The sequence below is a fragment of the Ambystoma mexicanum genome, assembly GCF_040938575.1.
Source record: "Ambystoma mexicanum isolate Mex_15411 chromosome 12 unlocalized genomic scaffold, UKY_AmexF1_1 Mex_chr12_unloc.2, whole genome shotgun sequence".
In the NCBI taxonomy this organism is placed as follows: domain Eukaryota; kingdom Metazoa; phylum Chordata; class Amphibia; order Caudata; family Ambystomatidae; genus Ambystoma; species Ambystoma mexicanum.
In genome coordinates, this window is record NW_027182323.1 from 8,422,859 (window position 1) to 8,494,947 (window position 72,089).

The following is a 72,089-nucleotide window of genomic DNA, read 5'->3' on the forward strand; positions in this document are numbered from 1 at the left end:
AAGCTGGCGTAGGTACAAGTCATTTCGGAGCACATTCGGTTAGGGGTGCCATGGCATCCACAGCATTCAGAATGGGGGCATGCCTAGCGGACATTTTGAAGGCAGGGGTTTGGTCCAACAAGTCGACTTTTAAGAACTTTTATTTTAGACCAATCGGCCAGGTGACTACGTTGGTAGTGAGTAAGCTTGGAACAAGCATAATCCGAGCCTACCCGTCTTGACATAGAATACTGATTTTCAATACATTTGTAATAGAAAGTCATGATTCTATTAAAGATACTGAGGCAAAGGATTATCCCACCCTATCAATTGCGTAAATAGACTGGAATGACTGTGATCAGAATTACTGATTATAAGGAAGTTTGGAATTTAATTTCTGACATGTTCTTTTGCGATTGCCCACCCAGTTTATAGTGGAGTTTTTCATTGGTGCTGTTTGTGAATTGGCAGGTACAGAACCCAAGACGTCAAGTACATGAGGAGTAAAAGAGACGTGGTGGAGGTTTCCAGCGTTAACTGGTTGGGACGCAGTTATGGATCAGCGAAAGAAAGAGGCCGAAGGAAGGCAGACGATGTTATACTGGACTTTAGTGTATGATTGGTTACAAGAAGTCACATAAAAGAAGAACCAATTAAATACAAACTAATATATCGCTAAAATTCATGGGATTTGTAGTTTTAGCTGTTTCTTTTTATGGTTGTGTTTTTTAAAGTTGTTGGCTGCTCGAGAAGTAAAGAGTTGAGCATAATCTTTCGCCTCCATGACTTTAATAGAATCATGTCTTTCTATTACGAATGCATTGAAAATCTGTATTTATTGTGTAATTTGTGCAGATTTCAAGCCATCCCGCAAAAAACATAGTGGTATTTCAGTCCTGCGTTTTCATAGTGTTTACAAGCCTGTCACTTACCTGCCATGACTCCACTATTACTCTATCCCCCCAACCCCCAATCCACCCATTACTCTCCAAACATTCACCTGTCGGTCTAACATTTGTAAACAATACAAGATAGAAAAGCATACTTATTCTGACATCAAGTGTTTAAAACAATGCACCTTCAAACACTGACTACATTTAATAAAAATTGCAATAACATATTTGATATTAAGCTGTGGTGGATATATAGATGATCTGCTGTGTATTTCTGCGATTTTTTAAATACGAAAACTTTCACATTACAAAAAAAAAGCCACTTAGAAATGCGGGGGGTTCAACCCGCGACCTCATTGCCACAAATCATGCCCTCCACCTCCGAGCAACATCCGCGAAGCACAATAGTGCCTTCCTGAATAAAGGATTAATGCATGATCCGTGGAACCAGGCTACGTAGCTCTCTGTGTTTAACCCATTCCTTTTTTGCTCATTTCACCCACACTGGAATCATGGCTTGTAAGGTATGTATTACAATACAACAAACATTGGGATTGCTTGGTTCTTTCTCAGTCGCTCTTTTCCCAGTACATAAATGCAGAATGCTAACTCTTTTACGCGGGACCGAGCCTCATCCTTTGAAACCCCAGGCAGCCGGCCTGCGCTGGGAACGTGTTCTTTCTGTTTAATCTGCGATGTTTTTCATGAAATAAGCATACAAAATAACATGTTTGTATTTATAGGGGGTACTTCATTTCCAGAGAACAGGGGTTTTTTTATCAATAGGAGCCCAGCTGTATTTCTGCACGAGTTACTGGCGACCTCCCTACACATAATACAAAATTGCTGCCACGTCCACAGGAAACACATCATGTCTCTTCTGATTCTCTCGGTACTTCTACTACCCCAGCACCCCTCCCTCCACGTAAAGCACCCTGTTCTGTTGGTATAAGAATTTGGTAATTCTTAAAATGCTACCAAAAAAAAAATGTCCTTCGAGCCGGATTTGAACCAGCGACCTAAGGATATCTGAATTTCCACTACAGTCCTCCGCTCTACCAACTGAGCTATCGAAGGATCCTGGCTTTGTACGCTATGAATAGCATATTTTTGTATCTCATCACAGAATGTTGTTCCTTCTGTTTTATAAATCTATTTCTCAAAGCAATATACAGTAAAATGTACCTCTAAACAAATCCCTGGCCCTTTCTATATTTGGTAAGTGAAAAAGGGAAACATTTTAAGAGAAAATTGAGAGTGAAAGTGACTAAGATACATCCTGCAAATATAGCTGTATACTGCTGTCTTCGGATTTCTTGTATTTCCTATGTTTCTATTAAAATGGCATAATGAAGTAACAGTTGATACAGATGGGGCTTAATAGCCGCCGATTAACAGACTCGCCAGCCAGCAAGCTGCTGAAACACTAAATGCCCACTGCAAAGCTATACAATGTTGAATGTAAATCTTACGTAATTTGAGTTCATAATATATTCTGAACCATTGTACCTGCGTAGTACAAAAAGGACGCACAGTCGGAGAGGAGATTGCAACAACTATCTTTTTAACTGCTAACATTGAACTGGCTTCCTTTCGCCAGTCCTCCTCTCACTAACCCAATGTCACACTTAACACGCCCCCAACAGGGGGCCTTGGGCTTAAAAGCACAGGGGATCGTAACACCACCCCTGGACAAATGTTCAAAACTCTGAATCAGCACTCTTCGACCCAGCGGCTTCCTTGTTACTTGTTGGGGTCTGGTGCCCATTTCACTGGTGCCACTACCTCCTAGCGGGTTACCCAACAGTCCACCTCGAGCTGCACCTCCACTGGGCGGGACCCAAAGGTTGTCCCGAGGCTCCCGGTGCTGCAGATCTGGTTCTAGTTCCGGCGGAGGTGATTCACAGTCCTCTCTCTCGACCAGGTGTTTGAACAAAGAGCTGTTTCTCGTGATCTCCTTGTCTTCGACCAACCTAATCCTCCTCTGGCTTTATGGTCTATTGTAGAACCTCTCCACTCATTTGCCCACATTTTACCTTTGATAGTACTGGGACAAGGAAGGGGCGACCCTGGTGGCGTGGGCGATTTCGGGGGATCTTGGGCAAAACCAGGACTTTCGGGAGAGGCTTAGAAATTCATCAGAGAATCCTGGGCTCCCAAAACCAAGAAGGCCTACAGAGGTGCTTGGGATAAGTGGAGTAAATGGTGCATGGAGAGGGAAATACATCCTGTTCAAACAGATGTAGTCGATGTGGTGAAATTCCTGGTCAATCAGGCAGCTCAGGGTAGAGTATACTGGACTATTTACACATATCGTTCAGCGATTTCGGTAGGGCATGAAAACGTAGAAAGTCACCCCTTGGGCGAACATCCACTGGCGTGTAGAGTACTCAAAGGAATAAAAAGTATGATACCACCGGCTCTGAGATATCACCGTCTTTGGGACGTTAGTGGGGTGTTGAGATTGTTTGAGTCCTGGCCGGATAATGGCGGTCTGTCCAGGAAGGCTCTGTGGGCTAATCTGACTACCCTGCTCTGCTTAATATCGTGCAAAAGGGTCTCGGACATCAGGGCTCAGGAAGTGGACTGGAAATTGTTTTCGCCGACAGGCGTTCCCTTTCATATAACAAAGAGAACTAACACAGGGATCAGGACAGTCGATTATGCAGCATTTCCAGAAGGGCCCAAATTATGTCCAGTCAGTGGTTTGAAGCTGTATGAAAGTAACTCAACACAGTTCAGGTCCACAGTGGAATCACAATTGTGATAAGGAAACCCTTTATGGCAGTTTGGACAGCTACCTTGGCAAGATGGGTGAAGTGGTGCATGAGCCAAGCTGGCGTAGGTACAAGTCATTTCGGAGCACATTCGGTTAGGGGTGCCATGGCATCCACAGCATTCAGAATGGGGGCATGCCTAGCGGACATTTTGAAGGCAGGGGTTTGGTCCAACAAGTCGACTTTTAAGAACTTTTATTTTAGACCAATCGGCCAGGTGACTACGTTGGTAGTGAGTAAGCTTGGAACAAGCATAATCCGAGCCTACCCGTCTTGACATAGAATACTGATTTTCAATACATTTGTAATAGAAAGTCATGATTCTATTAAAGATACTGAGGCAAAGGATTATCCCACCCTATCAATTGCGTAAATAGACTGGAATGACTGTGATCAGAATTACTGATTATAAGGAAGTTTGGAATTTAATTTCTGACATGTTCTTTTGCGATTGCCCACCCAGTTTATAGTGGAGTTTTTCATTGGTGCTGTTTGTGAATTGGCAGGTACAGAACCCAAGACGTCAAGTACATGAGGAGTAAAAGAGACGTGGTGGAGGTTTCCAGCGTTAACTGGTTGGGACGCAGTTATGGATCAGCGAAAGAAAGAGGCCGAAGGAAGGCAGACGATGTTATACTGGACTTTAGTGTATGATTGGTTACAAGAAGTCACATAAAAGAAGAACCAATTAAATACAAACTAATATATCGCTAAAATTCATGGGATTTGTAGTTTTAGCTGTTTCTTTTTATGGTTGTGTTTTTTAAAGTTGTTGGCTGCTCGAGAAGTAAAGAGTTGAGCATAATCTTTCGCCTCCATGACTTTAATAGAATCATGTCTTTCTATTACGAATGCATTGAAAATCTGTATTTATTGTGTAATTTGTGCAGATTTCAAGCCATCCCGCAAAAAACATAGTGGTATTTCAGTCCTGCGTTTTCATAGTGTTTACAAGCCTGTCACTTACCTGCCATGACTCCACTATTACTCTATCCCCCCAACCCCCAATCCACCCATTACTCTCCAAACATTCACCTGTCGGTCTAACATTTGTAAACAATACAAGATAGAAAAGCATACTTATTCTGACATCAAGTGTTTAAAACAATGCACCTTCAAACACTGACTACATTTAATAAAAATTGCAATAACATATTTGATATTAAGCTGTGGTGGATATATAGATGATCTGCTGTGTATTTCTGCGATTTTTTAAATACGAAAACTTTCACATTACAAAAAAAAAGCCACTTAGAAATGCGGGGGGTTCAACCCGCGACCTCATTGCCACAAATCATGCCCTCCACCTCCGAGCAACATCCGCGAAGCACAATAGTGCCTTCCTGAATAAAGGATTAATGCATGATCCGTGGAACCAGGCTACGTAGCTCTCTGTGTTTAACCCATTCCTTTTTTGCTCATTTCACCCACACTGGAATCATGGCTTGTAAGGTATGTATTACAATACAACAAACATTGGGATTGCTTGGTTCTTTCTCAGTCGCTCTTTTCCCAGTACATAAATGCAGAATGCTAACTCTTTTACGCGGGACCGAGCCTCATCCTTTGAAACCCCAGGCAGCCGGCCTGCGCTGGGATCGTGTTCTTTCTGTTTAATCTGCGATGTTTTTCATGAAATAAGCATACAAAATAACATGTTTGTATTTATAGGGGGTACTTCATTTCCAGAGAACAGGGGTTTTTTTATCAATAGGAGCCCAGCTGTATTTCTGCACGAGTTACTGGCGACCTCCCTACACATAATACAAAATTGCTGCCACGTCCACAGGAAACACATCATGTCTCTTCTGATTCTCTCGGTACTTCTACTACCCCAGCACCCCCCCCTCCACGTAAAGCACCCTGTTCTGTTGGTATAAGAATTTGGTAATTCTTAAAATGCTACCAAAAAAAAAATGTCCTTCGAGCCGGATTTGAACCAGCGACCTAAGGATATCTGAATTTCCACTACAGTCCTCCGCTCTACCAACTGAGCTATCGAAGGATCCTGGCTTTGTACGCTATGAATAGCATATTTTTGTATCTCATCACAGAATGTTGTTCCTTCTGTTTTATAAATCTATTTCTCAAAGCAATATACAGTAAAATGTACCTCTAAACAAATCCCTGGCCCTTTCTATATTTGGTAAGTGAAAAAGGGAAACATTTTAAGAGAAAATTGAGAGTGAAAGTGACTAAGATACATCCTGCAAATATAGCTGTATACTGCTGTCTTCGGATTTCTTGTATTTCCTATGTTTCTATTAAAATGGCATAATGAAGTAACAGTTGATACAGATGGGGCTTAATAGCCGCCGATTAACAGACTCGCCAGCCAGCAAGCTGCTGAAACACTAAATGCCCACTGCAAAGCTATACAATGTTGAATGTAAATCTTACGTAATTTGAGTTCATAATATATTCTGAACCATTGTACCTGCGTAGTACAAAAAGGACGCACAGTCGGAGAGGAGATTGCAACAACTATCTTTTTAACTGCTAACATTGAACTGGCTTCCTTTCGCCAGTCCTCCTCTCACTAACCCAATGTCACACTTAACACGCCCCCAACAGGGGGCCTTGGGCTTAAAAGCACAGGGGATCGTAACACCACCCCTGGACAAATGTTCAAAACTCTGAATCAGCACTCTTCGACCCAGCGGCTTCCTTGTTACTTGTTGGGGTCTGGTGCCCATTTCACTGGTGCCACTACCTCCTAGCGGGTTACCCAACAGTCCACCTCGAGCTGCACCTCCACTGGGCGGGACCCAAAGGTTGTCCCGAGGCTCCCGGTGCTGCAGATCTGGTTCTAGTTCCGGCGGAGGTGATTCACAGTCCTCTCTCTCGACCAGGTGTTTGAACAAAGAGCTGTTTCTCGTGATCTCCTTGTCTTCGACCAACCTAATCCTCCTCTGGCTTTATGGTCTATTGTAGAACCTCTCCACTCATTTGCCCACATTTTACCTTTGATAGTACTGGGACAAGGAAGGGGCGACCCTGGTGGCGTGGGCGATTTCGGGGGATCTTGGGCAAAACCAGGACTTTCGGGAGAGGCTTAGAAATTCATCAGAGAATCCTGGGCTCCCAAAACCAAGAAGGCCTACAGAGGTGCTTGGGATAAGTGGAGTAAATGGTGCATGGAGAGGGAAATACATCCTGTTCAAACAGATGTAGTCGATGTGGTGAAATTCCTGGTCAATCAGGCAGCTCAGGGTAGAGTATACTGGACTATTTACACATATCGTTCAGCGATTTCGGTAGGGCATGAAAACGTAGAAAGTCACCCCTTGGGCGAACATCCACTGGCGTGTAGAGTACTCAAAGGAATAAAAAGTATGATACCACCGGCTCTGAGATATCACCGTCTTTGGGACGTTAGTGGGGTGTTGAGATTGTTTGAGTCCTGGCCGGATAATGGCGGTCTGTCCAGGAAGGCTCTGTGGGCTAATCTGACTACCCTGCTCTGCTTAATATCGTGCAAAAGGGTCTCGGACATCAGGGCTCAGGAAGTGGACTGGAAATTGTTTTCGCCGACAGGCGTTCCCTTTCATATAACAAAGAGAACTAACACAGGGATCAGGACAGTCGATTATGCAGCATTTCCAGAAGGGCCCGAATTATGTCCAGTCAGTGGTTTGAAGCTGTATGAAAGTAACTCAACACAGTTCAGGTCCACAGTGGAATCACAATTGTGATAAGGAAACCCTTTATGGCAGTTTGGACAGCTACCTTGGCAAGATGGGTGAAGTGGTGCATGAGCCAAGCTGGCATAGGTACAAGTCATTTCGGAGCACATTCGGTTAGGGGTGCCATGGCATCCACAGCATTCAGAATGGGGGCATGCCTAGCGGACATTTTGAAGGCAGGGGTTTGGTCCAACAAGTCGACTTTTAAGAACTTTTATTTTAGACCAATCGGCCAGGTGACTACGTTGGTAGTGAGTAAGCTTGGAACAAGCATAATCCGAGCCTACCCGTCTTGACATAGAATACTGATTTTCAATACATTTGTAATAGAAAGTCATGATTCTATTAAAGATACTGAGGCAAAGGATTATCCCACCCTATCAATTGCGTAAATAGACTGGAATGACTGTGATCGGAATTACTGATTATAAGGAAGTTTGGAATTTAATTTCTGACATGTTCTTTTGCGATTGCCCACCCAGTTTATAGTGGAGTTTTTCATCGGTGCTGTTTGTGAATTGGCAGGTACAGAACCCAAGACGTCAAGTACATGAGGAGTAAAAGAGACGTGGTGGAGGTTTCCAGCGTTAACTGGTTGGGACGCAGTTATGGATCAGCGAAAGAAAGAGGCCGAAGGAAGGCAGACGATGTTATACTGGACTTTAGTGTATGATTGGTTACAAGAAGTCACATAAAAGAAGAACCAATTAAATACAAACTCATATATCGCTAAAATTCATGGGATTTGTAGTTTTAGCTGTTTCTTTTTATGGTTGTGTTTTTTAAAGTTGTTGGCTGCTCGAGAAGTAAAGAGTTGAGCATAATCTTTCGCCTCCATGACTTTAATAGAATCATGTCTTTCTATTACGAATGCATTGAAAATCTGTATTTATTGTGTAATTTGTGCAGATTTCAAGCCATCCCGCAAAAAACATAGTGGTATTTCAGTCCTGCGTTTTCATAGTGTTTACAAGCCTGTCACTTACCTGCCATGACTCCACTATTACTCTATCCCCCCAACCCCCAATCCACCCATTACTCTCCAAACATTCACCTGTCGGTCTAACATTTGTAAACAATACAAGATAGAAAAGCATACTTATTCTGACATCAAGTGTTTAAAACAATGCACCTTCAAACAATGACTACATTTAATAAAAATTGCAATAACATATTTGATATTAAGCTGTGGTGGATATATAGATGATCTGCTGTGTATTTCTGCGATTTTTTAAATACGAAAACTTTCACATTACAAAAAAAAAAGCCACTTAGAAATGCGGGGGGTTCAACCCGCGACCTCATTGCCACAAGTCATGCCCTCCACCTCCGAGCAACATCCGCGAAGCACAATAGTGCCTTCCTGAATAAAGGATTAATGCATGATCCGTGGAACCAGGCTACGTAGCTCTCTGTGTTTAACCCATTCCTTTTTTGCTCATTTCACCCACACTGGAATCGTGGCTTGACAGGTATGTATTACAATACAACAAACATTGGGATTGCTTGGTTCTTTCTCAGTCGCTCTTTTCCCAGTACATAAATGCAGAATGCTAACTCTTTTACGCGGGACCGAGCCTCATCCTTTGAAACCCCAGGCAGCCTGCCTGCGCTGGGAACGTGTTCTTTCTGTTTAATCTGCGATGTTTTTCATGAAATAAGCATACAAAATAACGTGTTTGTATTTATAGGGGGTACTTCATTTCCAGAGAACAGGGTTTTTTTTATCAATAGGAGCCCAGCTGTATTTCTGCACGAGTTACTGGCGACCTCCCTACACATAATACAAAATGGCTGCCACGTCCACAGGAAACACATCATGTCTCTTCTGATTCTCTCGGTACTTCTACTACCCCAGCACCCCTCCCTTCACGTAAAGCACCCTGTTCTGTTGGTATAAGAATTTGGTAATTCTTAAAATGCTACCAAAAAAAAAAATGTCCTTCGAGCCGGATTTGAACCAGCGACCTAAGGATATCTAAATTTCCACTACAGTCCTCCGCTCTACCAACTGAGCTATCAAAGGCTCCTGGCTTTGTACGCTATGAATAGCATATTTTTGTATCTCATCACAGAATGTTGTTCCTTCTGTTTTATAAATCTATTTCTCAAAGCAATATACAGTAAAATTTACCTCTAAACAAATCCCTGGCCCTTTCTATATTTGGTAAGTGAAAAAGGGAAACATTTTAAGAGAAAATTGAGAGTGAAAGTGACTAAGATACATCCTGCAAATATAGCTGTATACTGCTGTCTTCGGATTTCTTGTATTGCCTATGTTTCTATTAAAATGGCATAATGAAGTAACAGTTGATACAGATGGGGCTTAATAGCCGCCGATTAACAGACTCGCCAGCCAGCAAGCTGCTGAAACACTAAATGCCCACTGCAAAGCTATGCAATGTTGAATGTAAATCTTACGTAATTTGAGTTCATAATATATTCTGAACCATTGTACCTGCGTAGTACAAAAAGGACGCACAGTCGGAGAGGAGATTGCAACAACTATCTTTTTAACTGCTAACATTGAACTGGCTTCCTTTCGCCAGTCCTCCTCTCACTAACCCAATGTCACACTTAACACGCCCCCAACAGGGGGCCTTGGGCTTAAAAGCACAGGGGATCGTAACACCACCCCTGGACAAATGTTCAAAACTCTGAATCAGCACTCTTCGACCCAGCGGCTTCCTTGTTACTTGTTGGGGTCTGGTGCCCATTTCACTGGTGCCACTACCTCCTAGCGGGTTACCCAACAGTCCACCTCGAGCTGCACCTCCACTGGGCGGGACCCAAAGGTTGTCCCGAGGCTCCCGGTGCTGCAGATCTGGTTCTAGTTCCGGCGGAGGTGATTCACAGTCCTCTCTCTCGACCAGGTGTTTGAACAAAGAGCTGTTTCTCGTGATCTCCTTGTCTTCGACCAACCTAATCCTCCTCTGGCTTTATGGTCTATTGTAGAACCTCTCCACTCATTTGCCCACATTTTACCTTTGATAGTACTGGGACAAGGAAGGGGCGACCCTGGTGGCGTGGGCGATTTCGGGGGATCTTGGGCAAAACCAGGACTTTCGGGAGAGGCTTAGAAATTCATCAGAGAATCCTGGGCTCCCAAAACCAAGAAGGCCTACAGAGGTGCTTGGTATAAGTGGAGTAAATGGTGCATGGAGAGGGAAATACATCCTGTTCAAACAGATGTAGTCGATGTGGTGAAATTCCTGGTCAATCAGGCAGCTCAGGGTAGAGTATACTGGACTATTTACACATATCGTTCAGCGATTTCGGTAGGGCATGAAAACGTAGAAAGTCACCCCTTGGGCGAACATCCACTGGCGTGTAGAGTACTCAAAGGAATAAAAAGTATGATACCACCGGCTCTGAGATATCACCGTCTTTGGGACGTTAGTGGGGTGTTGAGATTGTTTGAGTCCTGGCCGGATAATGGCGGTCTGTCCAGGAAGGCTCTGTGGGCTAATCTGACTACCCTGCTCTGCTTAATATCGTGCAAAAGGGTCTCGGACATCAGGGCTCAGGAAGTGGACTGGAAATTGTTTTCGCCGACAGGCGTTCCCTTTCATATAACAAAGAGAACTAACACAGGGATCAGGACAGTCGATTATGCAGCATTTCCAGAAGGGCCCGAATTATGTCCAGTCAGTGGTTTGAAGCTGTATGAAAGTAACTCAACACAGTTCAGGTCCACAGTGGAATCACAATTGTGATAAGGAAACCCTTTATGGCAGTTTGGACAGCTACCTTGGCAAGATGGGTGAAGTGGTGCATGAGCCAAGCTGGCATAGGTACAAGTCATTTCGGAGCACATTCGGTTAGGGGTGCCATGGCATCCACAGCATTCAGAATGGGGGCATGCCTAGCGGACATTTTGAAGGCAGGGGTTTGGTCCAACAAGTCGACTTTTAAGAACTTTTATTTTAGACCAATCGGCCAGGTGACTACGTTGGTAGTGAGTAAGCTTGGAACAAGCATAATCCGAGCCTACCCGTCTTGACATAGAATACTGATTTTCAATACATTTGTAATAGAAAGTCATGATTCTATTAAAGATACTGAGGCAAAGGATTATCCCACCCTATCAATTGCGTAAATAGACTGGAATGACTGTGATCGGAATTACTGATTATAAGGAAGTTTGGAATTTAATTTCTGACATGTTCTTTTGCGATTGCCCACCCAGTTTATAGTGGAGTTTTTCATCGGTGCTGTTTGTGAATTGGCAGGTACAGAACCCAAGACGTCAAGTACATGAGGAGTAAAAGAGACGTGGTGGAGGTTTCCAGCGTTAACTGGTTGGGACGCAGTTATGGATCAGCGAAAGAAAGAGGCCGAAGGAAGGCAGACGATGTTATACTGGACTTTAGTGTATGATTGGTTACAAGAAGTCACATAAAAGAAGAACCAATTAAATACAAACTCATATATCGCTAAAATTCATGGGATTTGTAGTTTTAGCTGTTTCTTTTTATGGTTGTGTTTTTTAAAGTTGTTGGCTGCTCGAGAAGTAAAGAGTTGAGCATAATCTTTCGCCTCCATGACTTTAATAGAATCATGTCTTTCTATTACGAATGCATTGAAAATCTGTATTTATTGTGTAATTTGTGCAGATTTCAAGCCATCCCGCAAAAAACATAGTGGTATTTCAGTCCTGCGTTTTCATAGTGTTTACAAGCCTGTCACTTACCTGCCATGACTCCACTATTACTCTATCCCCCCAACCCCCAATCCACCCATTACTCTCCAAACATTCACCTGTCGGTCTAACATTTGTAAACAATACAAGATAGAAAAGCATACTTATTCTGACATCAAGTGTTTAAAACAATGCACCTTCAAACAATGACTACATTTAATAAAAATTGCAATAACATATTTGATATTAAGCTGTGGTGGATATATAGATGATCTGCTGTGTATTTCTGCGATTTTTTAAATACGAAAACTTTCACATTACAAAAAAAAAAGCCACTTAGAAATGCGGGGGGTTCAACCCGCGACCTCATTGCCACAAGTCATGCCCTCCACCTCCGAGCAACATCCGCGAAGCACAATAGTGCCTTCCTGAATAAAGGATTAATGCATGATCCGTGGAACCAGGCTACGTAGCTCTCTGTGTTTAACCCATTCCTTTTTTGCTCATTTCACCCACACTGGAATCGTGGCTTGACAGGTATGTATTACAATACAACAAACATTGGGATTGCTTGGTTCTTTCTCAGTCGCTCTTTTCCCAGTACATAAATGCAGAATGCTAACTCTTTTACGCGGGACCGAGCCTCATCCTTTGAAACCCCAGGCAGCCTGCCTGCGCTGGGAACGTGTTCTTTCTGTTTAATCTGCGATGTTTTTCATGAAATAAGCATACAAAATAACGTGTTTGTATTTATAGGGGGTACTTCATTTCCAGAGAACAGGGTTTTTTTTATCAATAGGAGCCCAGCTGTATTTCTGCACGAGTTACTGGCGACCTCCCTACACATAATACAAAATGGCTGCCACGTCCACAGGAAACACATCATGTCTCTTCTGATTCTCTCGGTACTTCTACTACCCCAGCACCCCTCCCTTCACGTAAAGCACCCTGTTCTGTTGGTATAAGAATTTGGTAATTCTTAAAATGCTACCAAAAAAAAAAATGTCTTTCGAGCCGGATTTGAACCAGCGACCTAAGGATATCTAAATTTCCACTACAGTCCTCCGCTCTACCAACTGAGCTATCAAAGGCTCCTGGCTTTGTACGCTATGAATAGCATATTTTTGTATCTCATCACAGAATGTTGTTCCTTCTGTTTTATAAATCTATTTCTCAAAGCAATATACAGTAAAATTTACCTCTAAACAAATCCCTGGCCCTTTCTATATTTGGTAAGTGAAAAAGGGAAACATTTTAAGAGAAAATTGAGAGTGAAAGTGACTAAGATACATCCTGCAAATATAGCTGTATACTGCTGTCTTCGGATTTCTTGTATTGCCTATGTTTCTATTAAAATGGCATAATGAAGTAACAGTTGATACAGATGGGGCTTAATAGCCGCCGATTAACAGACTCGCCAGCCAGCAAGCTGCTGAAACACTAAATGCCCACTGCAAAGCTATGCAATGTTGAATGTAAATCTTACGTAATTTGAGTTCATAATATATTCTGAACCATTGTACCTGCGTAGTACAAAAAGGACGCACAGTCGGAGAGGAGATTGCAACAACTATCTTTTTAACTGCTAACATTGAACTGGCTTCCTTTCGCCAGTCCTCCTCTCACTAACCCAATGTCACACTTAACACGCCCCCAACAGGGGGCCTTGGGCTTAAAAGCACAGGGGATCGTAACACCACCCCTGGACAAATGTTCAAAACTCTGAATCAGCACTCTTCGACCCAGCGGCTTCCTTGTTACTTGTTGGGGTCTGGTGCCCATTTCACTGGTGCCACTACCTCCTAGCGGGTTACCCAACAGTCCACCTCGAGCTGCACCTCCACTGGGCGGGACCCAAAGGTTGTCCCGAGGCTCCCGGTGCTGCAGATCTGGTTCTAGTTCCGGCGGAGGTGATTCACAGTCCTCTCTCTCGACCAGGTGTTTGAACAAAGAGCTGTTTCTCGTGATCTCCTTGTCTTCGACCAACCTAATCCTCCTCTGGCTTTATGGTCTATTGTAGAACCTCTCCACTCATTTGCCCACATTTTACCTTTGATAGTACTGGGACAAGGAAGGGGCGACCCTGGTGGCGTGGGCGATTTCGGGGGATCTTGGGCAAAACCAGGACTTTCGGGAGAGGCTTAGAAATTCATCAGAGAATCCTGGGCTCCCAAAACCAAGAAGGCCTACAGAGGTGCTTGGTATAAGTGGAGTAAATGGTGCATGGAGAGGGAAATACATCCTGTTCAAACAGATGTAGTCGATGTGGTGAAATTCCTGGTCAATCAGGCAGCTCAGGGTAGAGTATACTGGACTATTTACACATATCGTTCAGCGATTTCGGTAGGGCATGAAAACGTAGAAAGTCACCCCTTGGGCGAACATCCACTGGCGTGTAGAGTACTCAAAGGAATAAAAAGTATGATACCACCGGCTCTGAGATATCACCGTCTTTGGGACGTTAGTGGGGTGTTGAGATTGTTTGAGTCCTGGCCGGATAATGGCGGTCTGTCCAGGAAGGCTCTGTGGGCTAATCTGACTACCCTGCTCTGCTTAATATCGTGCAAAAGGGTCTCGGACATCAGGGCTCAGGAAGTGGACTGGAAATTGTTTTCGCCGACAGGCGTTCCCTTTCATATAACAAAGAGAACTAACACAGGGATCAGGACAGTCGATTATGCAGCATTTCCAGAAGGGCCCGAATTATGTCCAGTCAGTGGTTTGAAGCTGTATGAAAGTAACTCAACACAGTTCAGGTCCACAGTGGAATCACAATTGTGATAAGGAAACCCTTTATGGCAGTTTGGACAGCTACCTTGGCAAGATGGGTGAAGTGGTGCATGAGCCAAGCTGGCGTAGGTACAAGTCATTTCGGAGCACATTCGGTTAGGGGTGCCATGGCATCCACAGCATTCAGAATGGGGGCATGCCTAGCGGACATTTTGAAGGCAGGGGTTTGGTCCAACAAGTCGACTTTTAAGAACTTTTATTTTAGACCAATCGGCCAGGTGACTACGTTGGTAGTGAGTAAGCTTGGAACAAGCATAATCCGAGCCTACCCGTCTTAACATAGAATACTGATTTTCAATACATTTGTAATAGAAAGTCATGATTCTATTAAAGATACTGAGGTAAAGGATTATCCCACCCTATCAATTGCGTAAATAGACTGGAATGACTGTGATCGGAATTACTGATTATAAGGAAGTTTGGAATTTAATTTCTGACATGTTCTTTTGCGATTGCCCACCCAGTTTATAGTGGAGTTTTTCATTGGTGCTGTTTGTGAATTGGCAGGTACAGAACCCAAGACGTCAAGTACATGAGGAGTAAAAGAGACGTGGTGGAGGTTTCCAGCGTTAACTGGTTGGGACGCAGTTATGGATCAGCGAAAGAAAGAGGCCGAAGGAAGGCAGACGATGTTATACTGGACTTTAGTGTATGATTGGTTACAAGAAGTCACATAAAAGAAGAACCAATTAAATACAAACTCATATATCGCTAAAATTCATGGGATTTGTAGTTTTAGCTGTTTCTTTTAATGGTTGTGTTTTTTAAAGTTGTTGCTGCTCGAGAAGTAAAGAGTTGAGCATAATCTTTCGCCTCCATGACTTTAATAGAATCATGTCTTTCTATTACGAATGCATTGAAAATCTGTATTTATTGTGTAATTTGTGCAGATTTCAAGCCATCCCGCAAAAAACATAGTGGTATTTCAGTCCTGCGTTTTCATAGTGTTTACAAGCCTGTCACTTACCTGCCATGACTCTACTATTACTCTATCCCCCCAACCCCCAATCCACCCATTACTCTCCAAACATTCACCTGTCGGTCTAACATTTGTAAACAATACAAGATAGAAAAGCATACTTATTCTGACATCAAGTGTTTAAAACAATGCACCTTCAAACACTGACTACATTTAATAAAAATTGCAATAACATATTTGATATTAAGCTGTGGTGGATATATAGATGATCTGCTGTGTATTTCTGCGATTTTTTAAATACGAAAACTTTCACATTACAAAAAAAAAGCCACTTAGAAATGCGGGGGGTTCAACCCGCGACCTCATTGCCACAAGTCATGCCCTCCACCTCCGAGCAACATCCGCGAAGCACAATAGTGCCTTCCTGAATAAAGGATTAATGCATGATCCGTGGAACCAGGCAACGTAGCTCTCTGTGTTTAACCCATTCCTTTTTTGCTCATTTCACCCACACTGGAATCGTGGCTTGTAAGGTATGTATTACAATACAACAAACATTGGGATTGCTTGGTTCTTTCTCAGTCGCTCTTTTCCCAGTACATAAATGCAGAATGCTAACTCTTTTACGCGGGACCGAGCCTCATCCTTTGAAACCCCAGGCAGCCTGCCTGCGCTGGGAACGTGTTCTTTCTGTTTAATCTGCGATGTTTTTCATGAAATAAGCATACAAAATAACGTGTTTGTATTTATAGGGGGTACTTCATTTCCAGAGAACAGGGTTTTTTTTATCAATAGGAGCCCAGCTGTATTTCTGCACGAGTTACTGGCGACCTCCCTAAACATAATACAAAATGGCTGCCACGTCCACAGGAAACACATCATGTCTCTTCTGATTCTCTCGGTACTTCTACTACCCCAGCACCCCTCCCTCCACGTAAAGCACCCTGTTCTGTTGGTATAAGAATTTGGTAATTCTTAAAATGCTACCAAAAAAAAAAATGTCCTTCGAGCCGGATTTGAACCAGCGACCTAAGGATATCTGAATTTCCACTACAGTCCTCGCTCTACCAACTGAGCTATCGAAGGCTCCTGGCTTTGTACGCTATGAATAGCATATTTTTGTATCTCATCACAGAATGTTGTTCCTTCTGTGTTATAAATCTATTTCTCAAAGCAATATACAGTAAAATGTACCTCTAAACAAATCCCTGGCCCTTTCTATATTTGGTAAGTGAAAAAGGGAAACATTTTAAGAGAAAATTGAGAGTGAAAGTGACTAAGATACAGCCTGCAAATATAGCTGTATACTGCTGTCTTCGGATTTCTTGTATTGCCTATGTTTCTATTAAAATGGCATAATGAAGTAACAGTTGATACAGATGGGGCTTAATAGCCGCCGATTAACAGACTCGCCAGCCAGCAAGCTGCTGAAACACTAAATGCCCACTGCAAAGCTATACAATGTTGAATGTAAATCTTACGTAATTTGAGTTCATAATATATTCTGAACCATTGTACCTGCGTAGTACAAAAAGGACGCACAGTCGGAGAGGAGATTGCAACAACTATCTTTTTAACTGCTAACATTGAACTGGCTTCCTTTCGCCAGTCCTCCTCTCACTAACCCAATGTCACACTTAACACGCCCCCAACAGGGGGCCTTGGGCTTAAAAGCACAGGGGATCGTAACACCACCCCTGGACAAATGTTCAAAACTCTGAATCAGCACTCTTCGACCCAGCGGCTTCCTTGTTACTTGTTGGGGTCTGGTGCCCATTTCACTGGTGCCACTACCTCCTAGCGGGTTACCCAACAGTCCACCTCGAGCTGCACCTCCACTGGGCGGGACCCAAAGGTTGTCCCGAGGCTCCCGGTGCTGCAGATCTGGTTCTAGTTCCGGCGGAGGTGATTCACAGTCCTCTCTCTCGACCAGGTGTTTGAACAAAGAGCTGTTTCTCGTGATCTCCTTGTCTTCGACCAACCTAATCCTCCTCTGGCTTTATGGTCTATTGTAGAACCTCTCCACTCATTTGCCCACATTTTACCTTTGATAGTACTGGGACAAGGAAGGGCCGACCCTGGTGGCGTGGGCGATTTCGGGGGATCTTGGGCAAAACCAGGACTTTCGGGAGATGCTTAGAAATTCATCAGAGAATCCTGGGCTCCCAAAACCAAGAAGGCCTACAGAGGTGCTTGGGATAAGTGGAGTAAATGGTGCATGGAGAGGGAAATACATCCTGTTCAAACAGATGTAGTCGATGTGGTGAAATTCCTGGTCAATCAGGCAGCTCAGGGTAGAGTATACTGGACTATTTACACATATCGTTCAGCGATTTCGGTAGGGCATGAAAACGTAGAAAGTCACCCCTTGGGCGAACATCCACTGGCGTGTAGAGTACTCAAAGGAATAAAAAGTATGATACCACCGGCTCTGAGATATCACCGTCTTTGGGACGTTAGTGGGGTGTTGAGATTGTTTGAGTCCTGGCCGGATAATGGCGGTCTGTCCAGGAAGGCTCTGTGGGCTAATCTGACTACCCTGCTCTGCTTAATATCGTGCAAAAGGGTCTCGGACATCAGGGCTCAGGAAGTGGACTGGAAATTGTTTTCGCCGACAGGCGTTCCCTTTCATATAACAAAGAGAACTAACACAGGGATCAGGACAGTCGATTATGCAGCATTTCCAGAAGGGCCCAAATTATGTCCAGTCAGTGGTTTGAAGCTGTATGAAAGTAACTCAACACAGTTCAGGTCCACAGTGGAATCACAATTGTGATAAGGAAACCCTTTATGGCAGTTTGGACAGCTACCTTGGCAAGATGGGTGAAGTGGTGCATGAGCCAAGCTGGCGTAGGTACAAGTCATTTCGGAGCACATTCGGTTAGGGGTGCCATGGCATCCACAGCATTCAGAATGGGGGCATGCCTAGCGGACATTTTGAAGGCAGGGGTTTGGTCCAACAAGTCGACTTTTAAGAACTTTTATTTTAGACCAATCGGCCAGGTGACTACGTTGGTAGTGAGTAAGCTTGGAACAAGCATAATCCGAGCCTACCCGTCTTGACATAGAATACTGATTTTCAATACATTTGTAATAGAAAGTCATGATTCTATTAAAGATACTGAGGCAAAGGATTATCCCACCCTATCAATTGCGTAAATAGACTGGAATGACTGTGATCGGAATTACTGATTATAAGGAAGTTTGGAATTTAATTTCTGACATGTTCTTTTGCGATTGCCCACCCAGTTTATAGTGGAGTTTTTCATTGGTGCTGTTTGTGAATTGGCAGGTACAGAACCCAAGACGTCAAGTACATGAGGAATAAAAGAGACGTGGTGGAGGTTTCCAGCGTTAACTGGTTGGGACGCAGTTATGGATCAGCGAAAGAAAGAGGCCGAAGGAAGGCAGACGATGTTATACTGGACTTTAGTGTATGATTGGTTACAAGAAGTCACATAAAAGAAGAACCAATTAAATACAAACTCATATATCGCTAAAATTCATGGGATTTGTAGTTTTAGCTGTTTCTTTTTATGGTTGTGTTTTTTAAAGTTGTTGGCTGCTCGAGAAGTAAAGAGTTGAGCATAATCTTTCGCCTCCATGACTTTAATAGAATCATGTCTTTCTATTACGAATGCATTGAAAATCTGTATTTATTGTGTAATTTGTGCAGATTTCAAGCCATCCCGCAAAAAACATAGTGGTATTTCAGTCCTGCGTTTTCATAGTGTTTACAAGCCTGTCACTTACCTGCCATGACTCCACTATAACTCTATCCCCCCAACCCCCAATCCACCCATTACTCTCCAAACATTCACCTGTCGGTCTAACATTTGTAAACAATACAAGATAGAAAAGCATACTTATTCTGACATCAAGTGTTTAAAACAATGCACCTTCAAACACTGACTACATTTAATAAAAATTGCAATAACATATTTGATATTAAGCTGTGGTGGATATATAGATGATCTGCTGTGTATTTCTGCGATTTTTTAAATACGAAAACTTTCACATTACAAAAAAAAAAGCCACTTAGAAATGCTGGGGGTTCAACCCGCGACCTCATTGCCACAAGTCATGCCCTCCACCTCCGAGCAACATCCTCGAAGCACAATAGTGCCTTCCTGAATAAAGGATTAATGCATGATCCGTGGAACCAGGCTACGTAGCTCTCTGTGTTTAACCCATTCCTTTTTTGCTCATTTCACCCACACTGGAATCGTGGCTTGTAAGGTATGTATTACAATACAACAAACATTGGGATTGCTTGGTTCTTTCTCAGTCGCTCTTTTCCCAGTACATAAATGCAGAATGCTAACTCTTTTACGCGGGACCGAGCCTCATCCTTTGAAACCCCAGGCAGCCTGCCTGCGCTGGGAACGTGTTCTTTCTGTTTAATCTGCGATGTTTTTCATGAAATAAGCATACAAAATAACGTGTTTGTATTTATAGGGGGTACTTCATTTCCAGAGAACAGGGTTTTTTTTATCAATAGGAGCCCAGCTGTATTTCTGCACGAGTTACTGGCGACCTCCCTACACATAATACAAAATGGCTGCCACGTCCACAGGAAACACATCATGTCTCTTCTGATTCTCTCGGTACTTCTACTACCCCAGCACCCCTCCCTCCACGTAAAGCACCCTGTTCTGTTGGTATAAGAATTTGGTAATTCTTAAAATGCTACCAAAAAAAAAAATGTCCTTCGAGCCGGATTTGAACCAGTGACCTAAGGATATCTGAATTTCCACTACAGTGCTCCGCTCTACCAACTGAGCTATCGAAGGTTCCTGGCTTTCTACGCTATGAATAGCATATTTTTGTATCTCATCACAGAATGTTGTTCCTTCTGTTTTATAAATCTATTTCTCAAAGCAATATACAGTAAAATGTACCTCTAAACAAATCCCTGGCCCTTTCTATATTTGGTAAGTGAAAAAGGGAAACATTTTAAGAGAAAATTGAGAGTGAAAGTGACTAAGATACATCCTGCAAATATAGCTGTATACTGCTGTCTTCGGATTTCTTGTATTTCCTATGTTTCTATTAAAATGGCATAATGAAGTAACAGTTGATACAGATGGGGCTTAATAGCCGCCGATTAACAGACTCGCCAGCCAGCAAGCTGCTGAAACACTAAATGCCCACTGCAAAGCTATACAATGTTGAATGTAAATCTTACGTAATTTGAGTTCATAATATATTCTGAACCATTGTACCTGCGTAGTACAAAAAGGACGCACAGTCGGAGAGGAGATTGCAACAACTATCTTTTTAACTGCTAACATTGAACTGGCTTCCTTTCGCCAGTCCTCCTCTCACTAACCCAATGTCACACTTAACACGCCCCCAACAGGGGGCCTTGGGCTTAAAAGCACAGGGGATCGTAACACCACCCCTGGACAAATGTTCAAAACTCTGAATCAGCACTCTTCGACCCAGCGGCTTCCTTGTTACTTGTTGGGGTCTGGTGCCCATTTCACTGGTGCCACTACCTCCTAGCGGGTTACCCAACAGTCCACCTCGAGCTGCACCTCCACTGGGCGGGACCCAAAGGTTGTCCCGAGGCTCCCGGTGCTGCAGATCTGGTTCTAGTTCCGGCGGAGGTGATTCACAGTCCTCTCTCTCGACCAGGTGTTTGAACAAAGAGCTGTTTCTCGTGATCTCCTTGTCTTCGACCAACCTAATCCTCCTCTGGCTTTATGGTCTATTGTAGAACCTCTCCACTCATTTGCCCACATTTTACCTTTGATAGTACTGGGACAAGGAAGGGGCGACCCTGGTGGCGTGGGCGATTTCGGGGGATCTTGGGCAAAACCAGGACTTTCGGGAGAGGCTTAGAAATTCATCAGAGAATCCTGGGCTCCCAAAACCAAGAAGGCCTACAGAGGTGCTTGGGATAAGTGGAGTAAATGGTGCATGGAGAGGGAAATACATCCTGTTCAAACAGATGTAGTCGATGTGGTGAAATTCCTGGTCAATCAGGCAGCTCAGGGTAGAGTATACTGGACTATTTACACATATCGTTCAGCGATTTCGGTAGGGCATGAAAACGTAGAAAGTCACCCCTTGGGCGAACATCCACTGGCGTGTAGAGTACTCAAAGGAATAAAAAGTATGATACCACCGGCTCTGAGATATCACCGTCTTTGGGACGTTAGTGGGGTGTTGAGATTGTTTGAGTCCTGGCCGGATAATGGCGGTCTGTCCAGGAAGGCTCTGTGGGCTAATCTGACTACCCTGCTCTGCTTAATATCGTGCAAAAGGGTCTCGGACATCAGGGCTCAGGAAGTGGACTGGAAATTGTTTTCGCCGACAGGCGTTCCCTTTCATATAACAAAGAGAACTAACACAGGGATCAGGACAGTCGATTATGCAGCATTTCCAGAAGGGCCCAAATTATGTCCAGTCAGTGGTTTGAAGCTGTATGAAAGTAACTCAACACAGTTCAGGTCCACAGTGGAATCACAATTGTGATAAGGAAACCCTTTATGGCAGTTTGGACAGCTACCTTGGCAAGATGGGTGAAGTGGTGCATGAGCCAAGCTGGCGTAGGTACAAGTCATTTCGGAGCACATTCGGTTAGGGGTGCCATGGCATCCACAGCATTCAGAATGGGGGCATGCCTAGCGGACATTTTGAAGGCAGGGGTTTGGTCCAACAAGTCGACTTTTAAGAACTTTTATTTTAGACCAATCGGCCAGGTGACTACGTTGGTAGTGAGTAAGCTTGGAACAAGCATAATCCGAGCCTACCCGTCTTGACATAGAATACTGATTTTCAATACATTTGTAATAGAAAGTCATGATTCTATTAAAGATACTGAGGCAAAGGATTATCCCACCCTATCAATTGCGTAAATAGACTGGAATGACTGTGATCAGAATTACTGATTATAAGGAAGTTTGGAATTTAATTTCTGACATGTTCTTTTGCGATTGCCCACCCAGTTTATAGTGGAGTTTTTCATTGGTGCTGTTTGTGAATTGGCAGGTACAGAACCCAAGACGTCAAGTACATGAGGAGTAAAAGAGACGTGGTGGAGGTTTCCAGCGTTAACTGGTTGGGACGCAGTTATGGATCAGCGAAAGAAAGAGGCCGAAGGAAGGCAGACAATGTTATACTGGACTTTAGTGTATGATTGGTTACAAGAAGTCACATAAAAGAAGAACCAATTAAATACAAACTCATATATCGCTAAAATTCATGGGATTTGTAGTTTTAGCTGTTTCTTTTTATGGTTGTGTTTTTTAAAGTTGTTGGCTGCTCGAGAAGTAAAGAGTTGAGCATAATCTTTCGCCTCCATGACTTTAATAGAATCATGTCTTTCTATTACGAATGCATTGAAAATCTGTATTTATTGTGTAATTTGTGCAGATTTCAAGCCATCCCGCAAAAAACATAGTGGTATTTCAGTCCTGCGTTTTCATAGTGTTTACAAGCCTGTCACTTACCTGCCATGACTCCACTATTACTCTATCCCCCCAACCCCCAATCCACCCATTACTCTCCAAACATTCACCTGTCGGTCTAACATTTGTAAACAATACAAGATAGAAAAGCATACTTATTCTGACATCAAGTGTTTAAAACAATGCACCTTCAAACACTGACTACATTTAATAAAAATTGCAATAACATATTTGATATTAAGCTGTGGTGGATATATAGATGATCTGCTGTGTATTTCTGCGATTTTTTAAATACGAAAACTTTCACATTACAAAAAAAAAGCCACTTAGAAATGCGGGGGGTTCAACCCGCGACCTCATTGCCACAAATCATGCCCTCCACCTCCGAGCAACATCCGCGAAGCACAATAGTGCCTTCCTGAATAAAGGATTAATGCATGATCCGTGGAACCAGGCTACGTAGCTCTCTGTGTTTAACCCATTCCTTTTTTGCTCATTTCACCCACACTGGAATCATGGCTTGTAAGGTATGTATTACAATACAACAAACATTGGGATTGCTTGGTTCTTTCTCAGTCGCTCTTTTCCCAGTACATAAATGCAGAATGCTAACTCTTTTACGCGGGACCGAGCCTCATCCTTTGAAACCCCAGGCAGCCGGCCTGCGCTGGGAACGTGTTCTTTCTGTTTAATCTGCGATGTTTTTCATGAAATAAGCATACAAAATAACATGTTTGTATTTATAGGGGGTACTTCATTTCCAGAGAACAGGGGTTTTTTTATCAATAGGAGCCCAGCTGTATTTCTGCACGAGTTACTGGCGACCTCCCTACACATAATACAAAATTGCTGCCACGTCCACAGGAAACACATCATGTCTCTTCTGATTCTCTCGGTACTTCTACTACCCCAGCACCCCTCCCTCCACGTAAAGCACCCTGTTCTGTTGGTATAAGAATTTGGTAATTCTTAAAATGCTACCAAAAAAAAAATGTCCTTCGAGCCGGATTTGAACCAGCGACCTAAGGATATCTGAATTTCCACTACAGTCCTCGGCTCTACCAACTGAGCTATCGAAGGATCCTGGCTTTGTACGCTATGAATAGCATATTTTTGTATCTCATCACAGAATGTTGTTCCTTCTGTTTTATAAATCTATTTCTCAAAGCAATATACAGTAAAATGTACCTCTAAACAAATCCCTGGCCCTTTCTATATTTGGTAAGTGAAAAAGGGAAACATTTTAAGAGAAAATTGAGAGTGAAAGTGACTAAGATACATCCTGCAAATATAGCTGTATACTGCTGTCTTCGGATTTCTTGTATTTCCTATGTTTCTATTAAAATGGCATAATGAAGTAACAGTTGATACAGATGGGGCTTAATAGCCGCCGATTAACAGACTCGCCAGCCAGCAAGCTGCTGAAACACTAAATGCCCACTGCAAAGCTATACAATGTTGAATGTAAATCTTACGTAATTTGAGTTCATAATATATTCTGAACCATTGTACCTGCGTAGTACAAAAAGGACGCACAGTCGGAGAGGAGATTGCAACAACTATCTTTTTAACTGCTAACATTGAACTGGCTTCCTTTCGCCAGTCCTCCTCTCACTAACCCAATGTCACACTTAACACGCCCCCAACAGGGGGCCTTGGGCTTAAAAGCACAGGGGATCGTAACACCACCCCTGGACAAATGTTCAAAACTCTGAATCAGCACTCTTCGACCCAGCGGCTTCCTTGTTACTTGTTGGGGTCTGGTGCCCATTTCACTGGTGCCACTACCTCCTAGCGGGTTACCCAACAGTCCACCTCGAGCTGCACCTCCACTGGGCGGGACCCAAAGGTTGTCCCGAGGCTCCCGGTGCTGCAGATCTGGTTCTAGTTCCGGCGGAGGTGATTCACAGTCCTCTCTCTCGACCAGGTGTTTGAACAAAGAGCTGTTTCTCGTGATCTCCTTGTCTTCGACCAACCTAATCCTCCTCTGGCTTTATGGTCTATTGTAGAACCTCTCCACTCATTTGCCCACATTTTACCTTTGATAGTACTGGGACAAGGAAGGGGCGACCCTGGTGGCGTGGGCGATTTCGGGGGATCTTGGGCAAAACCAGGACTTTCGGGAGAGGCTTAGAAATTCATCAGAGAATCCTGGGCTCCCAAAACCAAGAAGGCCTACAGAGGTGCTTGGGATAAGTGGAGTAAATGGTGCATGGAGAGGGAAATACATCCTGTTCAAACAGATGTAGTCGATGTGGTGAAATTCCTGGTCAATCAGGCAGCTCAGGGTAGAGTATACTGGACTATTTACACATATCGTTCAGCGATTTCGGTAGGGCATGAAAACGTAGAAAGTCACCCCTTGGGCGAACATCCACTGGCGTGTAGAGTACTCAAAGGAATAAAAAGTATGATACCACCGGCTCTGAGATATCACCGTCTTTGGGACGTTAGTGGGGTGTTGAGATTGTTTGAGTCCTGGCCGGATAATGGCGGTCTGTCCAGGAAGGCTCTGTGGGCTAATCTGACTACCCTGCTCTGCTTAATATCGTGCAAAAGGGTCTCGGACATCAGGGCTCAGGAAGTGGACTGGAAATTGTTTTCGCCGACAGGCGTTCCCTTTCATATAACAAAGAGAACTAACACAGGGATCAGGACAGTCGATTATGCAGCATTTCCAGAAGGGCCCAAATTATGTCCAGTCAGTGGTTTGAAGCTGTATGAAAGTAACTCAACACAGTTCAGGTCCACAGTGGAATCACAATTGTGATAAGGAAACCCTTTATGGCAGTTTGGACAGCTACCTTGGCAAGATGGGTGAAGTGGTGCATGAGCCAAGCTGGCGTAGGTACAAGTCATTTCGGAGCACATTCGGTTAGGGGTGCCATGGCATCCACAGCATTCAGAATGGGGGCATGCCTAGCGGACATTTTGAAGGCAGGGGTTTGGTCCAACAAGTCGACTTTTAAGAACTTTTATTTTAGACCAATCGGCCAGGTGACTACGTTGGTAGTGAGTAAGCTTGGAACAAGCATAATCCGAGCCTACCCGTCTTGACATAGAATACTGATTTTCAATACATTTGTAATAGAAAGTCATGATTCTATTAAAGATACTGAGGCAAAGGATTATCCCACCCTATCAATTGCGTAAATAGACTGGAATGACTGTGATCAGAATTACTGATTATAAGGAAGTTTGGAATTTAATTTCTGACATGTTCTTTTGCGATTGCCCACCCAGTTTATAGTGGAGTTTTTCATTGGTGCTGTTTGTGAATTGGCAGGTACAGAACCCAAGACGTCAAGTACATGAGGAGTAAAAGAGACGTGGTGGAGGTTTCCAGCGTTAACTGGTTGGGACGCAGTTATGGATCAGCGAAAGAAAGAGGCCGAAGGAAGGCAGACGATGTTATACTGGACTTTAGTGTATGATTGGTTACAAGAAGTCACATAAAAGAAGAACCAATTAAATACAAACTAATATATCGCTAAAATTCATGGGATTTGTAGTTTTAGCTGTTTCTTTTTATGGTTGTGTTTTTTAAAGTTGTTGGCTGCTCGAGAAGTAAAGAGTTGAGCATAATCTTTCGCCTCCATGACTTTAATAGAATCATGTCTTTCTATTACGAATGCATTGAAAATCTGTATTTATTGTGTAATTTGTGCAGATTTCAAGCCATCCCGCAAAAAACATAGTGGTATTTCAGTCCTGCGTTTTCATAGTGTTTACAAGCCTGTCACTTACCTGCCATGACTCCACTATTACTCTATCCCCCCAACCCCCAATCCACCCATTACTCTCCAAACATTCACCTGTCGGTCTAACATTTGTAAACAATACAAGATAGAAAAGCATACTTATTCTGACATCAAGTGTTTAAAACAATGCACCTTCAAACACTGACTACATTTAATAAAAATTGCAATAACATATTTGATATTAAGCTGTGGTGGATATATAGATGATCTGCTGTGTATTTCTGCGATTTTTTAAATACGAAAACTTTCACATTACAAAAAAAAAGCCACTTAGAAATGCGGGGGGTTCAACCCGCGACCTCATTGCCACAAATCATGCCCTCCACCTCCGAGCAACATCCGCGAAGCACAATAGTGCCTTCCTGAATAAAGGATTAATGCATGATCCGTGGAACCAGGCTACGTAGCTCTCTGTGTTTAACCCATTCCTTTTTTGCTCATTTCACCCACACTGGAATCATGGCTTGTAAGGTATGTATTACAATACAACAAACATTGGGATTGCTTGGTTCTTTCTCAGTCGCTCTTTTCCCAGTACATAAATGCAGAATGCTAACTCTTTTACGCGGGACCGAGCCTCATCCTTTGAAACCCCAGGCAGCCGGCCTGCGCTGGGATCGTGTTCTTTCTGTTTAATCTGCGATGTTTTTCATGAAATAAGCATACAAAATAACATGTTTGTATTTATAGGGGGTACTTCATTTCCAGAGAACAGGGGTTTTTTTATCAATAGGAGCCCAGCTGTATTTCTGCACGAGTTACTGGCGACCTCCCTACACATAATACAAAATTGCTGCCACGTCCACAGGAAACACATCATGTCTCTTCTGATTCTCTCGGTACTTCTACTACCCCAGCACCCCCCCCTCCACGTAAAGCACCCTGTTCTGTTGGTATAAGAATTTGGTAATTCTTAAAATGCTACCAAAAAAAAAATGTCCTTCGAGCCGGATTTGAACCAGCGACCTAAGGATATCTGAATTTCCACTACAGTCCTCCGCTCTACCAACTGAGCTATCGAAGGATCCTGGCTTTGTACGCTATGAATAGCATATTTTTGTATCTCATCACAGAATGTTGTTCCTCCTGTTTTATAAATCTATTTCTCAAAGCAATATACAGTAAAATGTACCTCTAAACAAATCCCTGGCCCTTTCTATATTTGGTAAGTGAAAAAGGGAAACATTTTAAGAGAAAATTGAGAGTGAAAGTGACTAAGATACATCCTGCAAATATAGCTGTATACTGCTGTCTTCGGATTTCTTGTATTTCCTATGTTTCTATTAAAATGGCATAATGAAGTAACAGTTGATACAGATGGGGCTTAATAGCCGCCGATTAACAGACTCGCCAGCCAGCAAGCTGCTGAAACACTAAATGCCCACTGCAAAGCTATACAATGTTGAATGTAAATCTTACGTAATTTGAGTTCATAATATATTCTGAACCATTGTACCTGCGTAGTACAAAAAGGACGCACAGTCGGAGAGGAGATTGCAACAACTATCTTTTTAACTGCTAACATTGAACTGGCTTCCTTTCGCCAGTCCTCCTCTCACTAACCCAATGTCACACTTAACACGCCCCCAACAGGGGGCCTTGGGCTTAAAAGCACAGGGGATCGTAACACCACCCCTGGACAAATGTTCAAAACTCTGAATCAGCACTCTTCGACCCAGCGGCTTCCTTGTTACTTGTTGGGGTCTGGTGCCCATTTCACTGGTGCCACTACCTCCTAGCGGGTTACCCAACAGTCCACCTCGAGCTGCACCTCCACTGGGCGGGACCCAAAGGTTGTCCCGAGGCTCCCGGTGCTGCAGATCTGGTTCTAGTTCCGGCGGAGGTGATTCACAGTCCTCTCTCTCGACCAGGTGTTTGAACAAAGAGCTGTTTCTCGTGATCTCCTTGTCTTCGACCAACCTAATCCTCCTCTGGCTTTATGGTCTATTGTAGAACCTCTCCACTCATTTGCCCACATTTTACCTTTGATAGTACTGGGACAAGGAAGGGGCGACCCTGGTGGCGTGGGCGATTTCGGGGGATCTTGGGCAAAACCAGGACTTTCGGGAGAGGCTTAGAAATTCATCAGAGAATCCTGGGCTCCCAAAACCAAGAAGGCCTACAGAGGTGCTTGGGATAAGTGGAGTAAATGGTGCATGGAGAGGGAAATACATCCTGTTCAAACAGATGTAGTCGATGTGGTGAAATTCCTGGTCAATCAGGCAGCTCAGGGTAGAGTATACTGGACTATTTACACATATCGTTCAGCGATTTCGGTAGGGCATGAAAACGTAGAAAGTCACCCCTTGGGCGAACATCCACTGGCGTGTAGAGTACTCAAAGGAATAAAAAGTATGATACCACCGGCTCTGAGATATCACCGTCTTTGGGACGTTAGTGGGGTGTTGAGATTGTTTGAGTCCTGGCCGGATAATGGCGGTCTGTCCAGGAAGGCTCTGTGGGCTAATCTGACTACCCTGCTCTGCTTAATATCGTGCAAAAGGGTCTCGGACATCAGGGCTCAGGAAGTGGACTGGAAATTGTTTTCGCCGACAGGCGTTCCCTTTCATATAACAAAGAGAACTAACACAGGGATCAGGACAGTCGATTATGCAGCATTTCCAGAAGGGCCCGAATTATGTCCAGTCAGTGGTTTGAAGCTGTATGAAAGTAACTCAACACAGTTCAGGTCCACAGTGGAATCACAATTGTGATAAGGAAACCCTTTATGGCAGTTTGGACAGCTACCTTGGCAAGATGGGTGAAGTGGTGCATGAGCCAAGCTGGCATAGGTACAAGTCATTTCGGAGCACATTCGGTTAGGGGTGCCATGGCATCCACAGCATTCAGAATGGGGGCATGCCTAGCGGACATTTTGAAGGCAGGGGTTTGGTCCAACAAGTCGACTTTTAAGAACTTTTATTTTAGACCAATCGGCCAGGTGACTACGTTGGTAGTGAGTAAGCTTGGAACAAGCATAATCCGAGCCTACCCGTCTTGACATAGAATACTGATTTTCAATACATTTGTAATAGAAAGTCATGATTCTATTAAAGATACTGAGGCAAAGGATTATCCCACCCTATCAATTGCGTAAATAGACTGGAATGACTGTGATCGGAATTACTGATTATAAGGAAGTTTGGAATTTAATTTCTGACATGTTCTTTTGCGATTGCCCACCCAGTTTATAGTGGAGTTTTTCATCGGTGCTGTTTGTGAATTGGCAGGTACAGAACCCAAGACGTCAAGTACATGAGGAGTAAAAGAGACGTGGTGGAGGTTTCCAGCGTTAACTGGTTGGGACGCAGTTATGGATCAGCGAAAGAAAGAGGCCGAAGGAAGGCAGACGATGTTATACTGGACTTTAGTGTATGATTGGTTACAAGAAGTCACATAAAAGAAGAACCAATTAAATACAAACTCATATATCGCTAAAATTCATGGGATTTGTAGTTTTAGCTGTTTCTTTTTATGGTTGTGTTTTTTAAAGTTGTTGGCTGCTCGAGAAGTAAAGAGTTGAGCATAATCTTTCGCCTCCATGACTTTAATAGAATCATGTCTTTCTATTACGAATGCATTGAAAATCTGTATTTATTGTGTAATTTGTGCAGATTTCAAGCCATCCCGCAAAAAACATAGTGGTATTTCAGTCCTGCGTTTTCATAGTGTTTACAAGCCTGTCACTTACCTGCCATGACTCCACTATTACTCTATCCCCCCAACCCCCAATCCACCCATTACTCTCCAAACATTCACCTGTCGGTCTAACATTTGTAAACAATACAAGATAGAAAAGCATACTTATTCTGACATCAAGTGTTTAAAACAATGCACCTTCAAACAATGACTACATTTAATAAAAATTGCAATAACATATTTGATATTAAGCTGTGGTGGATATATAGATGATCTGCTGTGTATTTCTGCGATTTTTTAAATACGAAAACTTTCACATTACAAAAAAAAAAGCCACTTAGAAATGCGGGGGGTTCAACCCGCGACCTCATTGCCACAAGTCATGCCCTCCACCTCCGAGCAACATCCGCGAAGCACAATAGTGCCTTCCTGAATAAAGGATTAATGCATGATCCGTGGAACCAGGCTACGTAGCTCTCTGTGTTTAACCCATTCCTTTTTTGCTCATTTCACCCACACTGGAATCGTGGCTTGACAGGTATGTATTACAATACAACAAACATTGGGATTGCTTGGTTCTTTCTCAGTCGCTCTTTTCCCAGTACATAAATGCAGAATGCTAACTCTTTTACGCGGGACCGAGCCTCATCCTTTGAAACCCCAGGCAGCCTGCCTGCGCTGGGAACGTGTTCTTTCTGTTTAATCTGCGATGTTTTTCATGAAATAAGCATACAAAATAACGTGTTTGTATTTATAGGGGGTACTTCATTTCCAGAGAACAGGGTTTTTTTTATCAATAGGAGCCCAGCTGTATTTCTGCACGAGTTACTGGCGACCTCCCTACACATAATACAAAATGGCTGCCACGTCCACAGGAAACACATCATGTCTCTTCTGATTCTCTCGGTACTTCTACTACCCCAGCACCCCTCCCTTCACGTAAAGCACCCTGTTCTGTTGGTATAAGAATTTGGTAATTCTTAAAATGCTACCAAAAAAAAAAATGTCCTTCGAGCCGGATTTGAACCAGCGACCTAAGGATATCTAAATTTCCACTACAGTCCTCCGCTCTACCAACTGAGCTATCAAAGGCTCCTGGCTTTGTACGCTATGAATAGCATATTTTTGTATCTCATCACAGAATGTTGTTCCTTCTGTTTTATAAATCTATTTCTCAAAGCAATATACAGTAAAATTTACCTCTAAACAAATCCCTGGCCCTTTCTATATTTGGTAAGTGAAAAAGGGAAACATTTTAAGAGAAAATTGAGAGTGAAAGTGACTAAGATACATCCTGCAAATATAGCTGTATACTGCTGTCTTCGGATTTCTTGTATTGCCTATGTTTCTATTAAAATGGCATAATGAAGTAACAGTTGATACAGATGGGGCTTAATAGCCGCCGATTAACAGACTCGCCAGCCAGCAAGCTGCTGAAACACTAAATGCCCACTGCAAAGCTATGCAATGTTGAATGTAAATCTTACGTAATTTGAGTTCATAATATATTCTGAACCATTGTACCTGCGTAGTACAAAAAGGACGCACAGTCGGAGAGGAGATTGCAACAACTATCTTTTTAACTGCTAACATTGAACTGGCTTCCTTTCGCCAGTCCTCCTCTCACTAACCCAATGTCACACTTAACACGCCCCCAACAGGGGGCCTTGGGCTTAAAAGCACAGGGGATCGTAACACCACCCCTGGACAAATGTTCAAAACTCTGAATCAGCACTCTTCGACCCAGCGGCTTCCTTGTTACTTGTTGGGGTCTGGTGCCCATTTCACTGGTGCCACTACCTCCTAGCGGGTTACCCAACAGTCCACCTCGAGCTGCACCTCCACTGGGCGGGACCCAAAGGTTGTCCCGAGGCTCCCGGTGCTGCAGATCTGGTTCTAGTTCCGGCGGAGGTGATTCACAGTCCTCTCTCTCGACCAGGTGTTTGAACAAAGAGCTGTTTCTCGTGATCTCCTTGTCTTCGACCAACCTAATCCTCCTCTGGCTTTATGGTCTATTGTAGAACCTCTCCACTCATTTGCCCACATTTTACCTTTGATAGTACTGGGACAAGGAAGGGGCGACCCTGGTGGCGTGGGCGATTTCGGGGGATCTTGGGCAAAACCAGGACTTTCGGGAGAGGCTTAGAAATTCATCAGAGAATCCTGGGCTCCCAAAACCAAGAAGGCCTACAGAGGTGCTTGGTATAAGTGGAGTAAATGGTGCATGGAGAGGGAAATACATCCTGTTCAAACAGATGTAGTCGATGTGGTGAAATTCCTGGTCAATCAGGCAGCTCAGGGTAGAGTATACTGGACTATTTACACATATCGTTCAGCGATTTCGGTAGGGCATGAAAACGTAGAAAGTCACCCCTTGGGCGAACATCCACTGGCGTGTAGAGTACTCAAAGGAATAAAAAGTATGATACCACCGGCTCTGAGATATCACCGTCTTTGGGACGTTAGTGGGGTGTTGAGATTGTTTGAGTCCTGGCCGGATAATGGCGGTCTGTCCAGGAAGGCTCTGTGGGCTAATCTGACTACCCTGCTCTGCTTAATATCGTGCAAAAGGGTCTCGGACATCAGGGCTCAGGAAGTGGACTGGAAATTGTTTTCGCCGACAGGCGTTCCCTTTCATATAACAAAGAGAACTAACACAGGGATCAGGACAGTCGATTATGCAGCATTTCCAGAAGGGCCCGAATTATGTCCAGTCAGTGGTTTGAAGCTGTATGAAAGTAACTCAACACAGTTCAGGTCCACAGTGGAATCACAATTGTGATAAGGAAACCCTTTATGGCAGTTTGGACAGCTACCTTGGCAAGATGGGTGAAGTGGTGCATGAGCCAAGCTGGCATAGGTACAAGTCATTTCGGAGCACATTCGGTTAGGGGTGCCATGGCATCCACAGCATTCAGAATGGGGGCATGCCTAGCGGACATTTTGAAGGCAGGGGTTTGGTCCAACAAGTCGACTTTTAAGAACTTTTATTTTAGACCAATCGGCCAGGTGACTACGTTGGTAGTGAGTAAGCTTGGAACAAGCATAATCCGAGCCTACCCGTCTTGACATAGAATACTGATTTTCAATACATTTGTAATAGAAAGTCATGATTCTATTAAAGATACTGAGGCAAAGGATTATCCCACCCTATCAATTGCGTAAATAGACTGGAATGACTGTGATCGGAATTACTGATTATAAGGAAGTTTGGAATTTAATTTCTGACATGTTCTTTTGCGATTGCCCACCCAGTTTATAGTGGAGTTTTTCATCGGTGCTGTTTGTGAATTGGCAGGTACAGAACCCAAGACGTCAAGTACATGAGGAGTAAAAGAGACGTGGTGGAGGTTTCCAGCGTTAACTGGTTGGGACGCAGTTATGGATCAGCGAAAGAAAGAGGCCGAAGGAAGGCAGACGATGTTATACTGGACTTTAGTGTATGATTGGTTACAAGAAGTCACATAAAAGAAGAACCAATTAAATACAAACTCATATATCGCTAAAATTCATGGGATTTGTAGTTTTAGCTGTTTCTTTTTATGGTTGTGTTTTTTAAAGTTGTTGGCTGCTCGAGAAGTAAAGAGTTGAGCATAATCTTTCGCCTCCATGACTTTAATAGAATCATGTCTTTCTATTACGAATGCATTGAAAATCTGTATTTATTGTGTAATTTGTGCAGATTTCAAGCCATCCCGCAAAAAACATAGTGGTATTTCAGTCCTGCGTTTTCATAGTGTTTACAAGCCTGTCACTTACCTGCCATGACTCCACTATTACTCTATCCCCCCAACCCCCAATCCACCCATTACTCTCCAAACATTCACCTGTCGGTCTAACATTTGTAAACAATACAAGATAGAAAAGCATACTTATTCTGACATCAAGTGTTTAAAACAATGCACCTTCAAACAATGACTACATTTAATAAAAATTGCAATAACATATTTGATATTAAGCTGTGGTGGATATATAGATGATCTGCTGTGTATTTCTGCGATTTTTTAAATACGAAAACTTTCACATTACAAAAAAAAAAGCCACTTAGAAATGCGGGGGGTTCAACCCGCGACCTCATTGCCACAAGTCATGCCCTCCACCTCCGAGCAACATCCGCGAAGCACAATAGTGCCTTCCTGAATAAAGGATTAATGCATGATCCGTGGAACCAGGCTACGTAGCTCTCTGTGTTTAACCCATTCCTTTTTTGCTCATTTCACCCACACTGGAATCGTGGCTTGACAGGTATGTATTACAATACAACAAACATTGGGATTGCTTGGTTCTTTCTCAGTCGCTCTTTTCCCAGTACATAAATGCAGAATGCTAACTCTTTTACGCGGGACCGAGCCTCATCCTTTGAAACCCCAGGCAGCCTGCCTGCGCTGGGAACGTGTTCTTTCTGTTTAATCTGCGATGTTTTTCATGAAATAAGCATACAAAATAACGTGTTTGTATTTATAGGGGGTACTTCATTTCCAGAGAACAGGGTTTTTTTTATCAATAGGAGCCCAGCTGTATTTCTGCACGAGTTACTGGCGACCTCCCTACACATAATACAAAATGGCTGCCACGTCCACAGGAAACACATCATGTCTCTTCTGATTCTCTCGGTACTTCTACTACCCCAGCACCCCTCCCTTCACGTAAAGCACCCTGTTCTGTTGGTATAAGAATTTGGTAATTCTTAAAATGCTACCAAAAAAAAAAATGTCCTTCGAGCCGGATTTGAACCAGCGACCTAAGGATATCTAAATTTCCACTACAGTCCTCCGCTCTACCAACTGAGCTATCAAAGGCTCCTGGCTTTGTACGCTATGAATAGCATATTTTTGTATCTCATCACAGAATGTTGTTCCTTCTGTTTTATAAATCTATTTCTCAAAGCAATATACAGTAAAATTTACCTCTAAACAAATCCCTGGCCCTTTCTATATTTGGTAAGTGAAAAAGGGAAACATTTTAAGAGAAAATTGAGAGTGAAAGTGACTAAGATACATCCTGCAAATATAGCTGTATACTGCTGTCTTCGGATTTCTTGTATTGCCTATGTTTCTATTAAAATGGCATAATGAAGTAACAGTTGATACAGATGGGGCTTAATAGCCGCCGATTAACAGACTCGCCAGCCAGCAAGCTGCTGAAACACTAAATGCCCACTGCAAAGCTATGCAATGTTGAATGTAAATCTTACGTAATTTGAGTTCATAATATATTCTGAACCATTGTACCTGCGTAGTACAAAAAGGACGCACAGTCGGAGAGGAGATTGCAACAACTATCTTTTTAACTGCTAACATTGAACTGGCTTCCTTTCGCCAGTCCTCCTCTCACTAACCCAATGTCACACTTAACACGCCCCCAACAGGGGGCCTTGGGCTTAAAAGCACAGGGGATCGTAACACCACCCCTGGACAAATGTTCAAAACTCTGAATCAGCACTCTTCGACCCAGCGGCTTCCTTGTTACTTGTTGGGGTCTGGTGCCCATTTCACTGGTGCCACTACCTCCTAGCGGGTTACCCAACAGTCCACCTCGAGCTGCACCTCCACTGGGCGGGACCCAAAGGTTGTCCCGAGGCTCCCGGTGCTGCAGATCTGGTTCTAGTTCCGGCGGAGGTGATTCACAGTCCTCTCTCTCGACCAGGTGTTTGAACAAAGAGCTGTTTCTCGTGATCTCCTTGTCTTCGACCAACCTAATCCTCCTCTGGCTTTATGGTCTATTGTAGAACCTCTCCACTCATTTGCCCACATTTTACCTTTGATAGTACTGGGACAAGGAAGGGGCGACCCTGGTGGCGTGGGCGATTTCGGGGGATCTTGGGCAAAACCAGGACTTTCGGGAGAGGCTTAGAAATTCATCAGAGAATCCTGGGCTCCCAAAACCAAGAAGGCCTACAGAGGTGCTTGGTATAAGTGGAGTAAATGGTGCATGGAGAGGGAAATACATCCTGTTCAAACAGATGTAGTCGATGTGGTGAAATTCCTGGTCAATCAGGCAGCTCAGGGTAGAGTATACTGGACTATTTACACATATCGTTCAGCGATTTCGGTAGGGCATGAAAACGTAGAAAGTCACCCCTTGGGCGAACATCCACTGGCGTGTAGAGTACTCAAAGGAATAAAAAGTATGATACCACCGGCTCTGAGATATCACCGTCTTTGGGACGTTAGTGGGGTGTTGAGATTGTTTGAGTCCTGGCCGGATAATGGCGGTCTGTCCAGGAAGGCTCTGTGGGCTAATCTGACTACCCTGCTCTGCTTAATATCGTGCAAAAGGGTCTCGGACATCAGGGCTCAGGAAGTGGACTGGAAATTGTTTTCGCCGACAGGCGTTCCCTTTCATATAACAAAGAGAACTAACACAGGGATCAGGACAGTCGATTATGCAGCATTTCCAGAAGGGCCCGAATTATGTCCAGTCAGTGGTTTGAAGCTGTATGAAAGTAACTCAACACAGTTCAGGTCCACAGTGGAATCACAATTGTGATAAGGAAACCCTTTATGGCAGTTTGGACAGCTACCTTGGCAAGATGGGTGAAGTGGTGCATGAGCCAAGCTGGCGTAGGTACAAGTCATTTCGGAGCACATTCGGTTAGGGGTGCCATGGCATCCACAGCATTCAGAATGGGGGCATGCCTAGCGGACATTTTGAAGGCAGGGGTTTGGTCCAACAAGTCGACTTTTAAGAACTTTTATTTTAGACCAATCGGCCAGGTGACTACGTTGGTAGTGAGTAAGCTTGGAACAAGCATAATCCGAGCCTACCCGTCTTAACATAGAATACTGATTTTCAATACATTTGTAATAGAAAGTCATGATTCTATTAAAGATACTGAGGTAAAGGATTATCCCACCCTATCAATTGCGTAAATAGACTGGAATGACTGTGATCGGAATTACTGATTATAAGGAAGTTTGGAATTTAATTTCTGACATGTTCTTTTGCGATTGCCCACCCAGTTTATAGTGGAGTTTTTCATTGGTGCTGTTTGTGAATTGGCAGGTACAGAACCCAAGACGTCAAGTACATGAGGAGTAAAAGAGACGTGGTGGAGGTTTCCAGCGTTAACTGGTTGGGACGCAGTTATGGATCAGCGAAAGAAAGAGGCCGAAGGAAGGCAGACGATGTTATACTGGACTTTAGTGTATGATTGGTTACAAGAAGTCACATAAAAGAAGAACCAATTAAATACAAACTCATATATCGCTAAAATTCATGGGATTTGTAGTTTTAGCTGTTTCTTTTAATGGTTGTGTTTTTTAAAGTTGTTGCTGCTCGAGAAGTAAAGAGTTGAGCATAATCTTTCGCCTCCATGACTTTAATAGAATCATGTCTTTCTATTACGAATGCATTGAAAATCTGTATTTATTGTGTAATTTGTGCAGATTTCAAGCCATCCCGCAAAAAACATAGTGGTATTTCAGTCCTGCGTTTTCATAGTGTTTACAAGCCTGTCACTTACCTGCCATGACTCTACTATTACTCTATCCCCCCAACCCCCAATCCACCCATTACTCTCCAAACATTCACCTGTCGGTCTAACATTTGTAAACAATACAAGATAGAAAAGCATACTTATTCTGACATCAAGTGTTTAAAACAATGCACCTTCAAACACTGACTACATTTAATAAAAATTGCAATAACATATTTGATATTAAGCTGTGGTGGATATATAGATGATCTGCTGTGTATTTCTGCGATTTTTTAAATACGAAAACTTTCACATTACAAAAAAAAAGCCACTTAGAAATGCGGGGGGTTCAACCCGCGACCTCATTGCCACAAGTCATGCCCTCCACCTCCGAGCAACATCCGCGAAGCACAATAGTGCCTTCCTGAATAAAGGATTAATGCATGATCCGTGGAACCAGGCAACGTAGCTCTCTGTGTTTAACCCATTCCTTTTTTGCTCATTTCACCCACACTGGAATCGTGGCTTGTAAGGTATGTATTACAATACAACAAACATTGGGATTGCTTGGTTCTTTCTCAGTCGCTCTTTTCCCAGTACATAAATGCAGAATGCTAACTCTTTTACGCGGGACCGAGCCTCATCCTTTGAAACCCCAGGCAGCCTGCCTGCGCTGGGAACGTGTTCTTTCTGTTTAATCTGCGATGTTTTTCATGAAATAAGCATACAAAATAACGTGTTTGTATTTATAGGGGGTACTTCATTTCCAGAGAACAGGGTTTTTTTTATCAATAGGAGCCCAGCTGTATTTCTGCACGAGTTACTGGCGACCTCCCTAAACATAATACAAAATGGCTGCCACGTCCACAGGAAACACATCATGTCTCTTCTGATTCTCTCGGTACTTCTACTACCCCAGCACCCCTCCCTCCACGTAAAGCACCCTGTTCTGTTGGTATAAGAATTTGGTAATTCTTAAAATGCTACCAAAAAAAAAAATGTCCTTCGAGCCGGATTTGAACCAGCGACCTAAGGATATCTGAATTTCCACTACAGTCCTCGCTCTACCAACTGAGCTATCGAAGGCTCCTGGCTTTGTACGCTATGAATAGCATATTTTTGTATCTCATCACAGAATGTTGTTCCTTCTGTGTTATAAATCTATTTCTCAAAGCAATATACAGTAAAATGTACCTCTAAACAAATCCCTGGCCCTTTCTATATTTGGTAAGTGAAAAAGGGAAACATTTTAAGAGAAAATTGAGAGTGAAAGTGACTAAGATACAGCCTGCAAATATAGCTGTATACTGCTGTCTTCGGATTTCTTGTATTGCCTATGTTTCTATTAAAATGGCATAATGAAGTAACAGTTGATACAGATGGGGCTTAATAGCCGCCGATTAACAGACTCGCCAGCCAGCAAGCTGCTGAAACACTAAATGCCCACTGCAAAGCTATACAATGTTGAATGTAAATCTTACGTAATTTGAGTTCATAATATATTCTGAACCATTGTACCTGCGTAGTACAAAAAGGACGCACAGTCGGAGAGGAGATTGCAACAACTATCTTTTTAACTGCTAACATTGAACTGGCTTCCTTTCGCCAGTCCTCCTCTCACTAACCCAATGTCACACTTAACACGCCCCCAACAGGGGGCCTTGGGCTTAAAAGCACAGGGGATCGTAACACCACCCCTGGACAAATGTTCAAAACTCTGAATCAGCACTCTTCGACCCAGCGGCTTCCTTGTTACTTGTTGGGGTCTGGTGCCCATTTCACTGGTGCCACTACCTCCTAGCGGGTTACCCAACAGTCCACCTCGAGCTGCACCTCCACTGGGCGGGACCCAAAGGTTGTCCCGAGGCTCCCGGTGCTGCAGATCTGGTTCTAGTTCCGGCGGAGGTGATTCACAGTCCTCTCTCTCGACCAGGTGTTTGAACAAAGAGCTGTTTCTCGTGATCTCCTTGTCTTCGACCAACCTAATCCTCCTCTGGCTTTATGGTCTATTGTAGAACCTCTCCACTCATTTGCCCACATTTTACCTTTGATAGTACTGGGACAAGGAAGGGCCGACCCTGGTGGCGTGGGCGATTTCGGGGGATCTTGGGCAAAACCAGGACTTTCGGGAGATGCTTAGAAATTCATCAGAGAATCCTGGGCTCCCAAAACCAAGAAGGCCTACAGAGGTGCTTGGGATAAGTGGAGTAAATGGTGCATGGAGAGGGAAATACATCCTGTTCAAACAGATGTAGTCGATGTGGTGAAATTCCTGGTCAATCAGGCAGCTCAGGGTAGAGTATACTGGACTATTTACACATATCGTTCAGCGATTTCGGTAGGGCATGAAAACGTAGAAAGTCACCCCTTGGGCGAACATCCACTGGCGTGTAGAGTACTCAAAGGAATAAAAAGTATGATACCACCGGCTCTGAGATATCACCGTCTTTGGGACGTTAGTGGGGTGTTGAGATTGTTTGAGTCCTGGCCGGATAATGGCGGTCTGTCCAGGAAGGCTCTGTGGGCTAATCTGACTACCCTGCTCTGCTTAATATCGTGCAAAAGGGTCTCGGACATCAGGGCTCAGGAAGTGGACTGGAAATTGTTTTCGCCGACAGGCGTTCCCTTTCATATAACAAAGAGAACTAACACAGGGATCAGGACAGTCGATTATGCAGCATTTCCAGAAGGGCCCAAATTATGTCCAGTCAGTGGTTTGAAGCTGTATGAAAGTAACTCAACACAGTTCAGGTCCACAGTGGAATCACAATTGTGATAAGGAAACCCTTTATGGCAGTTTGGACAGCTACCTTGGCAAGATGGGTGAAGTGGTGCATGAGCCAAGCTGGCGTAGGTACAAGTCATTTCGGAGCACATTCGGTTAGGGGTGCCATGGCATCCACAGCATTCAGAATGGGGGCATGCCTAGCGGACATTTTGAAGGCAGGGGTTTGGTCCAACAAGTCGACTTTTAAGAACTTTTATTTTAGACCAATCGGCCAGGTGACTACGTTGGTAGTGAGTAAGCTTGGAACAAGCATAATCCGAGCCTACCCGTCTTGACATAGAATACTGATTTTCAATACATTTGTAATAGAAAGTCATGATTCTATTAAAGATACTGAGGCAAAGGATTATCCCACCCTATCAATTGCGTAAATAGACTGGAATGACTGTGATCGGAATTACTGATTATAAGGAAGTTTGGAATTTAATTTCTGACATGTTCTTTTGCGATTGCCCACCCAGTTTATAGTGGAGTTTTTCATTGGTGCTGTTTGTGAATTGGCAGGTACAGAACCCAAGACGTCAAGTACATGAGGAATAAAAGAGACGTGGTGGAGGTTTCCAGCGTTAACTGGTTGGGACGCAGTTATGGATCAGCGAAAGAAAGAGGCCGAAGGAAGGCAGACGATGTTATACTGGACTTTAGTGTATGATTGGTTACAAGAAGTCACATAAAAGAAGAACCAATTAAATACAAACTCATATATCGCTAAAATTCATGGGATTTGTAGTTTTAGCTGTTTCTTTTTATGGTTGTGTTTTTTAAAGTTGTTGGCTGCTCGAGAAGTAAAGAGTTGAGCATAATCTTTCGCCTCCATGACTTTAATAGAATCATGTCTTTCTATTACGAATGCATTGAAAATCTGTATTTATTGTGTAATTTGTGCAGATTTCAAGCCATCCCGCAAAAAACATAGTGGTATTTCAGTCCTGCGTTTTCATAGTGTTTACAAGCCTGTCACTTACCTGCCATGACTCCACTATAACTCTATCCCCCCAACCCCCAATCCACCCATTACTCTCCAAACATTCACCTGTCGGTCTAACATTTGTAAACAATACAAGATAGAAAAGCATACTTATTCTGACATCAAGTGTTTAAAACAATGCACCTTCAAACACTGACTACATTTAATAAAAATTGCAATAACATATTTGATATTAAGCTGTGGTGGATATATAGATGATCTGCTGTGTATTTCTGCGATTTTTTAAATACGAAAACTTTCACATTACAAAAAAAAAAGCCACTTAGAAATGCTGGGGGTTCAACCCGCGACCTCATTGCCACAAGTCATGCCCTCCACCTCCGAGCAACATCCTCGAAGCACAATAGTGCCTTCCTGAATAAAGGATTAATGCATGATCCGTGGAACCAGGCTACGTAGCTCTCTGTGTTTAACCCATTCCTTTTTTGCTCATTTCACCCACACTGGAATCGTGGCTTGTAAGGTATGTATTACAATACAACAAACATTGGGATTGCTTGGTTCTTTCTCAGTCGCTCTTTTCCCAGTACATAAATGCAGAATGCTAACTCTTTTACGCGGGACCGAGCCTCATCCTTTGAAACCCCAGGCAGCCTGCCTGCGCTGGGAACGTGTTCTTTCTGTTTAATCTGCGATGTTTTTCATGAAATAAGCATACAAAATAACGTGTTTGTATTTATAGGGGGTACTTCATTTCCAGAGAACAGGGTTTTTTTTATCAATAGGAGCCCAGCTGTATTTCTGCACGAGTTACTGGCGACCTCCCTACACATAATACAAAATGGCTGCCACGTCCACAGGAAACACATCATGTCTCTTCTGATTCTCTCGGTACTTCTACTACCCCAGCACCCCTCCCTCCACGTAAAGCACCCTGTTCTGTTGGTATAAGAATTTGGTAATTCTTAAAATGCTACCAAAAAAAAAAATGTCCTTCGAGCCGGATTTGAACCAGTGACCTAAGGATATCTGAATTTCCACTACAGTGCTCCGCTCTACCAACTGAGCTATCGAAGGTTCCTGGCTTTCTACGCTATGAATAGCATATTTTTGTATCTCATCACAGAATGTTGTTCCTTCTGTTTTATAAATCTATTTCTCAAAGCAATATACAGTAAAATGTACCTCTAAACAAATCCCTGGCCCTTTCTATATTTGGTAAGTGAAAAAGGGAAACATTTTAAGAGAAAATTGAGAGTGAAAGTGACTAAGATACATCCTGCAAATATAGCTGTATACTGCTGTCTTCGGATTTCTTGTATTTCCTATGTTTCTATTAAAATGGCATAATGAAGTAACAGTTGATACAGATGGGGCTTAATAGCCGCCGATTAACAGACTCGCCAGCCAGCAAGCTGCTGAAACACTAAATGCCCACTGCAAAGCTATACAATGTTGAATGTAAATCTTACGTAATTTGAGTTCATAATATATTCTGAACCATTGTACCTGCGTAGTACAAAAAGGACGCACAGTCGGAGAGGAGATTGCAACAACTATCTTTTTAACTGCTAACATTGAACTGGCTTCCTTTCGCCAGTCCTCCTCTCACTAACCCAATGTCACACTTAACACGCCCCCAACAGGGGGCCTTGGGCTTAAAAGCACAGGGGATCGTAACACCACCCCTGGACAAATGTTCAAAACTCTGAATCAGCACTCTTCGACCCAGCGGCTTCCTTGTTACTTGTTGGGGTCTGGTGCCCATTTCACTGGTGCCACTACCTCCTAGCGGGTTACCCAACAGTCCACCTCGAGCTGCACCTCCACTGGGCGGGACCCAAAGGTTGTCCCGAGGCTCCCGGTGCTGCAGATCTGGTTCTAGTTCCGGCGGAGGTGATTCACAGTCCTCTCTCTCGACCAGGTGTTTGAACAAAGAGCTGTTTCTCGTGATCTCCTTGTCTTCGACCAACCTAATCCTCCTCTGGCTTTATGGTCTATTGTAGAACCTCTCCACTCATTTGCCCACATTTTACCTTTGATAGTACTGGGACAAGGAAGGGGCGACCCTGGTGGCGTGGGCGATTTCGGGGGATCTTGGGCAAAACCAGGACTTTCGGGAGAGGCTTAGAAATTCATCAGAGAATCCTGGGCTCCCAAAACCAAGAAGGCCTACAGAGGTGCTTGGGATAAGTGGAGTAAATGGTGCATGGAGAGGGAAATACATCCTGTTCAAACAGATGTAGTCGATGTGGTGAAATTCCTGGTCAATCAGGCAGCTCAGGGTAGAGTATACTGGACTATTTACACATATCGTTCAGCGATTTCGGTAGGGCATGAAAACGTAGAAAGTCACCCCTTGGGCGAACATCCACTGGCGTGTAGAGTACTCAAAGGAATAAAAAGTATGATACCACCGGCTCTGAGATATCACCGTCTTTGGGACGTTAGTGGGGTGTTGAGATTGTTTGAGTCCTGGCCGGATAATGGCGGTCTGTCCAGGAAGGCTCTGTGGGCTAATCTGACTACCCTGCTCTGCTTAATATCGTGCAAAAGGGTCTCGGACATCAGGGCTCAGGAAGTGGACTGGAAATTGTTTTCGCCGACAGGCGTTCCCTTTCATATAACAAAGAGAACTAACACAGGGATCAGGACAGTCGATTATGCAGCATTTCCAGAAGGGCCCAAATTATGTCCAGTCAGTGGTTTGAAGCTGTATGAAAGTAACTCAACACAGTTCAGGTCCACAGTGGAATCACAATTGTGATAAGGAAACCCTTTATGGCAGTTTGGACAGCTACCTTGGCAAGATGGGTGAAGTGGTGCATGAGCCAAGCTGGCGTAGGTACAAGTCATTTCGGAGCACATTCGGTTAGGGGTGCCATGGCATCCACAGCATTCAGAATGGGGGCATGCCTAGCGGACATTTTGAAGGCAGGGGTTTGGTCCAACAAGTCGACTTTTAAGAACTTTTATTTTAGACCAATCGGCCAGGTGACTACGTTGGTAGTGAGTAAGCTTGGAACAAGCATAATCCGAGCCTACCCGTCTTGACATAGAATACTGATTTTCAATACATTTGTAATAGAAAGTCATGATTCTATTAAAGATACTGAGGCAAAGGATTATCCCACCCTATCAATTGCGTAAATAGACTGGAATGACTGTGATCAGAATTACTGATTATAAGGAAGTTTGGAATTTAATTTCTGACATGTTCTTTTGCGATTGCCCACCCAGTTTATAGTGGAGTTTTTCATTGGTGCTGTTTGTGAATTGGCAGGTACAGAACCCAAGACGTCAAGTACATGAGGAGTAAAAGAGACGTGGTGGAGGTTTCCAGCGTTAACTGGTTGGGACGCAGTTATGGATCAGCGAAAGAAAGAGGCCGAAGGAAGGCAGACAATGTTATACTGGACTTTAGTGTATGATTGGTTACAAGAAGTCACATAAAAGAAGAACCAATTAAATACAAACTCATATATCGCTAAAATTCATGGGATTTGTAGTTTTAGCTGTTTCTTTTTATGGTTGTGTTTTTTAAAGTTGTTGGCTGCTCGAGAAGTAAAGAGTTGAGCATAATCTTTCGCCTCCATGACTTTAATAGAATCATGTCTTTCTATTACGAATGCATTGAAAATCTGTATTTATTGTGTAATTTGTGCAGATTTCAAGCCATCCCGCAAAAAACATAGTGGTATTTCAGTCCTGCGTTTTCATAGTGTTTACAAGCCTGTCACTTACCTGCCATGACTCCACTATTACTCTATCCCCCCAACCCCCAATCCACCCATTACTCTCCAAACATTCACCTGTCGGTCTAACATTTGTAAACAATACAAGATAGAAAAGCATACTTATTCTGACATCAAGTGTTTAAAACAATGCACCTTCAAACACTGACTACATTTAATAAAAATTGCAATAACATATTTGATATTAAGCTGTGGTGGATATATAGATGATCTGCTGTGTATTTCTGCGATTTTTTAAATACGAAAACTTTCACATTACAAAAAAAAAGCCACTTAGAAATGCGGGGGGTTCAACCCGCGACCTCATTGCCACAAATCATGCCCTCCACCTCCGAGCAACATCCGCGAAGCACAATAGTGCCTTCCTGAATAAAGGATTAATGCATGATCCGTGGAACCAGGCTACGTAGCTCTCTGTGTTTAACCCATTCCTTTTTTGCTCATTTCACCCACACTGGAATCATGGCTTGTAAGGTATGTATTACAATACAACAAACATTGGGATTGCTTGGTTCTTTCTCAGTCGCTCTTTTCCCAGTACATAAATGCAGAATGCTAACTCTTTTACGCGGGACCGAGCCTCATCCTTTGAAACCCCAGGCAGCCGGCCTGCGCTGGGAACGTGTTCTTTCTGTTTAATCTGCGATGTTTTTCATGAAATAAGCATACAAAATAACATGTTTGTATTTATAGGGGGTACTTCATTTCCAGAGAACAGGGGTTTTTTTATCAATAGGAGCCCAGCTGTATTTCTGCACGAGTTACTGGCGACCTCCCTACACATAATACAAAATTGCTGCCACGTCCACAGGAAACACATCATGTCTCTTCTGATTCTCTCGGTACTTCTACTACCCCAGCACCCCTCCCTCCACGTAAAGCACCCTGTTCTGTTGGTATAAGAATTTGGTAATTCTTAAAATGCTACCAAAAAAAAAATGTCCTTCGAGCCGGATTTGAACCAGCGACCTAAGGATATCTGAATTTCCACTACAGTCCTCCGCTCTACCAACTGAGCTATCGAAGGATCCTGGCTTTGTACGCTATGAATAGCATATTTTTGTATCTCATCACAGAATGTTGTTCCTTCTGTTTTATAAATCTATTTCTCAAAGCAATATACAGTAAAATGTACCTCTAAACAAATCCCTGGCCCTTTCTATATTTGGTAAGTGAAAAAGGGAAACATTTTAAGAGAAAATTGAGAGTGAAAGTGACTAAGATACATCCTGCAAATATAGCTGTATACTGCTGTCTTCGGATTTCTTGTATTTCCTATGTTTCTATTAAAATGGCATAATGAAGTAACAGTTGATACAGATGGGGCTTAATAGCCGCCGATTAACAGACTCGCCAGCCAGCAAGCTGCTGAAACACTAAATGCCCACTGCAAAGCTATACAATGTTGAATGTAAATCTTACGTAATTTGAGTTCATAATATATTCTGAACCATTGTACCTGCGTAGTACAAAAAGGACGCACAGTCGGAGAGGAGATTGCAACAACTATCTTTTTAACTGCTAACATTGAACTGGCTTCCTTTCGCCAGTCCTCCTCTCACTAACCCAATGTCACACTTAACACGCCCCCAACAGGGGGCCTTGGGCTTAAAAGCACAGGGGATCGTAACACCACCCCTGGACAAATGTTCAAAACTCTGAATCAGCACTCTTCGACCCAGCGGCTTCCTTGTTACTTGTTGGGGTCTGGTGCCCATTTCACTGGTGCCACTACCTCCTAGCGGGTTACCCAACAGTCCACCTCGAGCTGCACCTCCACTGGGCGGGACCCAAAGGTTGTCCCGAGGCTCCCGGTGCTGCAGATCTGGTTCTAGTTCCGGCGGAGGTGATTCACAGTCCTCTCTCTCGACCAGGTGTTTGAACAAAGAGCTGTTTCTCGTGATCTCCTTGTCTTCGACCAACCTAATCCTCCTCTGGCTTTATGGTCTATTGTAGAACCTCTCCACTCATTTGCCCACATTTTACCTTTGATAGTACTGGGACAAGGAAGGGGCGACCCTGGTGGCGTGGGCGATTTCGGGGGATCTTGGGCAAAACCAGGACTTTCGGGAGAGGCTTAGAAATTCATCAGAGAATCCTGGGCTCCCAAAACCAAGAAGGCCTACAGAGGTGCTTGGGATAAGTGGAGTAAATGGTGCATGGAGAGGGAAATACATCCTGTTCAAACAGATGTAGTCGATGTGGTGAAATTCCTGGTCAATCAGGCAGCTCAGGGTAGAGTATACTGGACTATTTACACATATCGTTCAGCGATTTCGGTAGGGCATGAAAACGTAGAAAGTCACCCCTTGGGCGAACATCCACTGGCGTGTAGAGTACTCAAAGGAATAAAAAGTATGATACCACCGGCTCTGAGATATCACCGTCTTTGGGACGTTAGTGGGGTGTTGAGATTGTTTGAGTCCTGGCCGGATAATGGCGGTCTGTCCAGGAAGGCTCTGTGGGCTAATCTGACTACCCTGCTCTGCTTAATATCGTGCAAAAGGGTCTCGGACATCAGGGCTCAGGAAGTGGACTGGAAATTGTTTTCGCCGACAGGCGTTCCCTTTCATATAACAAAGAGAACTAACACAGGGATCAGGACAGTCGATTATGCAGCATTTCCAGAAGGGCCCAAATTATGTCCAGTCAGTGGTTTGAAGCTGTATGAAAGTAACTCAACACAGTTCAGGTCCACAGTGGAATCACAATTGTGATAAGGAAACCCTTTATGGCAGTTTGGACAGCTACCTTGGCAAGATGGGTGAAGTGGTGCATGAGCCAAGCTGGCGTAGGTACAAGTCATTTCGGAGCACATTCGGTTAGGGGTGCCATGGCATCCACAGCATTCAGAATGGGGGCATGCCTAGCGGACATTTTGAAGGCAGGGGTTTGGTCCAACAAGTCGACTTTTAAGAACTTTTATTTTAGACCAATCGGCCAGGTGACTACGTTGGTAGTGAGTAAGCTTGGAACAAGCATAATCCGAGCCTACCCGTCTTGACATAGAATACTGATTTTCAATACATTTGTAATAGAAAGTCATGATTCTATTAAAGATACTGAGGCAAAGGATTATCCCACCCTATCAATTGCGTAAATAGACTGGAATGACTGTGATCAGAATTACTGATTATAAGGAAGTTTGGAATTTAATTTCTGACATGTTCTTTTGCGATTGCCCACCCAGTTTATAGTGGAGTTTTTCATTGGTGCTGTTTGTGAATTGGCAGGTACAGAACCCAAGACGTCAAGTACATGAGGAGTAAAAGAGACGTGGTGGAGGTTTCCAGCGTTAACTGGTTGGGACGCAGTTATGGATCAGCGAAAGAAAGAGGCCGAAGGAAGGCAGACGATGTTATACTGGACTTTAGTGTATGATTGGTTACAAGAAGTCACATAAAAGAAGAACCAATTAAATACAAACTAATATATCGCTAAAATTCATGGGATTTGTAGTTTTAGCTGTTTCTTTTTATGGTTGTGTTTTTTAAAGTTGTTGGCTGCTCGAGAAGTAAAGAGTTGAGCATAATCTTTCGCCTCCATGACTTTAATAGAATCATGTCTTTCTATTACGAATGCATTGAAAATCTGTATTTATTGTGTAATTTGTGCAGATTTCAAGCCATCCCGCAAAAAACATAGTGGTATTTCAGTCCTGCGTTTTCATAGTGTTTACAAGCCTGTCACTTACCTGCCATGACTCCACTATTACTCTATCCCCCCAACCCCCAATCCACCCATTACTCTCCAAACATTCACCTGTCGGTCTAACATTTGTAAACAATACAAGATAGAAAAGCATACTTATTCTGACATCAAGTGTTTAAAACAATGCACCTTCAAACACTGACTACATTTAATAAAAATTGCAATAACATATTTGATATTAAGCTGTGGTGGATATATAGATGATCTGCTGTGTATTTCTGCGATTTTTTAAATACGAAAACTTTCACATTACAAAAAAAAAGCCACTTAGAAATGCGGGGGGTTCAACCCGCGACCTCATTGCCACAAATCATGCCCTCCACCTCCGAGCAACATCCGCGAAGCACAATAGTGCCTTCCTGAATAAAGGATTAATGCATGATCCGTGGAACCAGGCTACGTAGCTCTCTGTGTTTAACCCATTCCTTTTTTGCTCATTTCACCCACACTGGAATCATGGCTTGTAAGGTATGTATTACAATACAACAAACATTGGGATTGCTTGGTTCTTTCTCAGTCGCTCTTTTCCCAGTACATAAATGCAGAATGCTAACTCTTTTACGCGGGACCGAGCCTCATCCTTTGAAACCCCAGGCAGCCGGCCTGCGCTGGGATCGTGTTCTTTCTGTTTAATCTGCGATGTTTTTCATGAAATAAGCATACAAAATAACATGTTTGTATTTATAGGGGGTACTTCATTTCCAGAGAACAGGGGTTTTTTTATCAATAGGAGCCCAGCTGTATTTCTGCACGAGTTACTGGCGACCTCCCTACACATAATACAAAATTGCTGCCACGTCCACAGGAAACACATCATGTCTCTTCTGATTCTCTCGGTACTTCTACTACCCCAGCACCCCCCCCTCCACGTAAAGCACCCTGTTCTGTTGGTATAAGAATTTGGTAATTCTTAAAATGCTACCAAAAAAAAAATGTCCTTCGAGCCGGATTTGAACCAGCGACCTAAGGATATCTGAATTTCCACTACAGTCCTCCGCTCTACCAACTGAGCTATCGAAGGATCCTGGCTTTGTACGCTATGAATAGCATATTTTTGTATCTCATCACAGAATGTTGTTCCTTCTGTTTTATAAATCTATTTCTCAAAGCAATATACAGTAAAATGTACCTCTAAACAAATCCCTGGCCCTTTCTATATTTGGTAAGTGAAAAAGGGAAACATTTTAAGAGAAAATTGAGAGTGAAAGTGACTAAGATACATCCTGCAAATATAGCTGTATACTGCTGTCTTCGGATTTCTTGTATTTCCTATGTTTCTATTAAAATGGCATAATGAAGTAACAGTTGATACAGATGGGGCTTAATAGCCGCCGATTAACAGACTCGCCAGCCAGCAAGCTGCTGAAACACTAAATGCCCACTGCAAAGCTATACAATGTTGAATGTAAATCTTACGTAATTTGAGTTCATAATATATTCTGAACCATTGTACCTGCGTAGTACAAAAAGGACGCACAGTCGGAGAGGAGATTGCAACAACTATCTTTTTAACTGCTAACATTGAACTGGCTTCCTTTCGCCAGTCCTCCTCTCACTAACCCAATGTCACACTTAACACGCCCCCAACAGGGGGCCTTGGGCTTAAAAGCACAGGGGATCGTAACACCACCCCTGGACAAATGTTCAAAACTCTGAATCAGCACTCTTCGACCCAGCGGCTTCCTTGTTACTTGTTGGGGTCTGGTGCCCATTTCACTGGTGCCACTACCTCCTAGCGGGTTACCCAACAGTCCACCTCGAGCTGCACCTCCACTGGGCGGGACCCAAAGGTTGTCCCGAGGCTCCCGGTGCTGCAGATCTGGTTCTAGTTCCGGCGGAGGTGATTCACAGTCCTCTCTCTCGACCAGGTGTTTGAACAAAGAGCTGTTTCTCGTGATCTCCTTGTCTTCGACCAACCTAATCCTCCTCTGGCTTTATGGTCTATTGTAGAACCTCTCCACTCATTTGCCCACATTTTACCTTTGATAGTACTGGGACAAGGAAGGGGCGACCCTGGTGGCGTGGGCGATTTCGGGGGATCTTGGGCAAAACCAGGACTTTCGGGAGAGGCTTAGAAATTCATCAGAGAATCCTGGGCTCCCAAAACCAAGAAGGCCTACAGAGGTGCTTGGGATAAGTGGAGTAAATGGTGCATGGAGAGGGAAATACATCCTGTTCAAACAGATGTAGTCGATGTGGTGAAATTCCTGGTCAATCAGGCAGCTCAGGGTAGAGTATACTGGACTATTTACACATATCGTTCAGCGATTTCGGTAGGGCATGAAAACGTAGAAAGTCACCCCTTGGGCGAACATCCACTGGCGTGTAGAGTACTCAAAGGAATAAAAAGTATGATACCACCGGCTCTGAGATATCACCGTCTTTGGGACGTTAGTGGGGTGTTGAGATTGTTTGAGTCCTGGCCGGATAATGGCGGTCTGTCCAGGAAGGCTCTGTGGGCTAATCTGACTACCCTGCTCTGCTTAATATCGTGCAAAAGGGTCTCGGACATCAGGGCTCAGGAAGTGGACTGGAAATTGTTTTCGCCGACAGGCGTTCCCTTTCATATAACAAAGAGAACTAACACAGGGATCAGGACAGTCGATTATGCAGCATTTCCAGAAGGGCCCGAATTATGTCCAGTCAGTGGTTTGAAGCTGTATGAAAGTAACTCAACACAGTTCAGGTCCACAGTGGAATCACAATTGTGATAAGGAAACCCTTTATGGCAGTTTGGACAGCTACCTTGGCAAGATGGGTGAAGTGGTGCATGAGCCAAGCTGGCATAGGTACAAGTCATTTCGGAGCACATTCGGTTAGGGGTGCCATGGCATCCACAGCATTCAGAATGGGGGCATGCCTAGCGGACATTTTGAAGGCAGGGGTTTGGTCCAACAAGTCGACTTTTAAGAACTTTTATTTTAGACCAATCGGCCAGGTGACTACGTTGGTAGTGAGTAAGCTTGGAACAAGCATAATCCGAGCCTACCCGTCTTGACATAGAATACTGATTTTCAATACATTTGTAATAGAAAGTCATGATTCTATTAAAGATACTGAGGCAAAGGATTATCCCACCCTATCAATTGCGTAAATAGACTGGAATGACTGTGATCGGAATTACTGATTATAAGGAAGTTTGGAATTTAATTTCTGACATGTTCTTTTGCGATTGCCCACCCAGTTTATAGTGGAGTTTTTCATCGGTGCTGTTTGTGAATTGGCAGGTACAGAACCCAAGACGTCAAGTACATGAGGAGTAAAAGAGACGTGGTGGAGGTTTCCAGCGTTAACTGGTTGGGACGCAGTTATGGATCAGCGAAAGAAAGAGGCCGAAGGAAGGCAGACGATGTTATACTGGACTTTAGTGTATGATTGGTTACAAGAAGTCACATAAAAGAAGAACCAATTAAATACAAACTCATATATCGCTAAAATTCATGGGATTTGTAGTTTTAGCTGTTTCTTTTTATGGTTGTGTTTTTTAAAGTTGTTGGCTGCTCGAGAAGTAAAGAGTTGAGCATAATCTTTCGCCTCCATGACTTTAATAGAATCATGTCTTTCTATTACGAATGCATTGAAAATCTGTATTTATTGTGTAATTTGTGCAGATTTCAAGCCATCCCGCAAAAAACATAGTGGTATTTCAGTCCTGCGTTTTCATAGTGTTTACAAGCCTGTCACTTACCTGCCATGACTCCACTATTACTCTATCCCCCCAACCCCCAATCCACCCATTACTCTCCAAACATTCACCTGTCGGTCTAACATTTGTAAACAATACAAGATAGAAAAGCATACTTATTCTGACATCAAGTGTTTAAAACAATGCACCTTCAAACAATGACTACATTTAATAAAAATTGCAATAACATATTTGATATTAAGCTGTGGTGGATATATAGATGATCTGCTGTGTATTTCTGCGATTTTTTAAATACGAAAACTTTCACATTACAAAAAAAAAAGCCACTTAGAAATGCGGGGGGTTCAACCCGCGACCTCATTGCCACAAGTCATGCCCTCCACCTCCGAGCAACATCCGCGAAGCACAATAGTGCCTTCCTGAATAAAGGATTAATGCATGATCCGTGGAACCAGGCTACGTAGCTCTCTGTGTTTAACCCATTCCTTTTTTGCTCATTTCACCCACACTGGAATCGTGGCTTGACAGGTATGTATTACAATACAACAAACATTGGGATTGCTTGGTTCTTTCTCAGTCGCTCTTTTCCCAGTACATAAATGCAGAATGCTAACTCTTTTACGCGGGACCGAGCCTCATCCTTTGAAACCCCAGGCAGCCTGCCTGCGCTGGGAACGTGTTCTTTCTGTTTAATCTGCGATGTTTTTCATGAAATAAGCATACAAAATAACGTGTTTGTATTTATAGGGGGTACTTCATTTCCAGAGAACAGGGTTTTTTTTATCAATAGGAGCCCAGCTGTATTTCTGCACGAGTTACTGGCGACCTCCCTACACATAATACAAAATGGCTGCCACGTCCACAGGAAACACATCATGTCTCTTCTGATTCTCTCGGTACTTCTACTACCCCAGCACCCCTCCCTTCACGTAAAGCACCCTGTTCTGTTGGTATAAGAATTTGGTAATTCTTAAAATGCTACCAAAAAAAAAAATGTCCTTCGAGCCGGATTTGAACCAGCGACCTAAGGATATCTAAATTTCCACTACAGTCCTCCGCTCTACCAACTGAGCTATCAAAGGCTCCTGGCTTTGTACGCTATGAATAGCATATTTTTGTATCTCATCACAGAATGTTGTTCCTTCTGTTTTATAAATCTATTTCTCAAAGCAATATACAGTAAAATTTACCTCTAAACAAATCCCTGGCCCTTTCTATATTTGGTAAGTGAAAAAGGGAAACATTTTAAGAGAAAATTGAGAGTGAAAGTGACTAAGATACATCCTGCAAATATAGCTGTATACTGCTGTCTTCGGATTTCTTGTATTGCCTATGTTTCTATTAAAATGGCATAATGAAGTAACAGTTGATACAGATGGGGCTTAATAGCCGCCGATTAACAGACTCGCCAGCCAGCAAGCTGCTGAAACACTAAATGCCCACTGCAAAGCTATGCAATGTTGAATGTAAATCTTACGTAATTTGAGTTCATAATATATTCTGAACCATTGTACCTGCGTAGTACAAAAAGGACGCACAGTCGGAGAGGAGATTGCAACAACTATCTTTTTAACTGCTAACATTGAACTGGCTTCCTTTCGCCAGTCCTCCTCTCACTAACCCAATGTCACACTTAACACGCCCCCAACAGGGGGCCTTGGGCTTAAAAGCACAGGGGATCGTAACACCACCCCTGGACAAATGTTCAAAACTCTGAATCAGCACTCTTCGACCCAGCGGCTTCCTTGTTACTTGTTGGGGTCTGGTGCCCATTTCACTGGTGCCACTACCTCCTAGCGGGTTACCCAACAGTCCACCTCGAGCTGCACCTCCACTGGGCGGGACCCAAAGGTTGTCCCGAGGCTCCCGGTGCTGCAGATCTGGTTCTAGTTCCGGCGGAGGTGATTCACAGTCCTCTCTCTCGACCAGGTGTTTGAACAAAGAGCTGTTTCTCGTGATCTCCTTGTCTTCGACCAACCTAATCCTCCTCTGGCTTTATGGTCTATTGTAGAACCTCTCCACTCATTTGCCCACATTTTACCTTTGATAGTACTGGGACAAGGAAGGGGCGACCCTGGTGGCGTGGGCGATTTCGGGGGATCTTGGGCAAAACCAGGACTTTCGGGAGAGGCTTAGAAATTCATCAGAGAATCCTGGGCTCCCAAAACCAAGAAGGCCTACAGAGGTGCTTGGGATAAGTGGAGTAAATGGTGCATGGAGAGGGAAATACATCCTGTTCAAACAGATGTAGTCGATGTGGTGAAATTCCTGGTCAATCAGGCAGCTCAGGGTAGAGTATACTGGACTATTTACACATATCGTTCAGCGATTTCGGTAGGGCATGAAAACGTAGAAAGTCACCCCTTGGGCGAACATCCACTGGCGTGTAGAGTACTCAAAGGAATAAAAAGTATGATACCACCGGCTCTGAGATATCACCGTCTTTGGGACGTTAGTGGGGTGTTGAGATTGTTTGAGTCCTGGCCGGATAATGGCGGTCTGTCCAGGAAGGCTCTGTGGGCTAATCTGACTACCCTGCTCTGCTTAATATCGTGCAAAAGGGTCTCGGACATCAGGGCTCAGGAAGTGGACTGGAAATTGTTTTCGCCGACAGGCGTTCCCTTTCATATAACAAAGAGAACTAACACAGGGATCAGGACAGTCGATTATGCAGCATTTCCAGAAGGGCCCAAATTATGTCCAGTCAGTGGTTTGAAGCTGTATGAAAGTAACTCAACACAGTTCAGGTCCACAGTGGAATCACAATTGTGATAAGGAAACCCTTTATGGCAGTTTGGACAGCTACCTTGGCAAGATGGGTGAAGTGGTGCATGAGCCAAGCTGGCGTAGGTACAAGTCATTTCGGAGCACATTCGGTTAGGGGTGCCATGGCATCCACAGCATTCAGAATGGGGGCATGCCTAGCGGACATTTTGAAGGCAGGGGTTTGGTCCAACAAGTCGACTTTTAAGAACTTTTATTTTAGACCAATCGGCCAGGTGACTACGTTGGTAGTGAGTAAGCTTGGAACAAGCATAATCCGAGCCTACCCGTCTTGACATAGAATACTGATTTTCAATACATTTGTAATAGAAAGTCATGATTCTATTAAAGATACTGAGGCAAAGGATTATCCCACCCTATCAATTGCGTAAATAGACTGGAATGACTGTGATCGGAATTACTGATTATAAGGAAGTTTGGAATTTAATTTCTGACATGTTCTTTTGCGATTGCCCACCCAGTTTATAGTGGAGTTTTTCATTGGTGCTGTTTGTGAATTGGCAGGTACAGAACCCAAGACGTCAAGTACATGAGGAGTAAAAGAGACGTGGTGGAGGTTTCCAGCGTTAACTGGCTGGGACGCAGTTATGGATCAGCGAAAGAAAGAGGCCGAAGGAAGGCAGACGATGTTATACTGGACTTTAGTGTATGATTGGTTACAAGAAGTCACATAAAAGAAGAACCAATTAAATACAAACTCACATATCGCTAAAATTCATGGGATTTGTAGTTTTAGCTGTTTCTTTTTATGGTTGTGTTTTTTAAAGTTGTTGGCTGCTCGAGAAGTAAAGAGTTGAGCATAATCTTTCGCCTCCATGACTTTAATAGAATCATGTCTTTCTATTACGAATGCATTGAAAATCTGTATTTATTGTGTAATTTGTGCAGATTTCAAGCCATCCCGCAAAAAACATAGTGGTATTTCAGTCCTGCGTTTTCATAGTGTTTACAAGCCTGTCACTTACCTGCCATGACTCCACTATTACTCTATCCCCCAACCCCCAATCCACCCATTACTCTCCAAACATTCACCTGTCGGTCTAACATTTGTAAACAATACAAGATAGAAAAGCATGCTTATTCTGACATCAAGTGTTTAAAACAATGCACCTTCAAACACTGACTACATTTAATAAAAATTGCAATAACATATTTGATATTAAGCTGTGGTGGATATATAGATGATCTGCTGTGTATTTCTGCGATTTTTTAAATACGAAAACTTTCACATTACAAAAAAAAAAGCCACTTAGAAATGCGGGGGGTTCAACCCGCGACCTCATTGCCACAAGTCATGCCCTCCACCTCCGAGCAACATCCGCGAAGCACAATAGTGCCTTCCTGAATAAAGGATTAATGCATGATCCGTGGAACCAGGCTACGTAGCTCTCTGTGTTTAACCCATTCCTTTTTTGCTCATTTCACCCACACTGGAATCGTGGCTTGTAAGGTATGTATTACAATACAACAAACATTGGGATTGCTTGGTTCTTTCTCAGTCGCTCTTTTCCCAGTACATAAATGCAGAATGCTAACTCTTTTACGCGGGACCGAGCCTCATCCTTTGAAACCCCAGGCAGCCTGCCTGCGCTGGGAACGTGTTCTTTCTGTTTAATCTGCGATGTTTTTCATGAAATAAGCATACAAAATAACGTGTTTGTATTTATAGGGGGTACTTCATTTCCAGAGAACAGGGTTTTTTTTATCAATAGGAGCCCAGCTGTATTTCTGCACGAGTTACTGGCGACCTCCCTACACATAATACAAAATGGCTGCCACGTCCACAGGAAACACATCATGTCTCTTCTGATTCTCTCGGTACTTCTACTACCCCAGCACCCCTCCCTCCACGTAAAGCACCCTGTTCTGTTGGTATAAGAATTTGGTAATTCTTAAAATGCTACCAAAAAAAAAAATGTCCTTCTAGCAGGATTTGAACCAGCGACCAAAGGATATCTGAATTTCCACTACAGTCCTCCGCTCTACCAACTGAGCTATCGAAGGCTCCTGGCTTTGTATGCTATGAATAGCATATTTTTGTATCTCATCACAGAATGTTGTTCCTTCTGTTTTATAAATCTATTTCTCAAAGCAATATACAGTAAAATGTACCTCTAAACAAATCCCTGGCCCTTTCTATATTTGGTAAGTGAAAAAGGGAAACATTTTAAGAGAAAATTGAGAGTGAAAGTGACTAAGATACATCCTGCAAATATAGCTGTATACTGCTGTCTTCGGATTTCTTGTATTTCCTATGTTTCTATTAAAATGGCATAATGAAGTAACAGTTGATACAGATGGGGCTTAATAGCCGCCGATTAACAGACTCGCCAGCCAGCAAGCTGCTGAAACACTAAATGCCCACTGCAAAGCTATACAATGTTGAATGTAAATCTTACGTAATTTGAGTTCATAATATATTCTGAACCATTGTACCTGCGTAGTACAAAAAGGACGCACAGTCGGAGAGGAGATTGCAACAACTATCTTTTTAACTGCTAACATTGAACTGGCTTCCTTTCGCCAGTCCTCCTCTCACTAACCCAATGTCACACTTAACACGCCCCCAACAGGGGGCCTTGGGCTTAAAAGCACAGGGAATCGTAACATCACCCCTGGACAAATGTTCAAAACTCTGAATCAGCACTCTTCGACCCAGCGGCTTCCTTGTTACTTGTTGGGGTCTGGTGCCCATTTCACTGGTGCCACTACCTCCTAGCGGGTTACCCAACAGTCCACCTCGAGCTGCACCTCCACTGGGCGGGACCCAAAGGTTGTCCCGAGGCTCCCGGTGCTGCAGATCTGGTTCTAGTTCCGGCGGAGGTGATTCACAGTCCTCTCTCTCGACCAGGTGTTTGAACAAAGAGCTGTTTCTCGTGATCTCCTTGTCTTCGACCAACCTAATCCTCCTCTGGCTTTATGGTCTATTGTAGAACCTCTCCACTCATTTGCCCACATTTTACCTTTGATAGTACTGGGACAAGGAAGGGGCGACCCTGGTGGCGTGGGCGATTTCGGGGGATCTTGGGCAAAACCAGGACTTTCGGGAGAGGCTTAGAAATTCATCAGAGAATCCTGGGCTCCCAAAACCAAGAAGGCCTACAGAGGTGCTTGGGATAAGTGGAGTAAATGGTGCATGGAGAGGGAAATACATCCTGTTCAAACAGATGTAGTCGATGTGGTGAAATTCCTGGTCAATCAGGCAGCTCAGGGTAGAGTATACTGGACTATTTACACATATCGTTCAGCGATTTCGGTAGGGCATGAAAACGTAGAAAGTCACCCCTTGGGCGAACATCCACTGGCGTGTAGAGTACTCAAAGGAATAAAAAGTATGATACCACCGGCTCTGAGATATCACCGTCTTTGGGACGTTAGTGGGGTGTTGAGATTGTTTGAGTCCTGGCCGGATAATGGCGGTCTGTCCAGGAAGGCTCTGTGGGCTAATCTGACTACCCTGCTCTGCTTAATATCGTGCAAAAGGGTCTCGGACATCAGGGCTCAGGAAGTGGACTGGAAATTGTTTTCGCCGACAGGCGTTCCCTTTCATATAACAAAGAGAACTAACACAGGGATCAGGACAGTCGATTATGCAGCATTTCCAGAAGGGCCCAAATTATGTCCAGTCAGTGGTTTGAAGCTGTATGAAAGTAACTCAACACAGTTCAGGTCCACAGTGGAATCACAATTGTGATAAGGAAACCCTTTATGGCAGTTTGGACAGCTACCTTGGCAAGATGGGTGAAGTGGTGCATGAGCCAAGCTGGCGTAGGTACAAGTCATTTCGGAGCACATTCGGTTAGGGGTGCCATGGCATCCACAGCATTCAGAATGGGGGCATGCCTAGCGGACATTTTGAAGGCAGGGGTTTGGTCCAACAAGTCGACTTTTAAGAACTTTTATTTTAGACCAATCGGCCAGGTGACTACGTTGGTAGTGAGTAAGCTTGGAACAAGCATAATCCGAGCCTACCCGTCTTGACATAGAATACTGATTTTCAATACATTTGTAATAGAAAGTCATGATTCTATTAAAGATACTGAGGCAAAGGATTATCCCACCCTATCAATTGCGTAAATAGACTGGAATGACTGTGATCGGAATTACTGATTATAAGGAAGTTTGGAATTTAATTTCTGACATGTTCTTTTGCGATTGCCCACCCAGTTTATAGTGGAGTTTTTCATTGGTGCTGTTTGTGAATTGGCAGGTACAGAACCCAAGACGTCAAGTACATGAGGAATAAAAGAGACGTGGTGGAGGTTTCCAGCGTTAACTGGTTGGGACGCAGTTATGGATCAGCGAAAGAAAGAGGCCGAAGGAAGGCAGACGATGTTATACTGGACTTTAGTGTATGATTGGTTACAAGAAGTCACATAAAAGAAGAACCAATTAAATACAAACTCATATATCGCTAAAATTCATGGGATTTGTAGTTTTAGCTGTTTCTTTTTATGGTTGTGTTTTTTAAAGTTGTTGGCTGCTCGAGAAGTAAAGAGTTGAGCATAATCTTTCGCCTCCATGACTTTAATAGAATCATGTCTTTCTATTACGAATGCATTGAAAATCTGTATTTATTGTGTAATTTGTGCAGATTTCAAGCCATCCCGCAAAAAACATAGTGGTATTTCAGTCCTGCGTTTTCATAGTGTTTACAAGCCTGTCACTTACCTGCCATGACTCCACTATTACTCTATCCCCCCAACCCCCAATCCACCCATTACTCTCCAAACATTCACCTCTCGGTCTAACATTTGTAAACAATACAAGATAGAAAAGCATACTTATTCTGACATCAAGTGTTTAAAACAATGCACCTTCAAACACTGACTACATTTAATAAAAATTGCAATAACATATTTGATATTAAGCTGTGGTGGATATATAGATGATCTGGTGTGTATTTCTGCGATTTTTTAAATACGAAAACTTTCACATTACAAAAAAAAAAGCCACTTAGAAATGCGGGGGGTTCAACCCGCGACCTCATTGCCACAAGTCATGCCCTCCACCTCCGAGCAACATCCGCGAAGCACAATAGTGCCTTCCTGAATAAAGGATTAATGCATGATCCGTGGAACCAGGCTACGTAGCTCTCTGTGTTTAACCCATTCCTTTTTTGCTCATTTCACCCACACTGGAATCGTGGCTTGTAAGGTATGTATTACAATACAACAAACATTGGGATTGCTTGGTTCTTTCTCAGTCGCTCTTTTCCCAGTACATAAATGCAGAATGCTAACTCTTTTACGCGGGACCGAGCCTCATCCTTTGAAACCCCAGGCAGCCTGCCTGCGCTGGGAACGTGTTCTTTCTGTTTAATCTGCGATGTTTTTCATGAAATAAGCATACAAAATAACGTGTTTGTATTCATAGGGGGTACTTCATTTCCAGAGAACAGGGTTTTTTTTATCAATAGGAGCCCAGCTGTATATCTGCACGAGTTACTGGCGACCTCCCTACACATAATACAAAATGGCTGCCACGTCCACAGGAAACACATCATGTCTCTTCTGATTCTCTCGGTACTTCTACTACCCCAGCACCCCTCCCTCCACGTAAAGCACCCTGTTCTGTTGGTATAAGAATTTGGTAATTCTTAAAATGCTACCAAAAAAAAAAATGTCCTTCGAGCCGGATTTGAACCAGAGACCTAAGGATATCTGAATTTCCACTACAGTCCTTCGCTCTACCAACTGAGCTATCGAAGGCTCCTGTCTTTGTACGCTATGAATAGCATATTTTTGTATCTCATCACAGAATGTTGTTCCTTCTGTTTTATAAATCTATTTCTCAAAGCAATATACAGTAAAATGTACCTCTAAACAAATCCCTGGCCCTTTCTATATTTGGTAAGTGAAAAAGAGAAACATTTTAAGAGAAAATTGAGAGTGAAAGTGACTAAGATACATCCTGCAAATATAGCTGTATACTGCTGTCTTCGGATTTCTTGTATTGCCTATGTTTCTATTAAAATGGCATAATGAAGTAACAGTTGATACAGATGGGGCTTAATAGCCGCCGATTAACAGACTCGCCAGCCAGCAAGCTGCTGAAACACTAAATGCCCACTGCAAAGCTATACAATGTTGAATGTAAATCTTACGTAATTTGAGTTCATAATATATTCTGAACCATTGTACCTGCGTAGTACAAAAAGGACGCACAGTCGGAGAGGAGATTGCAACAACTATCTTTTTAACTGCTAACATTGAACTGGCTTCCTTTCGCCAGTCCTCCTCTCACTAACCCAATGTCACACTTAACACGCCCCCAACAGGGGGCCTTGGGCTTAAAAGCACAGGGGATCGTAACACCACCCCTGGACAAATGTTCAAAACTCTGAATCAGCACTCTTCGACCCAGCGGCTTCCTTGTTACTTGTTGGGGTCTGGTGCCCATTTCACTGGTGCCACTACCTCCTAGCGGGTTACCCAACAGTCCACCTCGAGCTGCACCTCCACTGGGCGGGACCCAAAGGTTGTCCCGAGGCTCCCGGTGCTGCAGATCTGGTTCTAGTTCTGGCGGAGGTGATTCACAGTCCTCTCTCTCGACCAGGTGTTTGAACAAAGAGCTGTTTCTCGTGATCTCCTTGTCTTCGACCAACCTAATCCTCCTCTGGCTTTATGGTCTATTGTAGAACCTCTCCACTCATTTGCCCACATTTTACCTTTGATAGTACTGGGACAAGGAAGGGGCGACCCTGGTGGCGTGGGCGATTTCGGGGGATCTTGGGCAAAACCAGGACTTTCGGGAGAGGCTTAGAAATTCATCAGAGAATCCTGGGCTCCCAAAACCAAGAAGGCCTACAGAGGTGCTTGGGATAAGTGGAGTAAATGGTGCATGGAGAGGGAAATACATCCTGTTCAATCAGATGTAGTCGATGTGGTGAAATTCCTGGTCAATCAGGCAGCTCAGGGTAGAGTATACTGGACTATTTACACATATCGTTCAGCAATTTCGGTAGGGCATGAAAACGTAGAAAGTCACCCCTTGGGCGAACATCCACTGGCGTGTAGAGTACTCAAAGGAATAAAAAGTATGATACCACCGGCTCTGAGATATCACTGTCTTTGGGACCTTAGTGGGGTGTTGAGATTGTTTGAGTCCTGGCCGGATAATGGCGGTCTGTCCAGGAAGGCTCTGTGGGCTAATCTGACTACCCTGCTCTGCTTAATATCGTGCAAAAGGGTCTCGGACATCAGGGCTCAGGAAGTGGACTGGAAATTGTTTTCGCCGACAGGCGTTCCCTTTCATATAACAAAGAGAACTAACACAGGGATCAGGACAGTCGATTATGCAGCATTTCCAGAAGGGCCCAAATTATGTCCAGTCAGTGGTTTGAAGCTGTATGAAAGTAACTCAACACAGTTCAGGTCCACAGTGGAATCACAATTGTGATAAGGAAACCCTTTATGGCAGTTTGGACAGCTACCTTGGCAAGATGGGTGAAGTGGTGCATGAGCCAAGCTGGCGTAGGTACAAGTCATTTCGGAGCACATTCGGTTAGGGGTGCCATGGCATCCACAGCATTCAGAATGGGGGCATGCCTAGCGGACATTTTGAAGGCAGGGGTTTGGTCCAACAAGTCGACTTTTAAGAACTTTTATTTTAGACCAATCGGCCAGGTGACTACGTTGGTAGTGAGTAAGCTTGGAACAAGCATAATCCGAGCCTACCCGTCTTGACATAGAATACTGATTTTCAATACATTTGTAATAGAAAGTCATGATTCTATTAAAGATACTGAGGCAAAGGATTATCCCACCCTATCAATTGCGTAAATAGACTGGAATGACTGTGATCGGAATTACTGATTATAAGGAAGTTTGGAATTTAATTTCTGACATGTTCTTTTGCGATTGCCCACCCAGTTTATAGTGGAGTTTTTCATTGGTGCTGTTTGTGAATTGGCAGGTACAGAACCCAAGACGTCAAGTACATGAGGAGTAAAAGACACGTGGTGGAGGTTTCCAGCGTTAACTGGCTGGGACGCAGTTATGGATCAGCGAAAGAAAGAGGCCGAAGGAAGGCAGACGATGTTATACTGGACTTTAGTGTATGATTGGTTACAAGAAGTCACATAAAAGAAGAACCAATTAAATACAAACTCATATATCGCTAAAATTCATGGGATTTGTAGTTTTAGCTGTTTCTTTTTATGGTTGTGTTTTTTAAAGTTGTTGGCTGCTCGAGAAGTAAAGAGTTGAGCATAATCTTTCGCCTCCATGACTTTAATAGAATCATGTCTTTCTATTACGAATGCATTGAAAATCTGTATTTATTGTGTAATTTGTGCAGATTTCAAGCCATCCCGCAAAAAACATAGTGGTATTTCAGTCCTGCGTTTTCATAGTGTTTACAAGCCTGTCACTTACCTGCCATGACTCCACTATTACTCTATCCCCCAACCCCCAATCCACCCATTACTCTCCAAACATTCACCTGTCGGTCTAACATTTGTAAACAATACAAGATAGAAAAGCATACTTATTCTGACATCAAGTGTTTAAAACAATGCACCTTCAAACACTGACTACATTTAATAAAAATTGCAATAACATATTTGATATTAAGCTGTGGTGGATATATAGATGATCTGCTGTGTATTTCTGCGATTTTTTAAATACGAAAACTTTCACATTACAAAAAAAAAAGCCACTTAGAAATGCGGGGGGTTCAACCCGCGACCTCATTGCCACAAGTCATGCCCTCCACCTCCGAGCAACATCCGCGAAGCACAATAGTGCCTTCCTGAATAAAGGATTAATGCATGATCCGTGGAACCAGGCTACGTAGCTCTCTGTGTTTAACCCATTCCTTTTTTGCTCATTTCACCCACACTGGAATCGTGGCTTGTAAGGTATGTATTACAATACAACAAACATTGGGATTGCTTGGTTCTTTCTCAGTCGCTCTTTTCCCAGTACATAAATGCAGAATGCTAACTCTTTTACGCGGGACCGAGCCTCATCCTTTGAAACCCCAGGCAGCCTGCCTGCGCTGGGAACGTGTTCTTTCTGTTTAATCTGCGATGTTTTTCATGAAATAAGCATACAAAATAACGTGTTTGTATTTATAGGGGGTACTTCATTTCCAGAGAACAGCGTTTTTTTTATCAATAGGAGCCCAGCTGTATTTCTGCACGAGTTACTGGCGACCTCCCTACACATAATACAAAATGGCTGCCACGTCCACAGGAAACACATCATGTCTCTTCTGATTCTCTCGGTACTTCTACTACCCCAGCACCCCTCCCTCCACGTAAAGCACCCTGTTCTGTTGGTATAAGAATTTGGTAATTCTTAAAATGCTACCAAAAAAAAAAATGTCCTTCTAGCAGGATTTGAACCAGCGACCAAAGGATATCTGAATTTCCACTACAGTCCTCCGCTCTACCAACTGAGCTATCGAAGGCTCCTGGCTTTGTATGCTATGAATAGCATATTTTTGTATCTCATCACAGAATGTTGTTCCTTCTGTTTTATAAATCTATTTCTCAAAGCAATATACAGTAAAATGTACCTCTAAACAAATCCCTGGCCCTTTCTATATTTGGTAAGTGAAAAAGGGAAACATTTTAAGAGAAAATTGAGAGTGAAAGTGACTAAGATACATCCTGCAAATATAGCTGTATACTGCTGTCTTCGGATTTCTTGTATTTCCTATGTTTCTATTAAAATGGCATAATGAAGTAACAGTTGATACAGATGGGGCTTAATAGCCGCCGATTAACAGACTCGCCAGCCAGCAAGCTGCTGAAACACTAAATGCCCACTGCAAAGCTATACAATGTTGAATGTAAATCTTACGTAATTTGAGTTCATAATATATTCTGAACCATTGTACCTGCGTAGTACAAAAAGGACGCACAGTCGGAGAGGAGATTGCAACAACTATCTTTTTAACTGCTAACATTGAACTGGCTTCCTTTCGCCAGTCCTCCTCTCACTAACCCAATGTCACACTTAACACGCCCCCAACAGGGGGCCTTGGGCTTAAAAGCACAGGGGATCGTAACACCACCCCTGGACAAATGTTCAAAACTCTGAATCAGCACTCTTCGACCCAGCGGCTTCCTTGTTACTTGTTGGGGTCTGGTGCCCATTTCACTGGTGCCACTACCTCCTAGCGGGTTACCCAACAGTCCACCTCGAGCTGCACCTCCACTGGGCGGGACCCAAAGGTTGTCCCGAGGCTCCCGGTGCTGCAGATCTGGTTCTAGTTCCGGCGGAGGTGATTCACAGTCCTCTCTCTCGACCAGGTGTTTGAACAAAGAGCTGTTTCTCGTGATCTCCTTGTCTTCGACCAACCTAATCCTCCTCTGGCTTTATGGTCTATTGTAGAACCTCTCCACTCATTTGCCCACATTTTACCTTTGATAGTACTGGGACAAGGAAGGGGCGACCCTGGTGGCGTGGGCGATTTCGGGGGATCTTGGGCAAAACCAGGACTTTCGGGAGAGGCTTAGAAATTCATCAGAGAATCCTGGGCTCCCAAAACCAAGAAGGCCTACAGAGGTGCTTGGGATAAGTGGAGTAAATGGTGCATGGAGAGGGAAATACATCCTGTTCAAACAGATGTAGTCGATGTGGTGAAATTCCTGGTCAATCAGGCAGCTCAGGGTAGAGTATACTGGACTATTTACACATATCGTTCAGCGATTTCGGTAGGGCATGAAAACGTAGAAAGTCACCCCTTGGGCGAACATCCACTGGCGTGTAGAGTACTCAAAGGAATAAAAAGTATGATACCACCGGCTCTGAGATATCACCGTCTTTGGGACGTTAGTGGGGTGTTGAGATTGTTTGAGTCCTGGCCGGATAATGGCGGTCTGTCCAGGAAGGCTCTGTGGGCTAATCTGACTACCCTGCTCTGCTTAATATCGTGCAAAAGGGTCTCGGACATCAGGGCTCAGGAAGTGGACTGGAAATTGTTTTCGCCGACAGGCGTTCCCTTTCATATAACAAAGAGAACTAACACAGGGATCAGGACAGTCGATTATGCAGCATTTCCAGAAGGGCCCGAATTATGTCCAGTCAGTGGTTTGAAGCTGTATGAAAGTAACTCAACACAGTTCAGGTCCACAGTGGAATCACAATTGTGATAAGGAAACCCTTTATGGCAGTTTGGACAGCTACCTTGGCAAGATGGGTGAAGTGGTGCATGAGCCAAGCTGGCGTAGGTACAAGTCATTTCGGAGCACATTCGGTTAGGGGTGCCATGGCATCCACAGCATTCAGAATGGGGGCATGCCTAGCGGACATTTTGAAGGCAGGGGTTTGGTCCAACAAGTCGACTTTTAAGAACTTTTATTTTAGACCAATCGGCCAGGTGACTACGTTGGTAGTGAGTAAGCTTGGAACAAGCATAATCCGAGCCTACCCGTCTTGACATAGAATACTGATTTTCAATACATTTGTAATAGAAAGTCATGATTCTATTAAAGATACTGAGGCAAAGGATTATCCCACCCTATCAATTGCGTAAATAGACTGGAATGACTGTGATCGGAATTACTGATTATAAGGAAGTTTGGAATTTAATTTCTGACATGTTCTTTTGCGATTGCCCACCCAGTTTATAGTGGAGTTTTTCATTGGTGCTGTTTGTGAATTGGCAGGTACAGAACCCAAGACGTCAAGTACATGAGGAGTAAAAGAGACGTGGTGGAGGTTTCCAGCGTTAACTGGTTGGGACGCAGTTATGGATCAGCGAAAGAAAGAGGCCGAAGGAAGGCAGACGATGTTATACTGGACTTTAGTGTATGATTGGTTACAAGAAGTCACATAAAAGAAGAACCAATTAAATACAAACTCATATATCGCTAAAATTCATGGGATTTGTAGTTTTAGCTGTTTCTTTTTATGGTTGTGTTTTTTAAAGTTGTTGCTGCTCGAGAAGTAAAGAGTTGAGCATAATCTTTCGCCTCCATGACTTTAATAGAATCATGTCTTTCTATTACGAATGCATTGAAAATCTGTATTTATTGTGTAATTTGTGCAGATTTCAAGCCATCCCGCAAAAAACATAGTGGTATTTCAGTCCTGCGTTTTCATAGTGTTTACAAGCCTGTCACTTACCTGCCATGACTCCACTATTACTCTATCCCCCCAACCCCCAATCCACCCATTACTCTCCAAACATTCACCTGTCGGTCTAACATTTGTAAACAATACAAGATAGAAAAGCATACTTATTCTGACATCAAGTGTTTAAAACAATGCACCTTCAAACACTGACTACATTTAATAAAAATTGCAATAACATATTTGATATTAAGCTGTGGTGGATATATAGATGATCTGCTGTGTATTTCTGCGATTTTTTAAATACGAAAACTTTCACATTACAAAAAAAAAGCCACTTAGAAATGCGGGGGGTTCAACCCGCGACCTCATTGCCACAAGTCATGCCCTCCACCTCCGAGCAACATCCGCGAAGCACAATATTGCCTTCCTGAATAAAGGATTAATGCATGATCCGTGGAACCAGGCTACGTAGCTCTCTGTGTTTAACCCATTCCTTTTTTGCTCATTTCACCCACACTGGAATCGTGGCTTGTAAGGTATGTATTACAATACAACAAACATTGGGATTGCTTGGTTCTTTCTCAGTCGCTCTTTTCCCAGTACATAAATGCAGAATGCTAACTCTTTTACGCGGGACCGAGCCTCATCCTTTGAAACCCCAGGCAGCCTGCCTGCGCTGGGAACGTGTTCTTTCTATTTAATCTGCGATGTTTTTCATGAAATAAGCATACAAAATAACGTGTTTGTATTTATAGTGGGTACTTCATTTCCAGAGAACCGGGTTTTTTTTATCAATAGGAGCCCAGCTGTATTTCTGCACGAGTTACTGGCGACCTCCCTACACATAATACAAAATGGCTGCCACGTCCACAGGAAACACATCATGTCTCTTCTGATTCTCTCGGTACTTCTACTACCCCAGCACCCCTCCCTCCACGTAAAGCACCCTGTTCTGTTGGTATAAGAATTTGGTAATTCTTAAAATGCTACCAAAAAAAAAAATGTCCTTCGAGCCGGATTTGAACCAGCGACCTAAGGATATCTGAATTTCCACTACAGTCCTCCGCTCTACCAACTGAGCTATCGAAGGCTCCTGGCTTTGTACGCTATGAATAGCATATTTTTGTATCTCATCACAGAATGTTGTTCCTTCTGTTTTATAAATCTATTTCTCAAAGCAATATACAGTAAAATGTACCTCTAAACAAATCCCTGGCCCTTTCTATATTTGGTAAGTGAAAAAGGGAAACATTTTAAGAGAAAATTGAGAGTGAAAGTGCCTAAGATACATCCTGCAAATATAGCTGTATACTGCTGTCTTCGGATTTCTTGTATTGCCTATGTTTCTATTAAAATGGCATAATGAAGTAACAGTTGATACAGATGGGGCTTAATAGCCGCCGATTAACAGACTCGCCAGCCAGCAAGCTGCTGAAACACTAAATGCCCACTGCAAAGCTATACAATGTTGAATGTAAATCTTACGTAATTTGTGTTCATAATATATTCTGAACCATTGTACCTGCGTAGTACAAAAAGGACGCACAGTCGGAGAGGAGATTGCAACAACTATCTTTTTAACTGCTAACATTGAACTGGCTTCCTTTCGCCAGTCCTCCTCTCACTAACCCAATGTCACACTTAACACGCCCCCAACAGGGGGCCTTGGGCTTAAAAGCACAGGGGATCGTAACACCACCCCTGGACAAATGTTCAAAACTCGGAATCAGCACTCTTCGACCCAGCGGCTTCCTTGTTACTTGTTGGGGTCTGGTGCCCATTTCACTGGTGCCACTACCTCCTAGCGGGTTACCCAACAGTCCACCTCGAGCTGCACCTCCACTGGGCGGGACCCAAAGGTTGTCCCGAGGCTCCCGGTGCTGCAGATCTGGTTCTAGTTCCGGCGGAGGTGATTCACAGTCCTCTCTCTCGACCAGGTGTTTGAACAAAGAGCTGTTTCTCGTGATCTCCTTGTCTTCGACCAACCTAATCCTCCTCTGGCTTTATGGTCTATTGTAGAACCTCTCCACTCATTTGCCCACATTTTACCTTTGATAGTACTGGGACAAGGAAGGGGCGACCCTGGTGGCGTGGGCGATTTCGGGGGATCTTGGGCAAAACCAGGACTTTCGGGAGAGGCTTAGAAATTCATCAGAGAATCCTGGGCTCCCAAAACCAAGAAGGCCTACAGAGGTGCTTGGGATAAGTGGAGTAAATGGTGCATGGAGAGGGAAATACATCCTGTTCAAACAGATGTAGTCGATGTGGTGAAATTCCTGGTCAATCAGGCAGCTCAGGGTAGAGTATACTGGACTATTTACACATATCGTTCAGCGATTTCGGTAGGGCATGAAAACGTAGAAAGTCACCCCTTGGGCGAACATCCACTGGCGTGTAGAGTACTCAAAGGAATAAAAAGTATGATACCACCGGCTCTGAGATATCACCGTCTTTGGGACGTTAGTGGGGTGTTGAGATTGTTTGAGTCCTGGCCGGATAATGGCGGTCTGTCCAGGAAGGCTCTGTGGGCTAATCTGACTACCCTGCTCTGCTTAATATCGTGCAAAAGGGTCTCGGACATCAGGGCTCAGGAAGTGGACTGGAAATTGTTTTCGCCGACAGGCGTTCCCTTTCATATAACAAAGAGAACTAACACAGGGATCAGGACAGTCGATTATGCAGCATTTCCAGAAGGGCCCAAATTATGTCCAGTCAGTGGTTTGAAGCTGTATGAAAGTAACTCAACACAGTTCAGGTCCACAGTGGAATCACAATTGTGATAAGGAAACCCTTTATGGCAGTTTGGACAGCTACCTTGGCAAGATGGGTGAAGTGGTGCATGAGCCAAGCTGGCGTAGGTACAAGTCATTTCGGAGCACATTCGGTTAGGGGTGCCATGGCATCCACAGCATTCAGAATGGGGGCATGCCTAGCGGACATTTTGAAGGCAGGGGTTTGGTCCAACAAGTCGACTTTTAAGAACTTTTATTTTAGACCAATCGGCCAGGTGACTACGTTGGTAGTGAGTAAGCTTGGAACAAGCATAATCCGAGCCTACCCGTCTTGACATAGAATACTGATTTTCAATACATTTGTAATAGAAAGTCATGATTCTATTAAAGATACTGAGGCAAAGGATTATCCCACCCTATCAATTGCGTAAATAGACTGGAATGACTGTGATCGGAATTACTGATTATAAGGAATTTGGAATTTAATTTCTGACATGTTCTTTTGCGATTGCCCACCCAGTTTATAGTGGAGTTTTTCATTGGTGCTATTTGTGAATTGGCAGGTACAGAACCCAAGACGTCAAGTACATGAGGAGTAAAAGAGACGTGGTGGAGGTTTCCAGCGTTAACTGGTTGGGACGCAGTTATGGATCAGCGAAAGAAAGAGGCCGAAGGAAGGCAGACGATGTTATACTGGACTTTAGTGTATGATTGGTTACAAGAAGTCACATAAAAGAAGAACCAATTAAATACAAACTCATATATCGCTAAAATTCATGGGATTTGTAGTTTTAGCTGTTTCTTTTTATGGTTGTGTTTTTTAAAGTTGTTGGCTGCTCGAGAAGTAAAGAGTTGAGCATAATCTTTCGCCTCCATGACTTTAATAGAATCATGTCTTTCTATTACGAATGCATTGAAAATCTGTATTTATTGTGTAATTTGTGCAGATTTCAAGCCATCCCGCAAAAAACATAGTGGTATTTCAGTCCTTCGTTTTCATAGTGTTTACAAGCCTGTCACTTACCTGCCATGACTCCACTATTACTCTATCCCCCCAACCCCCAATCCACCCATTACTCCCCAAACATTCACCTGTCGGTCTAACATTTGTAAACAATACAAGATAGAAAAGCATACTTATTCTGACATCAAGTGTTTAAAACGATGCACCTTCAAACACTGACTACATTTAATAAAAATTGCAATAACATATTTGATATTAAGCTGTGGTGGATATATAGATGATCTGCTGTGTATTTCTGCGATTTTTTAAATACGAAAACTTTCACATTACAAAAAAAAAAGCCACTTAGGAATGCGGGGGGTTCAACCCGCGACCTCATTGCCACAAGTCATGCCCTCCACCTCCGAGCAACATCCGCGAAGCACAATAGTGCCTTCCTGAATAAAGGATTAATGCATGATCCGTGGAACCAGGCTACGTAGCTCTCTGTGTTTAACCCATTCCTTTTTTGCTCATTTCACCCACACTGGAATCGTGGCTTGTAAGGTATGTGTTACAATACAACAAACATTGGGATTGCTTGGTTCTTTCTCAGTCGCTCTTTTCCCAGTACATAAATGCAGAATGCTAACTCTTTTACGCGGGACCGAGCCTCATCCTTTGAAACCCCAGGCAGCCTGCCTGCGCTGGGAACGTGTTTTTTCTGTTTAATCTGCGATGTTTTTCATGAAATAAGCATACAAAATAACGTGTTTGTATTTATAGGGGGTACTTCATTTCCAGAGAACAGGGTTTTTTTTATCAATAGGAGCCCAGCTGTATTTCTGC

General features: G+C 43.4%; 10 non-coding genes across 10 annotated transcripts; all 10 read right to left on the bottom strand.

Moving 5' to 3' along the window:
* Window positions 1-1,863: 1,863 nt before the first annotated feature.
* TRNAY-GUA (transfer RNA tyrosine (anticodon GUA)) lies at window positions 1,864-1,949 on the bottom strand. Its single transcript is given in 2 exon segments — window positions 1,864-1,899; window positions 1,913-1,949. It is a non-coding gene; the product is annotated as a tRNA-Tyr (tRNA).
* A 3,619-nt stretch (window positions 1,950-5,568) lies between these two features.
* TRNAY-GUA (transfer RNA tyrosine (anticodon GUA)) lies at window positions 5,569-5,654 on the bottom strand. Its single transcript is given in 2 exon segments — window positions 5,569-5,604; window positions 5,618-5,654. It is a non-coding gene; the product is annotated as a tRNA-Tyr (tRNA).
* Window positions 5,655-9,275: 3,621 nt separating this feature from the next.
* TRNAY-GUA (transfer RNA tyrosine (anticodon GUA)) lies at window positions 9,276-9,361 on the bottom strand. The gene is given in 2 exon segments: window positions 9,276-9,311; window positions 9,325-9,361. It is a non-coding gene; the product is annotated as a tRNA-Tyr (tRNA).
* An 18,442-nt stretch (window positions 9,362-27,803) lies between these two features.
* TRNAY-GUA (transfer RNA tyrosine (anticodon GUA)) lies at window positions 27,804-27,889 on the bottom strand. Its single transcript is given in 2 exon segments — window positions 27,804-27,839; window positions 27,853-27,889. It is a non-coding gene; the product is annotated as a tRNA-Tyr (tRNA).
* A 3,621-nt stretch (window positions 27,890-31,510) lies between these two features.
* TRNAY-GUA (transfer RNA tyrosine (anticodon GUA)) lies at window positions 31,511-31,596 on the bottom strand. Its single transcript is given in 2 exon segments — window positions 31,511-31,546; window positions 31,560-31,596. It is a non-coding gene; the product is annotated as a tRNA-Tyr (tRNA).
* Window positions 31,597-35,217: 3,621 nt separating this feature from the next.
* TRNAY-GUA (transfer RNA tyrosine (anticodon GUA)) lies at window positions 35,218-35,303 on the bottom strand. Its single transcript is given in 2 exon segments — window positions 35,218-35,253; window positions 35,267-35,303. It is a non-coding gene; the product is annotated as a tRNA-Tyr (tRNA).
* An 11,030-nt stretch (window positions 35,304-46,333) lies between these two features.
* On the bottom strand, window positions 46,334-46,419 carry TRNAY-GUA (transfer RNA tyrosine (anticodon GUA)). The gene is given in 2 exon segments: window positions 46,334-46,369; window positions 46,383-46,419. It is a non-coding gene; the product is annotated as a tRNA-Tyr (tRNA).
* A 3,619-nt stretch (window positions 46,420-50,038) lies between these two features.
* TRNAY-GUA (transfer RNA tyrosine (anticodon GUA)) lies at window positions 50,039-50,124 on the bottom strand. The gene is given in 2 exon segments: window positions 50,039-50,074; window positions 50,088-50,124. It is a non-coding gene; the product is annotated as a tRNA-Tyr (tRNA).
* Window positions 50,125-53,745: 3,621 nt separating this feature from the next.
* On the bottom strand, window positions 53,746-53,831 carry TRNAY-GUA (transfer RNA tyrosine (anticodon GUA)). Its single transcript is given in 2 exon segments — window positions 53,746-53,781; window positions 53,795-53,831. It is a non-coding gene; the product is annotated as a tRNA-Tyr (tRNA).
* Window positions 53,832-68,569: 14,738 nt separating this feature from the next.
* Window positions 68,570-68,655, bottom strand: TRNAY-GUA (transfer RNA tyrosine (anticodon GUA)). Its single transcript is given in 2 exon segments — window positions 68,570-68,605; window positions 68,619-68,655. It is a non-coding gene; the product is annotated as a tRNA-Tyr (tRNA).
* Between the last annotated feature and the right edge of the window lie 3,434 nt (window positions 68,656-72,089).